The sequence below is a fragment of the Mus musculus genome, chromosome X (genome assembly GCF_000001635.26).
Source record: "Mus musculus strain C57BL/6J chromosome X, GRCm38.p6 C57BL/6J".
Classification (NCBI taxonomy): domain Eukaryota; kingdom Metazoa; phylum Chordata; class Mammalia; order Rodentia; family Muridae; genus Mus; species Mus musculus.
This window is the reverse complement of record NC_000086.7, coordinates 116,428,812-116,500,900: the sequence shown is the minus strand read 5'-3', so window position 1 is coordinate 116,500,900 and position 72,089 is coordinate 116,428,812. Positions and strand designations below refer to the sequence as shown.

At 37.0% G+C, this 72,089-nt stretch overlaps 1 protein-coding gene across 1 annotated transcript; it reads right to left on the bottom strand.

The window, feature by feature from the left end:
• Nucleotides 1–22,117: 22,117 nt before the first annotated feature.
• Nucleotides 22,118–51,957, bottom strand: Cpxcr1 (CPX chromosome region, candidate 1). The gene is made up of 3 exons (NM_001033471.3): nucleotides 51,865–51,957; nucleotides 26,455–26,559; nucleotides 22,118–23,515 (listed from the first exon to the last, which is right to left on the bottom strand). Exon 3 carries the CDS (start codon nucleotides 23,505–23,507, stop codon nucleotides 22,539–22,541), a length of 969 nt encoding a protein of 322 aa, NP_001028643.2. The 5' UTR covers nucleotides 23,508–23,515; nucleotides 26,455–26,559; nucleotides 51,865–51,957; the 3' UTR covers nucleotides 22,118–22,538.
• Between the last annotated feature and the right edge of the window lie 20,132 nt (nucleotides 51,958–72,089).

Genomic DNA, 72,089 nt, shown 5'->3' with positions numbered 1-72,089 from the left:
TGCAGACCCCTTTAGCTCCTTGGGTACTTTCTTTAGCTCCTCCATTGAGGGCCCTGTGTTCCATATAATAGATGACTCTGACCATCCACTTCTGTATTTTCCGGGCACTGGCATAGCCTCACATGAGACAGCTATATCAGGGTCCTTACAGCAAAATCTTGCTGGAATATGCAATAGTGTCTGCATTTGGAATGATTATGGGATGGATCGGGAGGGGTAATCTGTGGATGGTCCATCCTTTTGTCTTAGCTCCAAACTTTGTCTCTGTAACTCCTTCCACAGTTATTTTGTTCCCTATTCTAAGGAAGAATGAAGTATACACATGTTAGTCTTTCTTCTTCTTGATTTTCTTGTGTTTTGCTAATAGTATCTTGGGTATTCTAAGTTTCTGGGCTAATAGCCACTTCTCAGTGAGTGATTACCAAGTGACTTCTTTTGTGATTGGGTTACCTCACTCAGGATGATATCCTCCAGATGAATCTATTTGCCTAAAAATTTCATGAATTCATTGTTTTTAATAGCTGTGTAGTACCCCATGGTGTAAATGTACCACCTTTTCTGTATCCATTCCTCTTTTGAAGGACATCTGAGTAATTTCCTCCTTCTGGCTATTATAAAGATGGCTGCTATGAACATAGTGGTGGATTTGTCCTTATTACCAGTTGGAACATCTTCTGGGTATATGGCCAGGAAAGGTATTGCTGGATCCTCCATAGCACTACGTCCAATTTTCTGAGGAACCAACAGATTGACTTCCAGAGTGGTTTGTAGAACCTTGTAATCCCACCAGCAATGGAGGAGTGTTCCTCTTTCCCAACATTCTCGTCAGCATCTGCTGTCACCTGAATTTTTATCTTGGCCATTCTGACTGGTATGAGGTAGAATCTTGGGGTTGTTTTGATTTGCATTTCTCTGATGATTAAGGATGTTGAACATTTTTTCAGGTGCTTCTCAGCCCTTTGTTATTCCCCAGCTGAGAATTCTTTGTTTAGCTCTGTACCCCATTTATAATGGGGTTATTTGGATTTCTGTAGTCCACCTTCTTGAGCTCTTTGTATGTATTGGATATTAGTCCCCTATCTGATTTAGGATTGGTAAAAGTACTTTCCCAATCTGTTGGTGGCCTTTTAGTCCTATTGACAGTGTTTTTTGCCTTACAGAAGCCTTGCAATTTTATGAGGTCCCATTTGTCAATTCTGATTTTACAGCACAAGCCATTGCTGTTATGTTTAGGAATTTTTCCCCTGTGCCCATATCTTCAAGGCTTTCCCCCACTTTCTCCTCAATAAGTTTCAGTGTCTCAGGTTTTATGTGGAGTTCCTTGATCCACGTAGACTTGAGCTTTGTACAAGATGAATGGATCAATTCACATTCTTCAACATGAAAACCACCAGTTGTGCCAGCACCATTTGTTGAGAATGCGTCTTTTTTCCACTGGATGGTTTTAGCTCCCTTGTGAAATATCAAGTGACCATAGGTGTGTGGGTTCATTTCTGGATCTTCAATTCTATTCCATTGATCTACTTGTCTGTCGCTGTACCAGTACCATGAAGTTTTTATCACAATTGCTCTGTAGTACAGCTTGAGGTCAAGCATTGTGATTCCACCAGAGGTTCTTTTATTGTTGAGAATAGTGTTTGCAATCCTAGGTTTTTCATTATTCCAGATAAATTTGCAAATTGCCCTTTCTATCTCAGTGAAGAATTGAGTTGGAATTTTGATGGGGATTGCATTGAATCTGTAGATTGCTTTCAGCAGAATAGCCATTTTTACTCTATTAATCCTGTTAATCCATGAGCATGAGAGATCTTTTCATCTTCTGAGATCTTCTACAATTTCTTTCTTCAGAGAATTTCTTTCTTCTTCTACAATTTCTTATCATACATATCTTTCACTTCCTTAGTTAGAGTCACACCAAGATATTTTATATTATTTGTGACTATTGTGAAGGATGTTGTTTCCCTAATTTCTATCTCAGTCTGTTTATCCTTTGGGTAGAGAAAGGTCATTGATTTGTTTGAGTTAATTTTATATCCAGCTACTGTGCTGAAGCTGTTTATCTGATTTAGGAGTTCTCTGGTGGAATTTTTAGGGTCAGTTATATACTATCATATCATCTGCAAATTGTGATATTTTGACTTCTTCCTTTCCAACTTGTATCCCCTTGATTTCCTTTTGTTTTCGAATTGCTCTGGCTTGGACTTCAAGTACTGTATTGAATAGGAAGAAAGAAAGTGGGCAGCCTTGTCTAGTCCCTGATTTTAGTGGAATTGCTTCCAGTTTCTCTCCATTTACTTTGATGTTGGCTACTGGTTTGCTGTAGATTGCTCTTATTATGTTTAGGTATGGGCCTTGAATTCCTGATCTTTCCATGACTTTTATCATGAAGTGTGGTTGGATTTTGTTAAATGATTTCTCAGCATCTAATGAGATGATCATGTCGTTTTTGCCTTGGAGTTTGTTTATATAGCGGATTATGTTGATGGATTTCTGTATTTTAAACCAACCCTGCATCCCTGGGATGAAGCCTACTTGGTCATAATGAATGATCTTTTAGATGTGTTCTTGGATTTTTTTACTAGGATTTTATTGAGTATTTTTGCATCAATATTCATAAGGGAAATTGGTCTGAAGTACTCTTTCTTTGTTGGATCTTTGTGTGTTTTAGGTATCTGAGTAATTGTGGCTTTATAGAATGAATTGTGTAGAGTACCTTCTGTTTATATTTTGTGTAACAATTTGAAGAGAGTTGGAATTATGTCTTCTTTGAAGGTCTGATAGAACTCTGCACTAAACCCATCTTGTCCTGGGCCTTTTTTTGGTTGAGATAATATTGGTGAATGCTTCTATTTCTTTAGGGGAAATGGGACATTTTAGATAGTTAATCTGATCTTGATTTAACTTTGGTACCTGGTATCTGTCTAGGAAGTTGTCCATTTTATCCATGTTTTCCAACTATGGAAAATATAGCCTTTTGTAGTAGGATCTGATGATGTTTTGGATTTGCTCAGGTTCTGTTGTGATGTCTCCTTTTTCATTTCTGATCTTGTTAATTAGGATACTGTCTCTGTGCCCTCTAGTTAGTCTACCTAATGTTTTATATATCTTGTTGATTTTTTCAAAGAACAAGCTTTTTGTTTGCTTGATTCTTTGATTCTGTTGTTATGTCTCCTTTTTTATTTCTTATCTTGTTAATTAGAATACTGTCCCTGTGCCCTCTAGTTAGTCTGGCTAATGGTTTATCTATCTTGTTGATTTTCTCAAAGAACAAACTTTTGGTTTGCTTGATTCTTTGATTCTGTTCTTGTGTCTCCTCTTTCATTTCGGATATTGTTAATTAGGATACTGTCCCTGTGCCCTCTAGTTAGTCTGGCTAAGAGTTTATCTATCTTGTTGATATTCTCAAAGAACCAGCTCCTGGTTTGGTTGATTCTTTGAATAGTTCTTTTTGTTTCCACTTGGTTGATTTCTCCCCTATGTTTCATTATTTCCTGCCATCTACTCCTCTTGGGTGAATTTGCTTCCTTTAGATCTAGAGCTTCTAGGTGTGCTGTCGGCTTCTAGTGTATGCTCTCTCTTGTTTCTTTTTGGAGGCAGTCAGGGTTATGACTTTTCCTCTTAAGACAGCCTTCATTGTGTCCCATAAGTTTGTTTTTTTTTGTTGCTTCATTTTCATTAAACTCTTAAAAAGTCTTTAATTTCTGTCTTTATTTCATCTTTGACCAAGGTATCATTGAGTAGAGTGTTGCTCAGTTTCCTCATTAATGTTGGTTTTCTATTATTTATGCTGTTATTGAAGATCAGCCTTAGTCCATGGTGATCTGATAGGATGCATGAGATAATTTTAATATTTTCATATCTCTGGAGGCCTGTTTTGTGATTGATTATAGGGTCAGTTTTTGAGGAGGTACCATGAGGTGTTGAGAAGAAGGTATATCCTTTTGTTTTATGTTAATATATTTTGTAGCTATCATTTAAATCCATTTGTTTCAAAACTTCTGTTAGTTTCCATGTGTCTCCATTTATTTTATGTTTCCAATATCTGTCCATTGGTAAGAGTTGGGTGTTTAAGTCTCCCACTATTATTGTGTGAGGTGCAAAGTGTGCTTTGAGCTTTACTAAAGTGTCTTTAATGAATGTGGCTGCCCTTTGCATTTGGAGCATAGATATTCAGAATTGAGAGTTCCTCTTGGAAGATTTTACCTTTGATGAGTATGAAGTGCCCCTCCTTGTCTTTTTTGATAACTTTGGGTTGGAAGTCAATTTTATTTGATACTAGAATGTCTACTCCAGCTTGTTTCTTCAGACCATTTGCTTGAAAAATTGTTATCCAGCCTTTTACTCTGAGGTAGTGTCTGTCTTTTTCCCCCAGGTGGGTTTCCTGTAAACAGCAAAATGTTGGGTCCTGTTTGTGTAGCTAGTTTGTCTTTTTATTGGGAAATTGAGTCCATTGATCTTAAGAGAAATTAAAGAAAAGCAATTGTTGCTTCCTGTGATATTTGTTGTTAAAGTTGAGATTCTAATCTTCGGGCTATCTTCTTTTAGGTTTGTTGAAGGATGACTTTCTTGCTTTTTCTAGGGTGTAGTTTCTGTCCTTGTGTTGGTGTTTTCCCTTTATTATCCTTTGAAGGGCTGGATTCTTGGAAAGATATTGTGTAAATTTGGTTTCATCATGGAATACTTTTGTTTCTCCATGTATGGTAATTGAGAGTTTCACTTGGTATAGTAGCCTGGGCTGGCATTTGTGTTCTCTTAGGGTTTGCATAACATCTGTCCTTAATCTTCTGGCTTTCATAGACTCTGGTGGGAAGTCTGGTGTAATTCTAATAGGTCTGCCTTTATATGTTACTTGACCTTTTTTTTCCTCACTGCTTTTAATATTGTGTCTTTATTTAGTATATTTGTTGTTCTGATTATTGTGTTGGGAGGAATTTCTTTTCTGGTCCAGTCTATTTGGAGTTCTGTAGGCTTCTTGTATGGTCATAGGCATCTCTTTCTTTGGATATGGGAAGTTTTCTTCTAAAATTTTGTTAAAGATATTTGCTGGCCCTTTAAGTTAAAAATCTTCATTCTCATCTACTCCTATTATCCGTAGATTTGGTCTTCTCATTGTCTCCTGGATTTCCTGGATGTTTTAAGTTAGAATCTTTTTGCATTTTGCATTTTCATTGATTGTTGTGCCCAGGTTCTCTATTTAATCTTCTGCACCTGAGATTCTCTCTTCTATCTCTTGTATTTTGTTGCTAATGCTTGCATCTATGGTTGCAGATTTCTTTCCTAGGGTTTCAATCTCCAGAGTTGTCTCACTTAGGGTTATCTTTAGTGTTTCTACTTCCCTTTTAAGTTTTGGATGGTTTTGTTCAATTCTATCGCCTGTCTGGTTGTGTTTTCCTCTAATTCTTTAAGCGATTTTTGTGTTTTCTCTTTAGACACTTCTACCTGTTTAGCTGTGTTTTCCTGTATTTCTTTAAGTGGGTTATTAATGCCCTTCATAAAGGCCTCTATCTGTATCATGAGATATAATTTAAAATCCAAATCTTGCTTTTCAGGTGTATTGCAGTATTCAGGACTGGCTGAGTTTGAAGTGCTGCGGTCTGATGATGGTGAGCTGTCTTGGTTTCTATTAGTAAGATTCTTATGTTTGTCTTTTGCCATCTGGTAATCTCTGGAATTAGTTGTTATAGTTGTCTCTTGCTGGAGTTTGTTCCTCCTGTGATTCTGTTAGCCTCTGCCAGTAGTTCTGAGAGCCCACCTCTCTCCTGAGTCTCAGTGGTCAGAGTACTCTCTGCAGGCAAGCTCTCCTCTTGCAGAGAAGGTGCACAGAGATCTGGCTTTCAGACCTGCCTCTTGGCTGAAGATGAAGGCCTGAAATAGGGCCTGTCCCAGAAGATGGGTTTCCTCTGCAGTCGGAGGGCTCACCTGTGCAGACTGGTCTCCGAGGGACACAAGATGGCTCCCTCACCTGTTCTGATGGTCAGAGCCCTCCCAGGTGGCCATCTCTCCTCTGGCGGGGAAGGTGCCCGGATGTCTGGAGCCCAGAAAGTGGCCTGTCCCAGAAGCTGTGTTGCTTCTACAGTCCGTGTGCTCACCTGCACAGATTGGTTTTCTGAGGGACCAGGGACACAATATGGCCCCATCACCTGCTCTGGCAGTCAGAGTCCTCCCAGGTGGACACCTCTCCTGTGGTGAGGAAGGTGCCCTGATATCTGAAGCTGGAAACGGGGTCTGTCCCAGAAGCTGTGTTGCTTCTGCAGTCTCTTAGCTCACCCTCCACAGTCCAGGAGCTTACCTGCACAGACTGGTCTCAGAGGGACTGGGAACACAAGCTGGCTCAATTCTTAGTTTTTTAATCTACAGTTTTATTCATTTTCTTATTCTGTTTTTCACACTATAATTTAAAGTCCATTAACAATACAAGTTTATTTGATCTTATAAATGCTGGCCAGATCTTGTTTATATTGACTGCCTTTGTAAATACCATATTTCAGACTCATTCACTAATTTAATGGTACTTTTATATTATTTTGCAATGATTGATCCTAAAAGAAAATGTAAACAAACAAACATTATCAAAAGGAGAGATAAATAGTCTAAATGAGGATATATACAATAAAAATTGAAATATTAACTAATAATAGGCCTAAATAGAAAACATTACACAAAGATGGACTCATTACTGAATTTTTTTTTCCATTTTTTATTAGGTATTTAACTCATTTACATTTCCAATGCTATACCAAAAGTCCCCCATATCCACCCACCCCCACTCCCCTGCCCACCCACTCCCCCTTTTTGGCCCTGGTATTCCCCTGTACTGGGGCATATAAAGTTTGCAAGTCCAATGGGCCTCTCTTTCCAGTGATGGCCGACTAGGCCATCTTTTGATATATATGCAGCTAGAGTCAAGAGCTCCGGGGTACTGGTTAGCTCATAATGTTGTTCCACCTATAGGGTTGCAGATCCCTTTAGCTCCTTGGCTACTTTCTCTAGCTCCTCCATTGGGAGCCCTATGATCCATCCATTAGCTGACTGTGAGCATCCACTTCTGTGTTTGCTGGGCCCCGGCATAGTCTCACAAGAGACAGCTACATCTGCGTCCTTTCAATAAAATCTTGCTAGTGTATGCAATGGTGTCAGCGTTTGGATGCTGATTATGGGGTGGATCCCTGGCTATGGCAGTCTCTACATGGTCCATCCTTTCATCTCAGCTCCAAACTCCGTCTCTGTAACTCCTTCCATGGGTGTTTTGTTCCCAAATCTAAGGAGGGGCATAGTGTCCACACTTCAGTCTTCATTCTCCTTGAGTTTCATGTGTTTAGCAAATTATATCTTATATCTTGGGTATCCTAGGTTTGGGGCTAATATCCACTTATCAGTGAATACATATTGTGTGAGTTTCTTTGTGAATGTGTTACCTCACTCAGGATGATGCCCTCCAGGTCCATCCATTTGGCTAGGAATTTCATAAATTCATTCTTTTTAATAGCTGAGTAGTACTCCATTGTGTAGATGTACCACATTTTCTGTATCCATTCCTCTGTTGAGGGGCATCTGGGTTCTTTCCAGCTTCTGGCTATTATAAATAAGGCTGCTATGAACATAGTGGAGCATGTGTCCTTCTTACCAGTTGGGGCATCTTCTGGATATATGCCCAGGAGAGGTATTGCTGGATCCTCCGGTAGTACTATGTCCAATTTTCTGAGGAACCGCCAGACTGATTTCCAGAGTGGTTGTACAAGCCTGCAATCCCACCAACAATGGAGGAGTGTTCCTCTTTCTCCACATCCACGCCAGCATCTTCTGTCACCTGAATTTTTGATCTTAGCCATTCTGACTGGTGTGAGGTGGAATCTCAGGGTTGTTTTGATTTGCATTTCCCTGATGATTAAGGATGTTGTACATTTTTTCAGGTGCTTCTCTGCCATTCGTTATTCCTCAGGTGAGAATTCTTTGTTCAGTTCTGAGCCCCATTTTTTAATGGGGTTATTTGATTTTCTGAAGTCCACCTTCTTGAGTTCTTTATATATGTTGGATATTAGTCCCCTATCTGATTTAGGATAGGTAAAGATCCTTTCCCAATCTGTTGGTGGTCTTTTTTTCTTATTGACGGTGTCTTTTGCCTTGCAGAAACTTTGGAGTTTCATTAGGTCCCATTTGTCAATTCTCCATCTTACAGCACAAGCCATTGCTGTTCTGTTCAGGAATTTTTCCCCTGTGCCCATATCTTCAAGGCTTTTCCCCACTTTCTCCTCTATAAGTTTCAGTGTCTCTGGTTTTATGTGAAGTTCCTTGATCCACTTAGATTTGACCTTAGTACAAGGAGATAAGTATGGATCGATTCGCATTCTTCTACACGATAACAACCAGTTGTGCCAGCACCAATTGTTGAAAATGCTGTCTTTCTTCCACTGGATGGTTTTAGCTCCCTTGTCAAAGATCAATTGACCATAGGTGTGTGGGTTCATTTCTGGGTCTTCAATTCTATTCCATTGGTCTACTTGTCTGTCTCTATACCAGTACCATGCAGTTTTTATCACAATTGCTCTGTAGTAAACCTTTAGGTCTGGCATGGTGATTCCACCAGAAGTTCTTTTATCCTTGAGAAGACTTTTTGCTATCCTAGGTTTTTTGTTATTCCAGACGAATTTGCAAATTGCCTCTTCCAATTCGTTGAAGAATTGAGTTGGAATTTTGATGGGGATTGCATTGAATCTGTAGATTGCTTTTGGCAAGATAGCCATTTTTACAATGTTGATCCTGCCAATCCATGAGCATGGGAGATCTTTCCATCTTCTGAGATCTTCTTTAATTTCTTTCTTCAGAGATTTGAAGTTTTTATCATACAGATCTTTCACTTCCTTAGTTAGAGTCACGCCGAGATATTTTATATTATTTGTGACTATTGAGAAGGGTGTTGTTTCCCTAATTTCTTTCTCAGCCTGTTTATTCTTTGTATAGAGAATGGCCATTGAATTGTTTGAGTTTATTTTATATCCAGCTACTTCACCGAAGCTGTTTATCAGTTTTATGAGTTCTCTTGTAGAATTTTTAGGGTCACTTATATATACTATCATATCATCTGCAAAAAGTGATATTTTGACTTCCTCTTTTCCAATTTGTATCCCCTTGATCTCCTTTTGTTGTCGATTTGCTCTGGCTAGGACTTCAAGTACTATGTTGAAAAGGTAGGGAGAAAGTGGGCAGCCTTGTCTAGTCCCTGATTTTAGTGGGATTGCTTCCAGCTTCTCTCCATTTGCTTTGATGTTGGCTACTGGTTTGCTGTATATTGCTTTTATCATGTTTAGGTATGGGCCTTGAATTCCTGATCTTTCCAAAACTTTTATCATGAATGATTGTTGGATCTTGTCAAATGCTTTTTCTGCATCTAACGAGATGATCATGTGGTTTTTGTCTTTGAGTTTGTTTATATAATGGATTACATTGATGGATTTTCATATATTAAACCATCCCTGCATCCCTGGAATAAACCCTACTTGGTCAGGATGGATGATTGCTTTAATGTGTTCTTGGATTCGGTTAGCGAGAATTTTATCGAGGATATTTGCATCGATATTCATAAGAGAAATTGGTCTGAAGTTCTCTATCTTTGTTGGGTCTTTCTGTGGTTTAGGTATCAGAGTAATAGTGGCTTCATAAAATGAGTTGGGTAGAGTACCTTCTACTTCTATTTTGTGAAATAGTTTGTGCAGAACTGGAATTATATCTTCTTTGAAGGTCTGATAGAACTCTGCACTAAACCCATCTGGTCCTGGGCTTTTTTTGGTTGGGAGACTATTAATAACGGCTTCTATTTCTTTAGGTGATATGGGACTGTTTAGATGGTCAACTTGATCCTGATTCAACTTTGGTTCCTGGTAACTGTCCAGAAATTTGTCCATTTTGTCCAGGTTTTCCAGTTTTGTTGAGTATAGCCTTTTGTAGAAGGATCTGATGGTGTTTTGGATTTCTTCAGGATCTGTTGTTATGTCTCCCTTTTCATTTCTGATTTTGTTAATTAGGATTTTGTCCCTGTGCCCTTTAGTGAGTCTAGCTAAGGGTTTATCTATCTTGTTGATTTTCTCAAAGAACCAGCTCCTCGATTGGTTAATTCTTTGAATAGTTCTTCTTGTTTCCACTTGGATGATTTTGCCCTTGAGTTTGATTATTTCCTGCCGTCTACTCCTCTTGGATGAAATTTCTTCCTTTTTTTCAAGAGTATTTAGATGTGTTGTTAAGCTGCTAGTGTGTGCTCTCTCTAGTTTCTTTTTGGAGGCACTCAGAGCTATGAGTTTCCCTCTTAGAAATGCTTTCATTGTGTCCCATAGGTTTGGGTACATTGTGGCTTCATTTTCATTAAACTCTAAAAAGTCTTTAATTTCTTTCTTTATTCCTTCCTTGACCAAGGTATCATTGAGAAGATTGTTATTCAGTTTCCACGTGAATGTTGGCTTTCCATTATTTATGTTGTTATTGAAGATCAGTCTTAGTCCATGGTGGTCTGATATGATACATGGGACAATTTCAATATTTTTGTATCTGTTGAGGCCTGTTTTGTGACCAATTATATGGTCAATTTTGGAGAAGGTCCCTGAGGTGCTGAGAAGAAGGTATATCCTTTTGTTTTAGGATAAAATGTTCTGTAGATATCTGTCAGTTCCATTTGTTTCATAACTTCTGTTAGTTTCACTGTGTCCCTGTTTAGTTTCTGTTTCCACGATCTGTCCATCGAAGAAAGTGGTGTGTTGAAGTCTCCCACTATTATTGTGTGAGGCGCAATGTATGCTTTGAGCTTTACTAAAGTGTCTCTAATGAATGTGGCTGCCCTTGCATTTGGTGCGTAGATATTCAGAATTGAGAGTTCCTCTTGGAGGATTTTACCTTTGATGAGTATGAAGTGTCCCTCCTTGTCTTTTTTGATAACTTTGGGTTGGAAGTCGATTTTATCCGATATTAAAATGGCTACTCCAGTTTGTTTCTTCAATCCATTTGCTTGGAAAATTGTTTTCCAGCCTTTCACTCTGAGGTAGTGTCTGTCTTTTTCCCTTAGATGGGTTTCCTGTAAGCAGCAGAATGTTGAGTCCTGTTTGTGTAGCCAGTCTGTTAGTCTATGTCTTTTTATTGGGGAATTGAGTCCATTGATATTAAGAGATATTAAGGAAAAGTAATTGTTGCTTCCTTTTATTTTTGTTGTTAGAGTTTGCATTATGTTCTTGTGGCTGTCTTCTTTTTGGTTTGTTGAATGATTACTTTCTTGGTTGTTCTAGGGCGTGATTTCCGTCCTTGTATTGCTTCTTTTCTGTTATTATCCTTTGAAGGGCTGGATTGGTGGAAAGATATTGTGTGAATTTGGTTTTGTCGTGGAATACTTTGGTTTCTCCATCTATGGTAATTGAGAGTTTGGCCGGGTATAGTAGCCTGGGCTGACATTTGTGTTCTCTTAGTGTCTGTATAACATCTGTCCAGGCTCTTCTGGCTTTCATAGTCTCTGGTGAAAAGTCTGGTGTAATTCTGATAGGGCTTCCTTTATATGTTACTTGACCTTTCTCCCTTACTGCTTTTAATATTCTATCTTTATTTAGTGCATTTGTTGTTCTGATTATTATGTGTCGGGAGGAATTTCTTTTCTGGTCCAGTCTATTTGGAGTTCTGTAGGCTTCTTGTATGATCATGGGCATCTCTTTTATTATGTTTGGGAAGTTTTCTTCTATTATTTTGTTGAAGATATTAGCTGGCCCTTTAAGTTGAAAATCTTCATTCTCATCAATTCCTATTATCCGTAGGTTTGGTCTTCTCATTGTGTCCTGGATTACCTGGATGTTTTGAGTTAGGATCCTTTTGCATTTTCTATTTTCTTTGACTGTTGTGTTGATGTTCTCTATGGAATCTTCTGCACCTGAGATTCTCTCTTCCATTTCTTGTATTCTGTTGCTGATGCTCGCATCTATGGTTCCAGATCTCTTTCTTAGGATTTCTATCTCCAGCGTTGCCTCGCTTTGGGTTTTCTTTATTCTGTCTACTTCCCCTTTTAGCTCTAGTATGGTTTTGTTCATTTCCATCATCTGTTTGGATGTGTTTTCCTGTTTTTCTTTAATGATTTCTACCTGTTTGGTTGTGTTTTCCTGCTTTTCTTTAAGGGCCTGTAACTCTTCAGCAGTGCTCTTCTGTAATTCTTTAAGTGACTTATGAAAGTCCTTCTTGATGTCCTCTATCATCATCATGAGAAATGTTTTTAAATCTGTGTCTAGATTTTCGGTTGTGTTGGGGTGCCCAGGACTAGGTGGGGTGGGAGTGCTGCGTTCTGATGATGGTGAGTGGTCTTGGTTTCTGTTAGTAGGATTCTTACGTTTGCCTTTCGCCATCTGGTAATCTCTGAAGCTAGCTGTTTTTGTTGTCACTGTTAAGAGCTTGTTCTTCAGGTGACTCTGTTAGCCTCTATAAGCAGACCTGGAGGGTAGCACTCTCCTTAGTTTCAGTGGGCAGAGTATTCTCTGCAGGCAAGCTCTCTTCTTGCAGGGCAGGTACCCAGATATCTGGTGTTCGAACCATACTCCTGGCAGAAGTTGTTTTCCACTCACTAGAGGTCTTAGGATCCCGTGTGGAATCCTGTGTGGGCCCTTGTGTGTGTCATGCGACTCCGCTGCCAAGGTAGCCCGGGGCTCGAGTGGAGCGGAAGGGGTTTGTGCCCCAGATCAGGCCCAGGTAGCCTGCTTCCTTATGTACAGCAGTCTCAGGTTCCGTGCGATTGGATTGGGGCAGGCGCTGTGTTCCACTCACCAGAGGTCTTAGGATCCCGTGGGGGAGTCCTGTGTGGGCCCTTGCGGGTGTTGGGGAAGACTCTGCTGGCAAGGAAGCCCGGGGCTCGAGTGGAGCGGAAGGGGCTTGTGCCCCAGATCAGGTCCGGGTAGCCTGCTTTTCTATATACCGCAGTCTCAGGTTCTGTGCGATTGGATTGGGGCAGGCGCTGTGTTCCACTCACCAGAGGTCTTAGGATCCTGTGGGGAGTCCTGTGTGGGCCCTTGCGGTTGTTGGGCAAGACTCTGCTGGCAAGGTAGCCCGGGGCTCGAGTGGAGCAGAAGGGACTTTTCACTTACTGCTTTTAATATTCTATCTTTATTTAGTGCTTTTGTTGTTCTGATTATTGTGTGTCGGGAAGAATTTCTTTTCTGGTCCAGTCTATTTGGAGTTCTATAGGCTTCTTGTATGTTCATGGGCATCTCTTTCTTTAGGTTTGGGAAGTTTTCTTCTATAATTTTGTTGAAGATATTTGCTGGCTCTTTAAGTTGAAAATCTTCATTCTCATCTACTCCTATTATCCATAGGTTTGGCCTTCTCATGTATCCTGGATTTCCTGGATGTTTTGAGTTAGGATCTTTTTGCATTTTGTATTTTCTTTGTTTGTTGTGCCGATGTTCTCTATGGAATCTTCTGCACCTGATATTCTCTCTTCCATCTCTTGTATTCTGTTGCTGATGCTCGCATCTATAGTTCCAGATTTCTTTCCTAGGTTTTCTATCTCTAGCATTGCCTCACTTTGGGTTTTCTTTATAGTGTCTACTTCCCTTTTTAGGTCCAGTATGGTTTTATTCAATTCCATCACCTGTTTGGTCGTGTTTTCTTGCAATACTTTAAGGAATTTTTGTGCTTCCTCTTTAAGGTCTTTTACCTGTTTAGCAGTGTTCTCCTGTACTTCTTTAAGTGAGTTATTAAAGTCCTTCTTGATGTCCTCTACCATCATCATGAGATATGCTTTTAAATCCGGGTCTAGTTTTTCAGGTGTGTTGAGGTGCCCAGGACTGGGTGGGGTGGGGGTGTTGTGTTCTGATGATGGTGAGTGGTCTTGGTTTCTGTTAGTATGATTCTTATATTTGCCTTTCGCCATTTGATAATCTTCAGAGTTAGTTTTTGTAGTTGTCTCTGGTTAGATCTTGTTCCTCAGGTGTTTATGTTAACCTCTATCAGCAGACCTGGGAGACTAGATCTCTCCTGAGTTTCAGTGCTCAGAGTACTCTATGGAGGTAGATTCTCCTCTTGCAGCGATGGTGCCCAGATATCTGGTGTTTGAACCTGCCTCCTGGCAGAAGTTGTGATCCACTCACAGAGGTCTTAAGATCCCGTGGAGGGTCCTGTGTATACCTTAAGGGTGTCCGCAGACTCCACACCTAAGGTACCCCTGTGCTGGCGTGGACCAGAAGGGAGTTGTGCCCCTGATCAGGCCGGGTTTTCTGCTTCCCTAATTAATACAGTCTCAGGACCAGTGTGATTGGATTGTAGCAGAAGCTGTGTTCCACTCACCAGAGGTCTTAAGATCCTGTGGTGGGTCTTGTGTGTAGCTGGTGGGTGTCAGCCAACTCTGCGCCCTAGCTTTATTTCTTTATGAGATAAAATGTCAGTCAAATCATTTCTGATCTTCACAATTTATTTATTTATTTATTATATTTTATTATTGAGGAATCTCACATCAAGCATCCCTACCATGCTCACATCCCATTCCTCCCATGTCTGCCTATCTCCCGCATGACATTCTAATGCTGTCCCCATTAAAAAAGAAAAACGTCAAAAAGTTCATTTTGTGCTATACATATGCTTACTGAAGCATGGTCATGTTTCTCATGGCCAGTCACTCAAATGAAGCTGAGTCTTTCTTTCCCTGAATCCAGCCAGAAGTCATCAGCTGAGGAAAACTGTTCCCATGCTACCACATGTAATACCTTGCTGTATATCACCAAAGAACAGGATCAGTTTTCTGTGTCCGGTGGCAGCAACGTGGCTTTGGGCAATAGCCCAGACCATGGAAATCTGCAGGAGCTTCAGTTGAAATATGACCCACACACATCAGCATGTCCCCTGGCCATATCAGGACCACTGACCTATTCCTGGTCTTCAGAGGCTCCATGGTCCATGGGCCTCAATGTGGTGTCAAGTAGCTACATATGCCGCTGATATCAACAAGGTCCCTGAGGCAGCAAAGCCCCAGAACCTCACCAAGACAATGTCCCAGACCACATATATCCACATGGTTCTCAGGCTTTATTGGAGCCTGGGGTAACAACATGGACCACACACACCAACATGGCCTCTGGTAGAATTGCCGATAGTTATGGTCTTTTGAGAATGCCCATCCCAGAAAGTCTGCTTTTTTTCAGGAGGATCATACAGCCAACTGGCAGGTTTGGGGGTTGAGTCTGCATCTAGATAAGCTCCAGATCACCATCTCAGCAACATCATTGGGCAACGACATTAATTTGACCTCAGCCCTCTCACCTGTCACTCTCTCTCTTCATAGCACACAAACCGCTCCATTTTTTCTGTCTTTCTCATCATGTCTCTATTACATATTTGTTCATGGTCGTGGTGTGCTACCCAAGTGACCACAGTTGTCTTTTACCTGCCAGTGTAGCAAGACAGTGGGCAGGACCACCTCAATTTTCTACTGAAAACAACACTTTCTGTATGATTTTATCATGCTGAGGAGTGAAATTTCATGTCAAATGGGAAAGGTAAGATTGATGTATTGACAACGAATATTAAGAAAACTTTCCTATGCAAATATCAATTTTCAATAGTGATGTATTAGTTTGGTGAATTAACTATAATAATTAAGGATAGACTTGGTTTCCTTCAAAGAAGAGATAGTATTTGTATATTAGTTGTGAATACTTTTATTTTAAAGTTTTGTTAGGAATGGGTAAATTATTCTGAGTTTTCATCATATAAGATACTTAGAATCCTAACATTTGATGGAACCACTGGTCAGTTTATGCAGTGTAAGATTTGATTTAATATTATATATATATGAAAGAAATACTAAACAAATTCTGCAAAGAATGCTTCACTCTGAACAAACATTTGTATTGATGCTATATAATGTTTACAAAAAATTTACCACAAAGTATACTATACCCAAATCATTACTGACATGGAAATGTCTTTATATTCAATGAGATAAATCATCCTTTGTATAGGTGCTAGTGGATCTTATCATTATGTCTAGAATAATATGCAAATATTTACTAAGCTACTAAATGTTCATTGTTCTAAGAGAATAAAGTAGTCATATAATGATTGACAAAATTTAAATCTATAATAAAGTAAAATAAAACATTAATTTCTCTTTCTAAAATAAAGAATTTCATATGAATTTACAAAAATGTTGTATATTGCATATTCATGCTATATTTCTCATTGAAATTTTGGAAGAGATATCTTCTTCACTGTATATACAGTATGTGTTAATTAAAAACAATACTTTACCTCCTGTTTTCCAAATTAGTTCTGTTGTACAATGTTTAAAGGCAATACATTATGTATTTTCAAAAATGAATTACAGTTTTTAAATTTGAAAAATTATATCAATAACTAAATGTAATATATCCCATTTTAATTTATAGTCCAATATTAATATATAAATTTCATATATATATATATAGTTTATAATATATAGTCATAAATGTGTCTTTGTCTTCAATGTTCTATACAAATATTTTATATATTTAATTCATGAATAAAAATCTGGATTTAAATTTGATTAATATTCTATCATAGTTATGGCAATAAGATACACCTTATCTTAAAATAAAAATTAAAGAGTTCACTGAATGTTATTGTATACAAATGTCTTTCTCATATCTCTGAGTTTTATAAATGAAATTTAAATTTAAATACTTTTTTCAGGAATTTGGATGACTTATAAAATACCTAAGATTTATTTTACACTTTTTTCCTATAAAATCTGTAACACACATAGGCACACAGATATACCATACAAACACAGACACACACAGACACACACACACACAAACATACATAAATACACACACTGTTACATTTGCAAATAATGTGAAACATTTTATGCTATCAATATTTAATAATTACTTTGTATAATATTTCATGTTTTTTATTGTATTTAATATCTAACCTTTTGAGAGTAATAAGTGAAGTACATACGGACAAAGCCCTATCCATTCATTCATTTCATTTATATTCTAAAATATTTTAGTTCATCATTTGCATTTTTGTATGCATGGTTGAATTATTAAGTCCTAAATTTTCTTATCTTTAAATATTTATATTTATTTTTATAATTTTTAAACTTGGTAAACAGATTGAGAATGTTAAAATGTTTATATTATTATGGATTAATTTTGTTGTTTAGCAATTTCACATATGAATATAGTGTATTCTGATTAATCTCACTCCATATGTTCCTCCTATCCTTATCAACACCTCTTCATCCCTACAGCTACCTTTGCCAGTTTCATGAATTTTGATTTTCATTTATGATCCATTTATTTTAACCAGAGCTATTTATGAGATGCCTTAGTGGTAAAGACACTTGCCTGAAAACTAGAATTTGATCCCTGAGATTCAAGTAGTGGAAGCCGAGAAATTACTTCAGAAAGTTGTCCTCTAACCACTTCAGTTCAGTAATATACAAATATAATAAGATGATAAATGTGACAGTTTTTTTAGAGAGTCATGCAAAATGTTTGTATACACATGTATGTAGGTAGCATTCATGTCCACAACTAACTTTGTATGTTGCATTTCTCCCTCAAGAAAAGCTCTACCCTAAAATGGTCCTTATATCACTCTCCATGCCCATTCAGATTATAGGCTTTAATCTCTCAAATCCAACACTTAGGTATATTCCATCACATGTAGTTATTTTCCATTGTAAACATTTTATCTTTCTAATTTTCTTATAAATCCTTGGAATCCAGAAGCCCATTTCTTATCAGTTTTTATATGACATTGTACTGTAAGAGGAACCTGTATATCTCTTGGAATACCAGAATACTTACGTGGTTCAAAAGAACATAAATTTTCCTTACTGAATGTTTACCATCACCAGAGTATTCAAATTTCAGTTTAATGAGAAAAATTATGCAGCAATATAAAAAGGGATTCAGCTTCCTGGGTGCAATTTTCACCTGTCATAATTTCCTCTGTACTCCCCATTTTAGTAAACCTCAACAGAGCTCTCATTATTCCATCTCAATCCCTATCTCTTTATGTTTTATACATTAACAATTCCACATTCCATTTTTCCCTTTGAGCTTTCTCTATTTCTTTAGTTTCATTCCAAACAGATGAGCACAATCCTATATGCTCTCCAAGTTCTCAGTTTTTCTTCATTTAGGTATCATATCTAGGCTTTGCTTTCTATATTACATTCCTCTCTTAGACCAAATTCTTCTTTACAATGGACCTTATATTAGTCTGCTTACCTATTACAGTTTTCATCTTTCAAACCTAACATATACACTTTTCTTTGGTCCTCTAGAAGGTTATATGTAGCCTTGTTCTAATTGAAACTTTCCTCATTGATAATCTTATCTCATAAAACGAATTGATGTTATTTGTTTCCTTCTTGTCAAGTTCTATATATGTGTCCATGGGAAACATTTCCCTTCAACTTATATTTTCCTTTCCCCCGTAGTTTTCAAAACATTGTCCCTCTAACCAGTGCTTTTTACTATACTTCAATAGTATGTAGATTCTTTTTTAAATTTCATTGACTACTATGCTAATGGATTTTTCCATATAAGACTGATTTTTCTTATCCACTAATGTTGGAAATGGATAGAAATTGAAAATGAGTACATATAAGTAAATGTATGATGTCAAGAATTCAAGAATTGTTTGAATTTGGCAACATCTTGGAAGGATAATAAAATTTACAAAATTTAGTGAATAGTATTCATCAGTTTTCTGTACTTTTAAACATGAAAAGAAAACTTATAAAAATTATTTTGCTTTTCATTTCATGTGTCATCTTAATAACTAAATATATTAGAATTCTAGTATGCAATTAAAAAACAAATCCCTAAATATATACCTTACATCTATCAGAAACATTGAATGATTTTTTAAGTGCCATCATAGTCCTGTCTCCTTTCTGAGAAAAAGAGATACCAACATAAGCAAGAAAAAAATATAATTAAAGAGATAAGGACTGTGATTGATTTTGGGTTTTGAATTGCCACAGGAGATTTTACTAGAAATTTTAAATCTAAAGCAGTTGAATTACAGTGAGAGTGAAGTTTTGTTATATGGCTCTTAAACTAAGTAAAGGAGCACTGATTCGTGCAAGAACAATTAGACAACAAGCGGAAGTCAAAAGAATACAAATTAGAAAGAAGGAAGTCAAGATTTGCGGGTGATATGATAGTGTATTAAAATGACTCCAAAAATTCCACAAGAGAACTCTTAAACCTGATAAACAACTTCAGAAAAGAGGATGGATATAAATTTATCTCAAACTAGTAGCCTTCCTCTATTCAAAGGATAGTCAGGCTGAGAAAGAAATTAGGGAAAGAACACCATTCACAATAGTCACAAATAATATAAAAGACCTTGGTGTGACTCTAACCAAGCAAGTGAAAGATTTGTATAACAAGAACAAGTCTCTGAAGAAAGAAAATGAGGAAGATCTCAGAAGATGGAAAGATCTCCCATGCTCATGGATTGGCAGGATTAATATATACATTTATATGTGTATATATATTAATGGCTATATATATGAAGGAAATATATATATATATATATATATATATATATATATATATATATATATATATATATATATATGGAGAGAGAGAGAGAGAGAGAGAGAGAGAGAGAGAGAGAGAGAGAGAGAGAGAGAGCTTTCCAAAAGCAATCTAAAGATTCACTGCTATCTGCACCAAAATTCCAACTCAATTCTTCATAAAGTTAGAAAGTGCAATTTGGGAATTCATTTGGAATAACAAAAATCCCAGGAAAGTGAAAAGCATTCTCAACAACAAAAGAACTTCTGCGGGAAGCACCATCTTTGACTTCAAGCTATACTACAGAGCAATAGAGACAAAAATGGCATGGTATTAGTACAGTGACAGGCAGGTAGATCAATGGAATAGAATTAAAGAGTCAAAAATGAACCCACACACCTATGGTCACTTGATCTTTGACAAAGGAGCTAAAGCCATCCAGTGGAAAAAAAGACAGCATTTTCAACAAATGGTGCTGGTTCAACTAGAGGTCAGCATGTAGAAGAACATAAATTGATCCATTCTTATCTCCTTGTACAAAGCTAAAGTCCAGGTGGATCAAGAACCTCCCCATTAAACGAGATACATTGAAACTAAGAGAAGAGAAAGTGGGGAAGAATCTTGAACATATGGGCAGAGGGGAAAATTTCTGGAACTGAACACCAATGGCTTATGCTCTATGATCAACAATTGACAAATCTAACCTCATAAAATTGTAAAGCTTCTGTAAGGCAAAGGACACTGTCAATAGGACAAAATGGCAACCAACATATTGGAAAAAGAGCTTTATTAATCCTACATTAAATAGAGGGCTAATATCCAATAGATACAAAGAACTCAAGAAGTTAAACTCCAGAGAATCAAAGAACTCTAATAAAAATTGGGTATAAAGATAAACAAAGAATTTTCTTTTTTGTTTTTGTTTGTTTGTTTTAAAATTTTCTTTATATTTCAAATATTATCCCCTTTATTGATTTTCCCTCCAAAAAATCCCTATCCCTTCCCTCTCCCCCTGCTCACCAACCCACCCACTCCCACTTCCTGGCCCTGGCATTCCCCTACATTAGAGCATAGTGCCTTCACAGGACCAAGGGCTTCTCCTCCCATTGATGACCAGCTAGCCCATCCTGTGTTACATATGCAGCTGGAGCCATGAGTCCTACAACATGTACTATTTGGTTGGTGGTTTAGTCCCTCTGGGGTTACTGGTTAGTTCATATTATTGTTCTTCCTATGGGGCTTCAAACCCCTTCAGCTCCTTGGGTCCTTTCTTTAAGTCCTTCATTGGGGACCCTGTGCTCAGTCCAATGGATGGCTTTGAGCATCCACTTTTGTATTTGTCAGGCACTGGCAGAGCCTTTTAGGAGACAGCTATACCCAACTCCTGTCAGCAAGCACTTGTTGGCATCCACAATAGTGTCTGGGTATGGTGCTTGTATATTGGATGGATTCCCAGGTTGGAGCAGTCTATTTTTAAATGAGGAATATTGAATGGCCAAGTAGCACCTAAAGAAATGTTCAACATCTTTAGTAATTAGGAAAATGCAAATCAAAAAAACACTGAGATTCCATCTAACACCAGTCAGAATGGCTAAGATCAAAAAGTCAGGTGACAGCAGATGCTGGCAAGGACGTGGAGAAAGAGGAATACTCCTCCATTGTTGGTAGGATTTCAAGATGGTACAACTACTCTGGAAAACAGTTTGGCTGTTCCTCAGAAAATTGGACATAGTACTACCTGAGGACCCATCTATACCACTCCTAGGCATATACCCAAAAGATGCCCCAATATATAACAATGACACATGCTGCACCATGTTCATAGCAGCCTTATTCATAATAGTTAGAATCAGGAAACAACCAGATGTTCTTCAACAGAGGAATGGATACAGAAACAACCAGATGTTCTTCAACAGAGGAATGGATACAGAAAATATCTTATATTTACTCAATGGTATAGTACTCATCTCTTAAAAACAATGAATTCATGAATTTCTTAGGCAAATGGATAGAACTAGAATATATCATTCTGAGTGAGGTAACCCAATCACAAAAGAACACATATGGTATGCCCTCACCAATAAGTAGATATTAATTATTCCAAAAGCTTAGAATACTCACAATACAATTCTCAGACCACATGAAGCTTAAGAAGAACAAAGACCAAAGTGTGGGTGCTTTGTTCCTTCACAAAATGGGACTTTACTTCTTAACAGCCACCAATCAGGAGAAAAGCATAAGTTAAGCTTATGGTTTGGATGCAAAAACCAGCCAATTCTGTTAAAGAGCAAATAAAATGTTGTAATGAATCACACCCTAATCAGATGTGTGCCAGTCTACACAATTCCTTCTTGTCTCTACAAATACCTGCTTAAAATTAGACTCTGGGCTGCACCCTCCAGTTCTGCTGAGTCAGAGACAGCAGTGTGAGCCCAATCTTGAGCTAGTGTGATTACATTGGAGTTGGATTCTTAGTGTGTTTTATTTGGGGGGGGGGGCTGTAACAGGCAAAACATCACTAAAGTCTAGATATGGCATATTTGCAATATTGTGTTTCTCATGACATATTCATATCTAAGTACAAATTTACAGTAACATTTAGTATGATTTTATTTAAATTTGGAGGAAACTTCAGATTTTTTGTTGAGCAGAGTCTCTAGAAACCCCTATTGTACCTTTCTCTAGCTCTCTGTTTTCTTTATCAGGATCTGTTTTAATTTGTGTCCAGAAACAATACTCAGCAGAAATTGATGTTAAGGGAGTTGCAAACATCATCTTGGTTCAGTTGATGACACAATACAGATAAATACCTTGATATTTCAATGATCTATATGATGCTTAAATCTCTTCCTGAAAATGTTTCTTATTGAAGTACATATTTTTTGTATTAAATTTTGCAGTGTAATGTTATCATACTAAATTTACTGATCATGAGATATTGTTTCAGATGAGTTATTGCTATTGTATAGTTTTAGAATTTCAAATTATAAACCTTTACACTGCTTTAACTTAATTGCCAGAAAAGCTGCAAGAATGATGTTTAAAATCATAAAAGTTGTTGAAACCACAACCACAAATGGGACACAGATATTTCCAGTTATTGTTGTCTGTTATGATTACTAGCCTCAGCTTATGATGAGCTCTCCAAGAATGTTTAAAAACATTTTTCTGGACAGTATTCTGGGTTTGGAGCTGTGGCATGTAGAATCTTGGCCTCACAAAAAGATGGTTTCCATTCTTGTGTTGATATAACTTAGAAGCTTTTCTTTGAGTCAGTCTTTCAAAGAGTGGATGATAGTAGTATACTCTCAAAGGCCTTCCAAAGACTATGTTCCTTTGGAGATTCATGATATTTTGGTGATCAAGGATGGCTACATATTTTTGTTTTACAGATGCATTATGTTGGTGACATTCTGCCTGAGAGAAATTTCTGCTGCACAGCAGGTGAATAATCATCCTACTTATCTCATTAGTAGTAAAGAATGGGACTCGCCACCTAAGAAAACAGGGATGGATCATCTTGTCAAGTATGGGGGTGTGGAAGCAATCATTTTCTGTCATCTCCACTTCCCCTAGATGGAACATCATTTTATCAGATAAGGTCTTCTTTTCATGGAGTTGTGGTTGTGGTTGTGGTATACTCAGATAGATAATTCTACATAATATTAACCTTGGAATGGTCAACTTTTTAGGAATGGGTATCTGAAGTGGAAGAGAGTCTTCTATTAATTCTTCATCTGGGGGATCATTTTGAGTCATCTCTGCTTCAGGTTGGCTGTTTTGTACTGTCTGGAAATCCATATCCTCCTGAGAACTTATTGAGCTTGGCTCCATGCCGGATAGATTAGTTTCCACCTGAGAAATGTTGGTATCAGGAAGTGGGTGTTCTTTCTCATCCTCACAGGCATTTGGTGTTTCGTTTTCTGCATTTTTGAGAGTATTTTCAGATGGATCATTTCCTTGATTAGAAGAAGTCATTCTAGATGCTATGGGGAATGGAGGAGGGAGATAAAGATCTATTAAACTAAAGAATGTTTCACTTTCAAATAAGCCAGTAGTTTAGGTTTTCAGAAAGCATGTTGATGTGTTATTTTTCTGCTCTTCTCTATAACTCTAAACATTTTATCACTCATAAACTCAAAAAAATAAAATAAGAAAAATATTAAATCGTAAAACCAACATAATCTCTTATGAAGTATGTCTTCTCATTGTTTATTTTCAAAATGTATATAAACCTTAAATAGTGTATCTTCGTCCTCAGATTTTTAATGAATTTACCCTACTTGTTAGTGTTTATGTAATTATGTACAAAAATATAGTTTTTCCATTTTAGATGTCAAATTTAATAGAATTTTAATCAAATAAAATAGATCTTTTTGGGTAATGGGCATACGTTTCTATTGATTTTGGTCTCTGAATTGAGACCAATCTAAAAGGACATTTCATGAAGATATATGTTTGTGAGAAAATTACAGATCATTTATGATAGAATGCTTGTGATCAAATTTAACTACATTTTCCTGTGGAATTTTCTATCCTTTCTTACTTTCTTTCTTCCTTCCTTGTGTCCTTCCTTTCTTCTGTACTTTGATTTTAGCGTGTTCTTTTAAATTATATGCATACAGAAAAAGACAACTGGGGATTGTGAAAAAAGAAAAAGAAAAAGAAAGGCAGTGAAGGAAAGAGAATTGAAAGAAGTTAAACCCAGATTTTTAGTTAATTTATTAGAATAACTTCCAAATGTATCACTCACTTGGCAATTATATTGCCTTGTTGTTGATCAAGATAATGTTTATTTCAGGCCAGTTTTATGGTTGATAATATCAAATTGATCTGTCTACTTACTACTGTACACTGCCCTCTCTTTTCTTATTCTGTCTGATGTTGTTTACCTCCTGAAATATTTTCAGTACACCCTTAATTTCTGAACACTGTGTATCCAATTATCTTATCTGAATTGACTATGGGTAATCTCAGTTTGATGGTTTCTTCAAAGCAGAAAGAAAGATACAAATATTACCCATTTATTTATTTAAAATGCATTTATGTATTTTTAAGACCTTCAAATATATATACAATGATTTTAGATAATTTATGCTACCCTACTCCTTCTCTAACTTCTCCCAGGCACTCCCAAGTCTCTTGTCCATATTTGTATCCTGTTCTTAATTTTCTTTATAGTGCAGTTAGTTGAATTTGTGCTTCCTCTATGCATATTGGTGTATGACCTGCAAGACAACTTACTTAAATGTGAGCAAACTATGAGACACCCTAGAACTGAAGAAAATGGACTTCCTTTCCCACCTGCAGAACACAATATTCATAGTAGCAAAAGATGTTATAAACTGCTAGGAAGGAAAAATTATCAGTTGTTCTACTTGCTGTAAACGCAAAAATGTTAAGCCAAAAATAACAACCAGTGTGACAAGATATGCCCATTGACACATTGGTGACATGACTGCTATGGGGTTAATCAACAAGTTTCTCATTGTAACTTATATCCATTACTATAAATCTGGTGAGCAACTCATGGCTGGGTAGATCACCCATTCTAGGAAGAATCTGCTACTATATATTTTTTTTTCTTTTTGCTAACCAGACATTGAAAAAACAAATTACTTTCTATAGTACCCATAGATTAGAGCAGTCCTCATCCTTCATCAGGAAAGTTTCTCATCCCAGTAGACAAGGGTTAAAAAAGAGACTCACAGCTAGAGTGTAGAAAATAATTGGACTACTGACCCCAATAAGAGTAATCTATATCATCTTCTTCCTATCAGGATCAGTAACCATTTTGGAAGAGGTGGTGCAAAGATAGCAATAGTCAAGAATTTAGGGAGGAATTCTTTGAAAAAGTGTCTTCTGCCCTTTGCTATCATGAGCTTACCACAGCTGAAAACAGCTGTATAAAACATGGACAATATCAACAAGCCAGTTCTAATTCATCTAGAGTCCCTACCTCCAGCTAAGAGGTTTTGATTTGTTTTTCAATTAAAAAAAAAAAAAAAAAACGTGATGGGTAAAGAAAAATATAACTACTCTGATATCAATTCTATGGAAATTTATGAAATAATCAGGCTTCCATTTCTTTTCATTATTACTTTTCATGAGCTACCCTAGATAAAATTTATGCATAGGTCAATTGTATTTTATGGATTATTGCTAATAAAAGACAAAGAAGTTCAGAGGGGACCTCTATAGCCAGACTTCATCTCTACTGATAAATGTACCTTCTCTAACCATTCAACAGATATTGTATGTGCTAATAGACTTGATTTTGTATTTCATGGTTATCTTCTCTTTCAAATTAAGCTTTAATTAAAAAGTATTCTGAATGTTTGATATTTAAGCAAGAATTATTTTTCCTATCAGAAGCATTTGACATTATTTTGAAATTAACATGTGTAATGATATTCAATTTTATATTCTTAACTACATTGTGCTGTTTTAATACTATGAAAATATATCTATTAATTTTCTACAATATTTCTATTAATTTTCTAAAATATTTAAGCAATCGCCATATCTATTTCTTTTCAGTATAATAGTTGATGATTCTAATTTTCATCCTAATTTTTGTCTTTCTTATTTATTTGTAAATATGAAAGTTTGAGCAGTAAGCACACTTACCTACTGAGGCATTTTTGCCACTTAGTATCTTAATTTCATTGATATCTTTTTTACTTCCTACTTAAGCATTCCAACTTGAGGATCTACTCCTAATTCTCTAATCTACTTTTAGAAATCTTCTGTTCAGTTTCCAAAAAGATAAACTTTTTTGATTTTTAACGGTTCCATATTCAACATTTAAGGAAGAAAAAAAAACCCTCTATCAAAATACCTTGGTAATAACAATTAAAATTATATGTAAGATAAAGCAATAAATAGAATCCATATTTTTTAGGAAAAGTTTGAAATAGCTCACCAGTTTGATAACAGAATGACTTTATATGTTTTAATGAGGATGAGCTCCGGCAACTGGGAAAGAACTTCACTTCCTTGGTTTTCTATAGATCTTGTTTAGTAGAACCTTAAATCAAATTAAAAAAAAAAAACATAAAACAGAAGAAAAGTCAATTTCAATAACTTCCTCCCCTAGAGCGGTGCTTTAACTGATTGGATTGTTTGTTTGATTTGCTTCCTTATATTTGTCATAATTTTTAGATTCATTGTTCCTTTTTATCTTTGAAATGGCATGTCCATATGAATATAAATGATAAATTTTCATATGTTCAGAAATATATCATAGATATTTATTCTACTATACTAAAATAAAAATCAAGGGAGTATATGTCATATAAAAAAGACTGACTTATGGAAAGAAGTCAAATCAAATACCATGTCCAAAGGATATAGTATCTTGAGGGCCCTCTAGCCCTTCTTCCACTTCTCTAATCTTCCATTCTTCACAGGTTAGTTCCATTCTTTTGTGACTCTCTGTCAACATCAGGCTAAAGGCACACTCTTTTACAGAAACCCCACAGCTACCACACTCGGCAGGAATCCAGGTAAGTTACTACCTGTACTTCCCTTCTTTCTCTCTGTTGAGTACTTCCTAGGATATTACTATATCCCACCACTGTTGCCTACCTAATCCCATCTTCACAGCCTACCACCATCCTCTTGGGGTTCACTACCACACATAGTATTGATACACACTCCCTATAATTCTACTTTTACCATCTTTTTTATGATTTCTTAATGACTTCAGAACCTCTTTTAGGAATCTCATAGTTACCACACTTGACAGGCAAACACATATGCTACATGTGCTAATAGAAGTCTTCCAGACAAAAGCTAGACAGTCCGGGAGTTAAATAACATAATGAATTAAGTGGACTTAAAACACATATGCAGGACTTTCCACTCATACAGTAAGGAACACACTTTGTTTCCATCAGGCGATGGAACTTTCTTCAAAATTGATGACATATTAGGGCAATGAGAAATGAATAGAGACTGGACTTTTAAAAGCATTTGGTAATCTATCTTACCACCGTGAATTAAAGTAGAATATCAATAATAATAGAAACCACAGTAAGTATATACATTCATGGAAGCTAAAAAGTGAGTACTGAATGAAAACTAGGTAAAGAAAAAAAGGTAAGTTGAAATTTTAACATTTTAGGAAATTGAATGAAAATAAAATCCCAACATACCAAAATGTACAGGTTATAATGAAGGTATTTTAGGGGGAGAGAAGTCATAACATATACTGTTCACAATGAAAACCAACAGAGATCTCTAAATAATAATGGTATAATTAAAAGATTTAGAAAAATAAGAGATAATACCTCAAAAACAACAGATGAGGATATATAACTAAATTCACTTAAAAATACTGACATGAACAGATAAAGAATAAGTGAAAGAAAGAGTGGCTCTGAAAAAAATCAGGACCCACAAATTGTCAGCCAAATTAAGCAAAATCAAAATTAATAAAAATTAGAGATGCCAGTGCCTGGCAAATACAGAAGTAGATGCTCACAGTCATCTATTGGATGGAACACAGGGCCCTAATGAAGGAGCTAGAGAAAGTACCAAAGGAGCTAAAGGGGTCTGCAATCCTATAGGAGGAACAACAATATGAACTAATCAGTATCCCCAGAGCTTGTGTGTCTAGTTGCATATGTAGCAGAGGATGGCCTAGTTGCCCATCAATGGGAGGAGAGACCCTTGGTTTTGTGAAGATTATATGCCCCAGTAAAGAAGAATGCCAGGGTCAGGCAGCAGAAGTGGGTGGGTTGGGGAGCAGGGCGGAGGGAGGGTATAGGGGACTTTTGGAGAGGAAACAAGGAAAGGGGATAGCATCTCACTTGTAAATGAAGAAAGGAAAAAAGTAAGAAGATAATGTAATTATATACTAATCTTAAAAATAAAATAAAAAATAATATTTCTTTTTTTCTTTTTTCTTCACTTTTTTATTAGATATTTTCTTCATTTACATTTCAAATATTATCCTGAAAGTACCCTATACCCTTCCCCTGCGCTGCTCCTCTACCCACTCACTCCCACTTCTTAACCCTGGCATTCCCTTGTAATGGGACATATAACTTTTGCTAGACCAATGGGCCTCTGTTCCGAATGATGGTCGACTAGGCCATCTTCTGCTACATATGCAGCTAGAGACACAAGCTCTTGGGGGTACTGATTAGTTCATATTGTTGTTCTACCTATAGGGTTGCAGACCCCTTCAGCTCTCGGTAAGTTTCTCTAGCTCCTATATTGGGGACCCCATTTTCCATCCTATAGATGACTATGAACATCCACTTCTGTATTTGCCAGGTACTGGCAAAGCCTCACAGGAGACAGCTATATAAGGGTCCCTTCAGAAAAATCTTGCTGGCATATGCAATAGTGTCTGCATTTGGTGGCTGATTATGGGATGGACCCCCAGGTGGGACAGTCTCTGAATAGTCCATCATTTCCTCTTAGCTCCAAACATTGTCTCTACAACTTCTTCCATGGTTATTTTATTCCATATTCTAGGGAGGCATGAAGTATCCATGCATTGGTCTTCCTTTATGATTTTCTTGTGGTTTGGAAGTTGTATCTTGGGTATTCTAGGTTTCTGGGCTAATATCCACTTATCAGTGAGTACATATCAAGTGACTTCTTTTGTGATTGGGTTACCTCACTCAGGACGATATCCTCCAGATACATCCATTTGCCCAAAAATTGGTCAAGAAAGAAATAAAGAAAGGAATTAAAGACTTTTTAGAGTTTAATGAAAATGAAGCCACAACATTCCCAAACTTATGGAACACAATGAAAGCAGTCCTAACAAGAAAACTCATAGCCCTGAGTGACTCCAAAAAAAAAAAAAAAAAAAAAAAAAAACTACAGAGAGCATACACTAGCAGTCTGACAGCACACCTAGAAGCTATAGAACGAAAGGAAGCAAATTCAAACAACAGGAGTAGACCTCAGGAAATAATCAAACTTAGGGCTGAAATCCACCAAGTGGAAACAAAAAGAACTATTCAAAGAATCAACCAAATCAGGAGCTGGTTCTTTGAGAAAATCAACAAGATAGATAAACACTTAGCCAGACTAACTAGAGGGAACTGAGACATTATCCTAATTAACAAAATCAGAAATGAAAATGGAGACATAACAACAGATCCTGAGGAAATCCAAAACATCATCAGATCCTACTACAACATGCTATACTCAACAAAACTAGAAAACCTGGATGAAATGGACAACTTCCTAGACAGATACCAGGTACAAAAGTCAAATCAGGACCAGATTAACGATCTAAACAGTCCCATTTTGCCTAAAGAAATAGAAGCAATCATCAATAGTCTCCCAAGTAAAAAAGCCCAGGACCAGATAGGTTTAGTGCAGAGTTCTATCAGACCTTCAAAGAAGACCCAATTCCCACTCTACTTAAACTATTCCACAAAATAGAAACAGAAGGTACTCTACCCAATTCATTCTACGAAGCCACAATTACTCTGATACCAAAACCACATAAAGACCCAACAAAGATAGAGAACTTCAGACTAATTTCCCTTACGGATATCGATGAAAAAATACTCAATAAAATCCTCACAAACTGAATCCAAGAACACATCAAAACATTCATCCATCATGAGCAAGTAGGTTTCATCCCAGGGATGCAGGGATGGTTTAAAATAAGGAAATCCATCAATCCACTATATAAACAAACTCAAAGACAAAAATCACAGGATCATCTCGTTAGATGCTGAGAAAGTACTTTCCAATACCCCTTCATGATAAAAGTCATGGAAAGATCAGGAATTCAAGACCCATACCTAAACATAATGAAAGCAATATACAGCAAACCAGTGGCGAACATCAAAATAAATGGAGAGAAACTAGAAGCAATCCCACCAAAATTAAGGTCTAGACAAGGCTGTCCACTTTCTTTCTACCTATTCAATATAGTACTTGAAGTCCTATCCAGGGCAACTCATCAACAAAGGGAGATCAAGGGGATACAAATTGGAAAGGAAGAAGTCAAAATATCACCTTTTGCAGATGATATGATAGTATATATAAGTGACCCTAAAAATTCCACCAGAGAATTCCTAAACCTGATAAACAGCTTCAGTGAAGTAGCTGGATATAAAATTAACTCAAACAAATCAGTTGCCTTTCTCTACACAAAGAATAAACAGGATGAGAAAAAAATTAGGGAAACAACACCCCTCACAATAGTCACAAATAATATAAAATACCTTGGTGTGACTGTAACTAAGGAAGTGAAAGATCTGTATGACAAGAACTTCAAGTCTCTGAAGAAAGAAATTGAAGAAGATCTCAGATGATGGAAAAATAATATTTTAAAAATCAAAAAGAAAGTAAAGAAAAAGAATTAGAGATGAAATGAGAAACATAACAATAGATACTTAAGTAATTGAGAAAATCAATTTTTCAATGAAACACATTTTCTGTATGCATTCTTCCATTGTGGGGCATCTGAGTGTTTCCAGCTTCTGACTGTCACAAATAAGGCCACTGTGAACATAGTGGAGCACATGCCCCTGTTGCATGGTGGGGCATTTCTTACATATATGGTTAAAAGGAGTATAGCTGTGTTTTCAGGCAGATATATTTCTAATTTTCTGAGGAACATCCAGATTGTTTTCCAGAGTGGTTGTTCCAGTTTGCAACCCAACCAACAATGGAGGAGTATTCTTCTTTCTCCACATCTTTGCCAGCACCTGTTGTCACCTGATTTTTTGATCTTAGCCATTGTGATTGGTGTGAGATGGAATCTCAGCATTAAAAATCTGTATTCTTACAAACTGAAAAGTCTAAGAGAAATGAATGAATTAATGATATATCAAAGTTTACTCAAGGTAAAATAATTTAAACAGACGCATACTCCCAGTGGATTAAAAGTATTTAATTTCTCTCAAAAAAAACAATAACAACAAATCCAAACCAAACAAAAACAAGTCAAACAAACAATAATGACAACAGCCACAACCACCACTGCCACCACCACCACCACCACTACAACAACAAAAACAACAGGTCCAGTCAGTATGATTCAGAATAAAACTTGAATGAAGAAAAATTGCAAATTTACTCTAATTATTGCATGAAATAAAAACTTAAGTTCATTTTCATTTTTTTAATGAGGCCACTACCGATGTGATCTTAAGCCACATCGGCTCAACAAAAAATAAAGAAAAAAAAACATATAGATAGGCCGAGAGTATTCTGCACAGGCTCCAGACATCTGGCCACTTTACAGGCCAGAGGAAAGGGGTCCGCCCAGCCCGGGAGCGCTTTGCCTGAGCATCGACAGCAGACATCTTGGTTCTGGGACCCCACCGAGTGTATTCTGCACAGGTGAGAGTAGGGAATACAGAAGCTAAAAGCTTCTGGGACAGGCGGAGCCACAGAGCTTCTAAGGCAGCCCTCTTTATGGGCCCCAGACAGCTGGCCACTTTCCCTGCAAGAGGATAGGGGTCCGCCCAGGCTGGGAGCACTTGGCGTAAGCATTGGCTGCAGACATCTTGGTTCCAGGACTCTTCAGAGAGTATTCTGCACAGGTGAGAGTGTAGAATACAGAAGCTAAAAGCTTCTGGGACAGGCCAAAGCAACTCAGCTTCGGGACAGGTCCTGTTTTGGGCCTTCTTCTTCGGCCAGGAGGGAGGTCCTAAGGCCAGATATCTGTGCACCTTTCCTGTAAGAGGAGAGCTTGCCTGCAGAGAGTGCTCTGACCACTGAAACTCAGAGGAGAGATCTAGTCTCCCAGGTCTGCTGATAGAGGCTAACAGAATCACCTGAGGAACAAGCTCTAACCAGAGACAACTATAACAACTAGCTCCAGAGATTACCAGATGGTGAAAGGCAAACGTAAGAATCCTACTAACAGAAATCAAGACCACTCACCATCATCAGAACGCAGCGCTCCCACCCCACCTAGTCCTGGGCACCCCAACACAACTGAAAAGCTAGACACGGATCTAAAAGCATATCTCATGATGATGGTAGAGGACATCAAGAAGGACTTTAATAACTCACTTAAAGAAATACAGGAGAACACTACTAAAGAGTTACAAGTTCTTAAAGAAAAACAGGAAAACACAACCAAACAGGTAGAAGTCCTTATAGAAAAACAGGAAAACACATCCAAACAGGTGATGGAAATGAACAAAACCATACTAGACCTAAAAAGGGAAGTAGACACAATAAAGAAAACCCAAAGTGAGGCAATGCTAGAGATAGAAACCCTAGGAAAGAAATCTGGAACCATAGATGCGAGCGTCAGCAACAGAATACAAGAGATGGAAGAGAGAATCTCAGGTGCAGAAAATTCCATAGAGAACATCAGCACAACAATCAAAGAAAATACAAAATGCAAAAGGATCCTAATTCAAAACATCCAGGAAATCCAGGACACAATGAGAAGACCAAACCTATGGATAATAGGAGTTGATGAGAATGAAGATTTTCAACTTAGAGGGCCAGCAAATATCTTCAACAAAATTAGAGAAGAAAATATTTCCCAAACCTAAAGAAAGGCATGCCCATGATCATACAAGAAGCCTACAGAACTCCAAATAGACTGGACCAGAAAAGAAATTCCTCCCGACACATAATAATCAGAACAACAAATGCCCTAAATAAAGATAGAATATTAAAAGCAGTAAGAGATAGGTCAAGTAACATATAAAGGCAGTCCTATAAGAATTACACCAGACTTTTCACCAGAGACTATGAAAGCCAGAAGCCTGAACAGAAAGCCAGAAGAGCCTGGACAGATGTTATACAGACACTAAGAGAATACAAATGCCAGCCCAGGCTACTATACCCGGCCAAACTCTAAATTACCAAAGATGGAGAAACCAAAGTATTCCACGACAAAACCAAATTCACACATTTTCTTTACACGAATCCAGCACTTCAAAGGATAATAACAGAAAAACAAAACAAACAAAACAAAACAAAACAAACAAACAAAAAAAACAAAACAAACAAACAAAAAAAAAACAATACAAGGATGGAAATAAGGCCCTACAAAAGCAAGAAAGTAATCCCTCAACAAAACAAAAAGAAGACAGCCACAAGAACAGAATGCCAACTCTAAAAACAAAAATAAAAGGAAGCAACAATTACGTTTCCTTAATATCTCTTAATATCAATGGACTCAATTCCCCAATTAAAAGAAATAGACTAACAGGCTGGCTATACAAACAGGACCCAACATTCTGCTGCTTACAGGAAACCCATCTCAGGGAAAAAGACTACCTCAGAGTGAAAGGTTGGAAAACAATTTTCCAAGCAAATGGTCTGAAGAAACAAGCTGGAGTAGCCATTCTAATATCGAATAAAATCGACTTCAAACCCAAAGTTATCAAAAAAGACAAGGAGGGACACTTCATACTCATCAAAGGTAAAATCCTCTAAGAGGAACTCTCAATTCTGAATATATATACTCCAAATGCAAGGGCAGCCACATTCATTAAAGACACTTTAGTAAAGCTGAAAGCACACATTGCACCTCACACAATAATAGTGGGAGACTTCAACACACCACTTTCATCAATGGACAGATTGTGGAAACAGAAACTAAACAGGGACACAGTGAAGTATTAGCTAGAGCAATTCGACAACAAAAGGAGATCAAGGGGATACAAATTGGAAAAGAGGAAGACAAAATATCACTTTTTGCAGATGATATGATAGTATATATAAGTGACTCTAAAAATTCCACCAGAGAACTGCTAAACCTGATGAACAGGTTCAGTGCAGTAGCTGGACATAAAATTAACTCAAACAAGTCAATGTCCTTTCTCTACACAAAGAATAAACAGGCTGACAAAGAAATTAGGGAAACAACACCCTTCTCAATAGTCACAAATAATATAAAATATCTTGGCGTGACTCTAACTAAGGAAGTGAAAGATCTGCATGATAAAAACTTCAAGTCTCTGAAGAAAGAAATTAAAGAAGATCTCAGAAGATGGAAAGATCTCCCATGCTCATGGATCGGCAGGATCAACATTGTAACAATGGCTATCTTGCCAAAAGCAATCTACAGATTCAATGCAATCCCCATCAAAATTCCAACTCAATTCTTCAACGAATTGGAAGGAGCAATTTGCAAATTTGTCTGGAATAACAAAAAACCTAGGATAGCAAAAAGTCTTCTCAAGGATAAAAGAACTTCTGGCGGAATCACCATGCCAGACCTAAAGCTTTACTACAGAGCAATTGTGATAAAAACTGCATGGTACTGGTATAGAGACAGACAAGTAGACCAATGGAATAGAATTGAAGATCCAGAAATGAACCCACACACCTATGGTCACTTGATCTTCGACAAGGGAGCTAAAACCATCCAGTGGAAGAAAGACAGCATTTTCAACAATTGGTGCTGGCACAACTGGTTGTTATCGTGTAGAAGAATGCGAATTGATCCATACTTATCTCCTTGTACTAAGGTCAAATCTAAGTGGATCAAGGAACTTCACATAAAACCAGAGACACTGAAACTTATAGAGGAGAAAGTGGGGAAAAGCCTTGAAGATATGGGCACAGGGGAAAAATTCCTGAACAGAACAGCAATGGCTTGTGCTGTAAGATCGAGAATCGACAAATGGGACCTAATGAAACTCCAAAGTTTCTGCAAGGCAAAAGACACCGTCAATAAGACAAAAAGACCACCAACAGATTGGGAAAGGATCTTTACCTATCCTAAATCAGATAGGGGACTAATATCCAACATATATAAAGAACTCAAGAAGGTGGACTTCAGAAAATCAAATAACCCCATTAAAAAATGGGGTTCAGAACTGAACAAAGAATTCTCACCTGAGGAATACCGAATGGCAGAGAAGCACTTGAAAAAATGTTCAACATCCTTAATCATCAGGGAAATGCAAATCAAAACAACCCTGAGATTCCACCTCACACCAGTCAGAATGGCTAAGATCAAAAATTCAGGTGACAGCAGATGCTGGCGAGGATGTGGAGAAAGAGGAACACTCCTCCATTGTTGGTGGGAGTGCAGGCTTGTACAACCACTCTGGAAATCAGTCTGGCGGTTCCTCAGAAAACTGGACATAGTACTACCGGAGGATCCAGCAATACCTCTCCTGGGCATATATCCAGAAGATGCCCCAACAGGTAAGAAGGACACATGCTCCACTATGTTCATAGCAGCCTTATTTATAATAGCCAGAAGCTGGAAAGAACCTAGATGCCCCTCAACAGAGGAATGGATACAGAAAATGTGGTACATCTACACAATGGAGTACTACTCAGCTATTAAAAAGAATGAATTTATGAAATTCCTAGCCAAATGGATGGACCTGGAGGGCATCATCCTGAGTGAGGTAACACATTCACAAAGAAACTCACACAATATGTATTCACTGATAAGTGGATATTAGCCCCAAACCTAGGATACCCAAGATATAAGATATAATTTGCTAAACACATGAAACTCAAGGAGAATGAAGACTGAAGTGTGGACACTATGCCCCTCCTTAGATTTGGGAACAAAACACCCATGGAAGGAGTTACAGAGACGGAGTTTGGAGCTGAGATGAAAGGATGGACCATGTAGAGACTGCCATAGCCAGGGATCCACCCCATAATCAGCATCCAAACGCTGACACCATTGCATACACTAGCAAGATTTTATTGAAAGGACGCAGATGTAGCTGTCTCTTGTGAGACTATGCCGGGGCCCAGCAAACACAGAAGTGGATGCTCACAGTCAGCTAATGGATGGATCATAGGGCTCCCAATGGAGGAGCTAGAGAAAGTAGCCAAGGAGCTAAAGGGATCTGCAACCCTATAGGTGGAACAACATTATGAGCTAACCAGTACCCCGGAGCTCTTGACTCTAGCTGCATATATATGAAAAGATGGCCTAGTCGGCCATCACTGGAAAGAGAGGCCCATTGGACTTGCAAACTTTATATGCCCCAGTACAGGGGAATACCAGGGCCAAAAAGGGGGAGTGGGTGGGCAGGGGAGTGGGGGTGGGTGGATATGGGGGACTTTTGGTATAGCATTGGAAATGTAAATGAGTTAAATACCTAATAAAAAATGGAAAAAAAAAAGACTAAAAAAAAAAAAAAAGAAAGGGCAATTGGCAGATTTATCTGGAATAACAAAAATCCTAGGAAAGGAAAAACTCTTCTCAAGGATAAAAGAACCTCTGGTGGAATCACCATGCCTGACCTAAAGTTTACTCCAGAGCAATTGTGATAAAAACTGCATGGTACAGTTATAATGACAGACAAGTAGACCAATGGAATAGAATTGAAGACCCAGAAATGAACCCACACACCTATGGTCACTTGATCTTCGTCAAGGGAGCTAAAACCGTCAAGTGGAAGAAAGACAGCATTTTCAACAAATGGTGCTGGCACAACGAGTTGTTAACATGCAGAAGAATACGAATCTATCTATTCCTATCTCATTGTACTAAATCTAAGTGGATCAAGGAACTAAATCAAATCTAAGTGGATCAAGGAACTTCACATAAAACCAGAGACACTGAAATTTATAGAGGAGAAAGTAAGGAAAAGCCTTGAAAATATGGGCACAGGGGAAAAATTCCTGAATAGAACAGCAATGGCTTGTGCCTGTAGATAGAGAATTGACAAATGGGACCTCATTAAACTGCAAAGAGTCTGTAAGGCAAAAGCCACTGTCAATAAGACAAAAAGGCCACCAATAGATTGGGAAAGGATCTTTACCTATCCTAAATCAGATAGGGGACTAATATCCAATATATATATATATATATATATATATATATATATATATATATATATATATATATATATATATATATAAAACTCAAGCAGGTGGACTCCAGAAAATCAAATAACCCCATTAAAAAACTGGGCTCAGAGGCTAAACAATGAGTTCTCACCTGAGGAATACCAAATGGCTGAGAAGCACCTGAAAAAATGCTCAGCATCCTTAATCATCAGAGAAATGCAAATCAAAACAACCCTGAGATTCCATCTCACACCAGTCACAATGGCTAAGATCAAAAACTCAGGTGACAGCAGATGCTGGCGAGGATGTGGAGAAAGAGGAACACTTCTCCATTGTTGGTGGGATTGCAAGCTTGTACAACCACTCTGGAAATCAGTCTGGTGGTTCCTCAGAAAATTGGACATAGTACTACTGGAGGATCCCGCAATACCTCTCCTGGGCATATATCCAGAAGATGTCCCAACTGGTAAGAAGGACACATGCTCCACTATGTTTATATCAGCCTTATTTATAATAGCCAGAAGCTGGAATGAACCCAGATGCCCCTCAACAGAGGAATGGATACAAAAAATGTGGTACATTTACACAATGGAGTACTACTCAGTTATTAAAAAGAATGAATTTATGAAATTCGTAGGCAAATGGATGGACCTGGAGGGCATCATCCTAAGTGAGGTAACACAATAACAAAAGAACTCAAATGATATTTACTCACTGATAAGTGGATATTAGCCCAGAAACTTAGTATACCCGAGATATAAGATAAAATTTGCAAAACACATGAAACTCAAGAGAACAAAGACCAAAGTGTGGACACTTTGCCCCTTCTTAGAATTGGAAACAATCACCCAAGGAAGGAGTTACAGAGACAAAGTTTGGAGCTGAGACAAAAGGATGGACAATCTAGAGACTGCCATATCCAGAGATCCATCCCATAATTAGCCTCCAAACAATGACACCATTGCATACACTAGCAAGATTTTGCTGAATATAGCTGTCTCTTGTGAGACTAGGCCGGGGCCTAGCAAACACATAAGTAGATGCTCACAGTCAGCAATTAGATGGAGCACAGGGCACCCAATGGAGGAGCTAGAGAAAGTATCCAAGGAGCTACAGAGATCTGCAACCCTGTAGGTCCAACAACATTATTAACTAACCAGTACCCCAGAGTTCTTGACTCTAGCTGCATATGTATCAAAAGATGCCCTAGTATTCCATCACTGGAAAGAGAGGCCCTTTGGACAGGCAAACTTTATATGCCCCAGTACAGGGGAATGCCAGGGCCAAAAAATGGGAATGGGTGGGTAGGGAAGTGGGGGGGGGGAGGGTATGTGTCACTTTTTTGATAGCATTCTAAATGTAACTGAAGAAAATACGTAATAATAAAAATATTTAAAAAAAAAGAAATGAATTATAGAACAGGTGTTGTTCTCGTGAATTTGAATTTTTTTACTGGGCTTGGTGGTTTCTGTAGCTGTGTTTTCAATTATACGAAAAGCAGTATAAACTTTTAAAAATATTTCCTGGTGGGCAGGAGAGATGGCTCAGAAAATAACACTATTGACTGCCCTTCCAGGGGTTCTAAGTTCAATTCCCTGAAACCACACAGTAGCTCACAACCATCTGTAATGGTATCTTTTGCCTTCTTCCGATATTTCTGAAGACTCCTACAGTGTATTCTGATACATAAAATAAATTATATATAATTATTTTAAAATATGTTTCTTGATAATATGATAAACACTAATAAACCATAATGTGGACCCTTTAAAGAACTATGTAATTAATTTCATTTGATATTCCTGATTTAACTACTGTGAGGAACAAGGCCCTCACTAGATCTAGATATAAAAATCTTAGATGTATCTGGAAAATGAACACATATAGAGAAATTGCCCTGTTTATACTAGTACCATTAAATTAAGTAGCAAAGGAAAGGAGTGAGCTCAGAAATGAAAGTTTTCAGCTTCAGTTGTGGATAAACAATCTAAATATTGTTTCCCAAAGCCAAAATTACTAACCTCTACTCTCACCTTATAATTAACTGACTTACATGTATCATTTTTAAGCATTGTTTTAGTTTAATTACTGAGTCTTGAATAAAATGCCCTGCAAAAAGAAATGTGGGGAGATAGGGTTTTATTTCAGAACTCAGATTCATTTTAGAGCTGTCTATACAGAAACTGCAATAGTCAATCACATTATATGCCCAGTAAAGAACATCTAGAAATGAGTGCATGTACGCTAACTTAAGTGCTTAAGTGTAGCTGCTCAGCTCAATTGATATAATTTTAAAAAATTAGAACTCTCTGCTTAGGGAATGGTGCCATTCACAAAAGCCTCATTCTTCCCACATCAATTGATCCATCTACTATAGACATTTACACAAGAAAATCCGATGAAAACAAACCCTCATTCAAACATTTTATAGGTGATTCGATCATGTTTACAGTTTAAAAGCTAACCATTATAAACCCTATCCTCTAAATTTATCCACAGATAAACCTGTATATAGCTGGAGTTACTAACTTTCTTTTATTAGATATTTTCTTTATTTACATTTCAAATGCTATTCAGGAAGTTCCCTATACCCTCCCCCTGCCCTGCTCCCCTACCCACTCACAACCACTTCTTGGCCCTGGTGTGCCCCTGTACTGGGGCATATAAAGTTTGCAAGACCAAGGGGAGTCTCTTCCCAATGATAGCCTACTAGGCCATCTTCTGCTACATGTGCAGCTAGAGACATGAGCTATGGGGGCACTGGCTAGTTCATGTTGTTGTTCCACCTATAGGGTTGTAGACCCCATAAGCTCCTGGGGTACTTTCTCTAGCTCCTCCATTGGGGGCCCTGTGTTCCATCCAATAGCTGACTGTGAGCATCCACTTCTAATTTGCCAGGCACTGGCATAGCCTCACAGGAGACAGCTATATCAGGGTCCTTTGAGCAAAATCTTGCTGGCATATCCAATATATACAAAAGGCTCAAGAAGCTGGACTCCAGAAATTCAAATAACCCCATTAAAATTGGGGTACAGAGCTAAACAAAGAATTCTCAACTGAGGAATACCGAAGGGCTGGGAAACACCTGGAAAAATGTTCAACATTCTTAATCATCAGGGAAAAGCAAATCAAAACAACCTTTAGATTCTACCTCACTCCAGTCAGAATGGCTAAGATTGAAAATTCAGGTGACAGCAGATGCTGGCGAGGATGTGGAGAAAAAGGAAGACTCCTCCATTATTGGTGGGATTGCAAGCTTGTACAACCACTCTGGAAATCAGTCTGGAGTTTCCTCAGAAAATTGGACATAGTACTACCGTAAGTTCCAGCAATACCTCTTCTGGGCATATACCCAGAAGATGTTCCAACTGGTAATGAGGACACATGCTCCACTATGTTCATAAGAGCCTTATTTATAATAGCCAGAAGCTGGAAAAGACCCAGATGTCCCTCAACAGAGGAATGGATACAGAAAATGTGGTGCATTTACACAATGGAGTACTACTCAGCTATTAAAAATGAATCTATTAAATTCTTGGGCAAATGGATGTATCTGGAGAATATCATCCTTAGTGAGTTAACCCAATCAAAAAAGAAGTCACTTGATATGCACTCACTGATAAGTGGCTATTAGCCCAGAAACTTAGAATACCCAAGATCCAATTTGCAAAACACAAGAAAATCAAGAAGAGGGAAGACCAAAGTGTGGCTACTTCATTCCCCCTTAGAATAGGGAACAAAACACTCATGGAAGGATTTACAGAGACAAAGTATGGACCTAAGATGAAAGATTGATAAGTACCCAAGGAGCTAAAGGGGTCTGCAACCCTATAGGTGGAACAACAATATGAACTAACCAGTACCTCCAGGAGCTCATATCTCTAGCTGCATATGTATCAGAAGATGGCCTAGTCAGCCATCAGAGGAAAGAGAGGCCCATTGGTCATGCAAACTTTATATGCCTCAGTATAGGGGAACTCCAGGGCCAAGAAGTGGGAGTGGAGGGGGGAGGGGAGTGGGGGAGGGTATGGGGGACTTTTGGGATAGCACTGGAAATGTAAAAAAAGAAAATACCTAATTAAAACAAATAAGAGTTAAAAAAAAAAAAAAGATTGACCATCCAGAGACTACCCCACCCGGGGATCCATCCCATAATCAGCCACCAAACCCAGACACTAACTTTTCATATGCCAATGTATTAGTTTTAACTGAAGTATTCTCATTCCTTCCTTGATAAATATACCACTGTTCCTAATCTATTCATTATTGTCCTCTTAGATATAGCCAAATGGAAAACATCTTGATCTATTTGTGGAAATGACAGGTACCTATTCCTGAAACAGATGCTAAGTATGGCATATCTATGTCAATATCTCTCAAGGAATACTTTCAGTATCCACGTTTTCCTACTGACCACATACTATAACCAGATCCATGCCATGTCTTAGCAGGGCTCTAGAGATGAGGTTCAAAAATGTGGACCATAAGGAGATATGCTATGCTACCCACGAAATTCTTGAATTTCTAATTCTTACATGTAAAAACCCTAGGAAAATATTAGGGGATAGATTTTAAGAGTATGCAGCAATTAGAAAAAATGAGAAAGCAGAATAAGCTGACTGCTTTTAAATAGGTCCATATGAGACAGTATAAAAAGACAGAATTAAAGGGACATAGGAACAAAACTGAAGCCCTTTGTCTGGAATTTTCCTGACTTCCCTGCTGATAAGAGCCACGGAGCCAGGAGACTTCAAAGACAACTAATAGGGAAAATTGCCTACAAAAATAACGTGCATCCTCTTAAAGCTATTTGGGCTTACTTAAGGCCAAAAAGTAACATGTAACCTCAAATTTTAACATTTTCTCAGGATCCTAATGTTATCTGTGAATGTTTAGGCCCCAAATAACACTAACTGTAATTTTTACACTATTCTCCCACCCAGCAATTTACTCTGTACCTTCAAACTTTGTCTACAAAAGAAAACAGATTTTTTTAACTTTGTTGTAGATTATACTTTTGAGCATGTCTTTTTTAAGCAGGGCTTCTTAGCAACTTTTAAAAAAGTAACAGAAAGCTATCCAAATTCTGTATCTATTCTTAATATACCAAAGAGAAGCCCATACTCAACCTTGACTATATCTCATTTTTTCTAGCATTTCATTTTCTTATACCTAAAATCTATACTACAGTCTCACACTAAATTTGCACTCTGTCATATAGGTCATTGCTAAAAAGAATTCAGTTTATTTGTGTGTTGGGAAAAGTACCATCTCAGGCTGCAGGACAACAATTTGTAACAATGCTTCAAGCACTGTAACCCTGGACATATCGAGACAAGATTCTAGGTTCATTGTTTCACTTCTTGGAATTAAAAAGAAAAAACCAACAACAGTGACATAGTTTATTAGATTAGTTGGATGAGCCATGGGTCAAAACTTTTTGTATTATAAATGATATATAGATGGCTTAGTGTTAATTAAAGGATTTGTAGCTCAGAGGAAACAAAACACTGGAGAGGACTCACTATGTTAAACAAATTCACTCAAAATGGGGACCTACAAAAGAATATACCTTCTCAGCACCTCACAGAACTTCCTTCAAAATTGACCACACACTTAGACAGAAAGCAAGGTTCATTAGATACAAGTAAATTAACCCCTTGAATCAAAGCAGATCACCATAGATTAAAGCTACATTTCAACAACAAAAGAAACAACAGAATGCCTCCAAACTCATGGAAACTGAACAACCCTTTACTGGATGACAATTGGGTAGAGGAATAAAGAAATGAATTAAAGAATTCCAAGAAATCAGTGAAAATGGATGCACAACATACCAAATCTTGTGAGATACAATGAAATCAGTGCTCAGAGGAAAGTTCATAGCACTAAGTTCATACATAAAGAAACTGGAGAGATATCATATGAGGAACATAAAGGGACACCCAAAAACTCTAGAAGAAAATGTAGCAAAGACACACAACAGGCAGCAAAATCAAATTGAAGGCTGAAAGCAATAAAAAAGGAAAATAAAAAAAAGACCAACACAATCAATGAAACAAAGATATATTTTTTTTCTGAGAAAATCAATAAAATAGATACAACTTTATCCAAGGTAACTAAAAGATAGAGAGAATATCCCAGTTAATAAAATCAGAAGTGAAAAGTCTATATCAAATGATATAGAAGAAGTCCAAAGGCTCATTAGTTTATACATTAAAAGTTTGTACTTCATAAAAACCTAAAGAAATTGATTTGATATATACCACTTACATATGTTAAATCAAGTTCAGATAAACAATTAAATAGATATATAATCCCTAAGGGAAAAAAAAAACAGTCATTTAAAGTCTTCCAACCAAAAATGTTCTTGAAGAGGAAGTATCTGAACAAAATATCCCTAAATTCTCAAAGATAAATTAATCCCAATACTCCTCAAATTATTTCCCAAAATAGGAATAAAAAGAAAATCATCTAATTCGTTTCTGAGGTTAGAGTCACCCTGATCCATAAACCAACGAAACATTCAACAAAGAAAGAGAATTACAGACTGATTTCCCTCATGAAATGAACATAGATGCAAAAATACCCAATAAGAGACTCATATAACAAATCCAAGAATATGTCACAAGTTCATCCACCATGATCAAGTAAGCTTCATCTCAGAGATGAAGAGATGGTTCAACATATGAAAATCTATCAATGTAATACATCATATAATCAAACTGTAAGAAAAAGAATCCACAAAATTGGAAAACCTGGATGAAATGGACAAATTTCTAGACAAATACCAGGTACCAAAGTTTACTCAGGATCAAGTTAATGATCTAAATAGTCCCATATCCCCTAAAGAAATAGAAGCAGTCATTAATAGTCTCCCAAGCAAAAAAATCCCAGGACCAGATGGGTTTAGTGCAGAGTTCTATCAGACCTTCAAAGAAGATTTAATTCCAGTTCTGCACAAACTATTCCACAAAATAGAAGTAGAAGGTACTCTACACAACTCATTCTATGAAGCCACAATTACTCTGATACCTAAACCACAAAAAGATCCAACAAAGATAGAGAACTTGAGACAAAAATCACAGGATCATCTCGTTACATGATGAGAAAGTATTTGACAAAATTCAACACCCATTTATGATAAAAGTCTGAGAAAGATCAGGAATTCAAGGCCCATACCTAAACATGATAAAAGCAATCTACAGCAAACCAGTAGCCAACATCAAAGTAAATGGTGAGAAGCCGGAAGCAATCCCATTAAAATCAGGGACTAGACAAGGCTGCCCACTTTCTCCCTACCTATTCAACATTGTACTTGAAGTCCTAACCGGAGCAATTAGACAACAAAAGGAGATCAAGGGAATACAAATTGGAAAGGAAGAAGTCAAAATATCACTTTTTGCAGATGATATGATAGTATATATAAGTGACCCTAAAAATTCCACCAGAGAACTCCTAAGCCTGATAAACAGCTTCAGTGAAGTAGCTGGATATATAATTAACTCAAACAAGTCAATGGCCCTTCTCTACACAAAGAATAAACAGGCTGAGAAAGAAATTAGGGAAACAACACCCTTCTCTATAGTCACAAATAATATAAAATACCTTGGCGTAACTCTAACATGGAAGTAAAAGATCTATATTATAAGAACTTCAAGTCTCTGAAGAAAGAAATTAAAAAAGATCTCAGAAGATGGAAAGATCTCCCATGCACATGGATTGGCAGGATCAACATTGCAAATATGGCTATCTAGCCAAAAGCAATCTACAGATTCAATGCAATCCCCATCAAAATTCCAACTCAATTTGTCAACGAATTAGAAAGATCAATCTGCAAATTCATCTGGAATAACAAAAAAACCTAGGATAGCAAAAACTCTTCTCAAGGATTAAAGAACCTCTGGTGGAATCACCAGGCCTGACCTAAAGCTGTAGTACAGAGCAATTGTGATAAAAACTGCATGATACTGGTATAGCAACAGACAAGTAGACCAATGGAATAGAATTGAAGACCCAGAAATAAACCCACTCACCAATGGTCACTTGATTTTTTACAAGGGAGCTAAAACTGTCCAGTGGAAAAAAGACAGTGTTTTCAACAAATGGTGCTGGCACAACTGGTGGTTATCATGTAGAGGAATGCAAATTGATCCATTCCTATCTCCTTGTACTAAGGTCAAATCTAAGTGGATCAAGGAACTCCACATAAAACCAGAGACACTGAAATTTATAAAGGAAAAAGTGAGGGAAAGCCTCAAAGATATGGGCACAGGTGAAAAATTTCTGAATAGAACAGCAATGGCTTGTGCTATAAGATCGAGAATTGACAAATGGGACCTCATAAAAATGCAAAGCTTCTGTAAGACAAAAGACACTGTCAATTAGACAGAAAGGTCACCAACAGATTGGGAAAGGATCTTTACTTATCCTAAATCAGATATAGGACTAATATCCAATGTATATAAAGAACTCAAGAAGGTGGACTCCAGAAAAACAAATAACCCCATTAAAAAATGGGGCTCAGAGCTAAACAAAGAATTCTCAACTGAGGAATACTGAATGGCTGAGAAGCACCTGAAAAAAATGTTCAGCATCCTTAATCATCAGGGAAATGCAAATCAAAACAACCCTGAGATTCTATGTCACACCAGTCAGAATGGCTAAGATCAAAAACTCAGGTGACAACAGATGCTGGTGAGGATATGGAGAAAGAGGAACACTCCTCCATTTTTGGTGAGATTGAAAGCTTATACAACTACTCTGGAAATAAGTCTGGCAGTTCCTCAGAAAATTGGACATTGTACTACTGGAGGATCTCGGAATACCCCTCCTGGGCATATATTCAGAAGATGTCTCATCTGGTAAGAAGGACACATGCTCCACTATGTTCATAGCAGCCTTATTTATAATAGCCAGAAGCTGGAAAGAACCCAGATGCCCCTCAACAGAGGAATGGATACAATAATGTGGTACATTTACACAAGGAGTACTACTCAGCTATTAAAAAGAATGAATTTATGAAATTCCTAGGCAAATGGTTGGACCTGGAGGGCATCATCCTGAGTGAGGTAACCCAATCTCAAAAGAACTCACTATATGTATTCACTGATAAGTGGATATTAACCCAGAAACTTAGGATACCCAAGATATAAGATGCAATTTGTGAAACACATGAAACTCAAGAAGAACGAAAACCAAAGTGTGGACACTTTGCCCCTTCTTAGAATTGGAAACAATCACCCAAGGAAGGAGTTAAAGAGATAAAGTTTGGAGCTGAGACAAAAGGATGGACCATCTAGAGATTGCCATATCCAGGGATCCATCCCATAACCAGCCTCCAAAGCTCACACTATTGCATACACTAGTAAGTTTTTACTGAAAGGACCCTGATATAGCTGTCTCTTGTGAGACTAGGCTGGGGCCTAGCAAACACAGAAGTGGATGCTCATTGTCAGCTATTGGATGGATCACAGGCCCCCCAATGGAGGAGCTAGTGAAAATACCCAAGGAACTAAAGGGATCTGCAACCCTATAGGTGGACCAACATTATGAACTATCCAGTACCCCGGAGCTCTTTTCTCTAGCTGCATATGTATCAAAAGATGACCTAGTTGACCATCACTGGAAAGAGAGGCCCATTGGATTTGCAAACTTTATATGCCCCAGTACAGGGGAACACCAGGGCCAAAAAGTTGGAGTAGGTGTGTAGGGGCGTGGGGGGGCAGGGTATGGAGGAACTTTGGGATAGCATTGGAAATGAAAATGAGGAAAATACCTAATAAAATATTTAAAAAAAAGAAAATCGATGTACCAATTTCTCAGAAAAAAATATAAATTGATATACCATATGAACCAAATATATCCCTTCTGGCTATATAGTCAAAGGAATGTATTTCATATTACAAAGCAAAATGTTCAACAGCTGATCTACTTATATTATCTAAGCCATGGTAACAACTTAGATAGCCACCAATTAGTAAGTAGATAATTAAAATGTAATACTCGTAACAAATGACTTTTTGGATGAGAGTCAATTCTTCTTCTTCTTCTTCTTCTTCTTCTTCTTCTTCTTCTTCTTCTTCTTCTTCTTCTTCTTCTTCTTCTTCTTCTTCTTCTTCTTCTTCTTCTTCTCCTTCCTCTTCTTCTTCTTTTTTTTTAATTGAAAGCACAGATTTCTCTCATACAATACATGTTGACCACAGTTTCCCCTCTCTCCATTCATCCTAGATCCCTTTGCGGCCATCTCTCATCTGGCTCAGATCTACTTCCTTTCAATTTCCCTTCAGAATGTAGTAGGTCTCTAAGAAACAACAACTAAACACAAGAAAACATGATACAATATGTCCATGAAAAAAAAAGTCCAATCAAAATTGTTAATCTTTAAAGAAATTCAGGCAAATACCACAAGATAAGGATTCATCACCATTCTCGAAAATAGGTATAATCAAAAGATAGTAAATCTAAAACATGCTAGATGGGATGGTAGAAAAGAAGAACCCTTAATAATGCTATTGGAAATGCACATTGCTGAAATGAAATGTAATAAATTCACTACATAAATATAAGTAAGCCTTGACCCTATAAGTACTTGAAATAAAAAAACAGAAAAATAGTTATTTCTATTGATATTAACTTTTTGGACAATACTACAAATGCACAGAAAATAAAAGTAAGCAGTCTAGAAAGGGGTTTACAACAAACTAAACATTTTAGCAAAAAAAAAAAAGTAATTAAAATGAGGAGGCCACTGATAACACAGAAGAAAATATTTGCAATTTATGCATGTAACAAGGGGTAATATATAAAACTTATGGGAAACCTTTTGGGGCAATAATTGAAAACAAAACAGTTGAAGAAAATATTGAGTACTAAATAGGTATTTTTGACAAGAAGGCATACCAGCAAAGTATATGAAAAACTGCTCAAAATTGTTAATCTTTAAAGAAATTCAGCCAAATACCCCAAGATAAGGATTCATCACCATTCTTGAAAATAGGTATAATCAAAAGATAGTAAATCTAAAACATGTTAGATGGGATGGTAGAAAAGAAGCACCCTTAATAATGCTATTGGAAATGCACATTGCTGAAATGAAATGTAATATACAGGTTCTCCCAAAAAATACGAATATAACTACCTCATCTTTAGCTAGACAACTGACACTAAAATTAGGATGCAAAAGAAATGTGAATACTCTCCTATTAATTGTAATAGGTCAGAATTTAAAAAAAAAATTTTTTAATTAGGTATTTTCCTCATTTACATTTTAAATGCTATCCCAAAGGTCCCCCATATCCACCCCCCCCAATCCCCTACCCACCCACTTCCCCAGAAATTTTTAAATACACGAAGAAAATGTGAAATATGTGGACATTTTATTAAGCTATGAGAGAATTCCTGTTTTTCATGATATGCATGAGGATGAAGTTAATCATGTTAACTAAAGTCAGATAGACACAGAAAGACAAGCATGTCATAGTCTCACTTGTATATGGAATCTAAAATTATTGACCCCATAAAAATTTTGAATAGAGTCATGGTTTCCAGAGGCTAGGAAAAATGAGGAAAGGGAAAAATGCTAAAAGTTGGTTAATGAATACTAAACTATAGTCAAGTAGGTAAAAGTTTGGTTGTGCTCTATCAAATTGAGGTAAAAATAACCTTCTTCACATTTCTGTTAGCTCAAAGAAATGACGTTGAGAGATTTCATCATGAACAAATAATAAATGATGAATTTTTGAGAATATACATCATACTTGAACATTGCACAATTATACAATGTATACATATATTGAAATATTACCTTATTTATTTATGTAAGTTTTATACTTTTTGAAAAGTTACTGAAATTAGATTTAGATACAAAAGATACTTTGGTTTTTTTGTTTGTTTTTTTTTTTGTGTTGTTTTTGTTTTGTTTTGTTTTGTTTTTGGAACTTTTATAAATCAATTGGATTATTCAGATTGAGAAAAGTTTGCTTTTTTAAAAAAAATTCTAGTTAATTAAATAGTATCTTGTAGTGCACAATGCCAATTTGCTCCAGGACAATACATATTCCATATACAAACACTAAAATACATGAACAAAAATGAAACACCTCAACTCAGTTCTACGGTTATATGAGAGTCTCTTCTCCTCCTCGTCCTCCAATATAGAGATTTGCCAAGAGGAGAGAGTTCAGTAGACACCACAAGAAAACACCTGGAACCCAGAGAGCCAGATCACTACTAAATATTGGAACACTGAAAACTCCAAATTTAGACTTTTTTTTTTTAAATGTATATAACATTTTTTTAATTTATTTTTTAGTTAGGTATTTTCTTCATTTACATTTCAAATGCTATCCCAAAAGTCTCCCAGACCCTCCCCACACTCCCCTACCCACCCACTCCCACTTCTTGGCCCTAGCATTCCATCATACTGAGGCATATAAAGTTTGCAAGATCAAGAGGCCTCTCTTCCCAATAGCCATCTTCTGATAGATAGTCATCTAGAGACAAGAGCTCTGCGGGAGAGGTGTTTGCCCAGCCTGGAAGGGCTTTGCCAAATTTAGACTTCAAGGCAGTTATGCAGGTCTGTCAAGGAAGGCAGACAGAACATGTTCTACATAACAATGGCTTAGGAAGAACAGCAATATGAACTAACCAGTACTTGCAGAGCTGTGTCTCTAGTTGCATATGTAGCAGAGGATGCCCTAGTTGGACATCAATGGGAGGAGAGGCCCTTAGTATTGCAAATATTATATGCCCCAGTACAGGGGAATGCCAGGGCCAGGAAACAGGAGTGGGTGGGTTGGGGAGCAGGGTGGGGGGGAGTATAGGGGGCTTTGGAGAAAGCATTTGAAATATAAATGAAGAAAATATCTAATAAAAATGCCTTTAAAAAAGGAAAGAAAGAAAGAAAGAAAGAAAGAAAGAAAGAAAGAAAGAAAGAAAGAAAGAAAGAAAGAAAGAAAGAAAGAAAGAAAACACAGAAGACATTGTGCTCCCATTGTCACAAGTGTGCAGCAATAAGCCAGGGCTTTCTGCTTTCTCCTATCTACCTGTGACTTGGTAAACATGGATCTAGTTTTCACCCTTTTATCCTTCCTTGAATGTAAGATATTTACAAGTATGCCCAGGCTGCTTTAAATGTGTTTGGAAGCTGGGCAAATATTTGCAGTCTCTGGTCATCTGAACAGTGTCACCCTATGGGAATGCCAGCCCAGCTGGCATTCTGACAGACCTACTGGAAGTCATCTCAGGGAAGAAATGTTCCCTGGGCCTGTGGAAGCCTTCTCCTGGTGGCAGCCCTGCTCAGAACAAAGTATCACATGGACAAGGGGAGATATGTCAAGAGGACGGAGATTAGAGTATTCTGAAATGGAGGAAGGGGACAATGGTCCTTGTGGGTCCTTCTGCCTGACACTGTGGGTTTTGGAGAGGGACTTAGAATGACTGAAGAAGACTCTTGGTAGCACCCCAGGGGTCCTGGAACCAGGTAAGGACAATCCTGGGCCTGTCATGTGGGTTTGTCCCAGGAATGTTGAAAGGAAACTCTGTCCTATCAAAGCAATGTGGTCCCATAAGGCTCAGTTCAGAGTTTCTCAGATAAACAGCTTGCTAACCCATGGGGCCATCTTCTTCCCATAACCCTGCTCCATGGAAGCAAAATCCTCATGTTAGCAGACGCAGAAGCCTGAAGTCTCTTTCTCGCAGGGATGTTTTCTCAGAGCCTCTGACAATTCTTTTCTCCCTTCCTGCAAAGTCAACTGCCAGCCTGGCCTTTCCTCAGAGGTCTGATGTCTTTCTTCCCTTTCATTCTGGGCAGGTGCTTTTCCAAGCAATGTAATTATTAGTCATTTAGGAATTACTAACTTCAATGCAGCTGATATTTTAAAACAGTTGTCAATAGTTCCTAAGTGTCATATACATGGTTGAGGACTGATAACACCCCTATAGAGTCCAGGTGCTGGTTAGAGACTGTGGGTTGAGAAGGGTTGTTGGCTCCAGACTGCAGCCATCAATGTCTCTGGGATTTGACCACTACTTTCTTAGAATGACAGTCCCAGCAACCTTTTCCCCCATTTCAAATGTTGTTCCCTGTAAGAGTTTTCATGACATCTGAACACTGCACTGCTTTCTGATAGCATTATTTAGATCCAGTTCCATTTAAATTATTAAAACACGGTGACTGTTGTGGAAAAAAAAAATCTACAATATATATCTCTTAGATCCTTTGGCTGAAACAGCATCAATTAGCCTACATCTTATAAATAAGTGCATATATAAGGAAGGAAGTTCCCTTCCTTATACTGTAGTACCATAAATACGTAGGAACTTAAATATGATAGTTCAAAATTTAATTTTATTTTACCTTGAGATTATTTTCAAAGATTAATGACAAATTCAAGTATTACTTCTACTTGATATCTGGTCATAGAATCAAATGTGAACACATTTACCTCCTGATTCAGAGCAGTGAATCTTAGACACTTCTGTGGGAAAAAAGGGCGGACAAACCTGCAACTGATTACAAAATCATTTCTCACATACTGAAAAATAATGCTATCTATATTAAGAAGCACTCACTGTGTTTCTCAAGTTTTCTCTTTCAACTCACCCTTTCTCTCCATTCTGATTGTTAAGAGTCTTTTTCTACAAGATGGACTTCAGGAGTCCTGGTCTGCTCTCCTGATATTCATCCCTTTACACTGACACTTATTCCTTCTGAAAATTCCATTGTATGCATCACAATGATACTACATGTGTGAAACCTAGCAACAAAAGTATAGTCTCTGCCTAGTGTCCCAATTTAAAATGGCAACCTGAAATCTCCTCTAGATGTGCATTAATAATTTAAGCTTAGAGATCCTGTGACCTTATCATTTTTAACTGCCCCCTCCAATCTTAATTTTCCCCAAGAATGGAAAAATGTGAAACAAACTTACTACATAATAGAAGATAGCCATAAATACTTGAATTCCTTATAATAAAACATTCAGAGTATAAAACAAATATGATAACATATGTTTTCACCATGGTAACATGAATCATATCTATATGAACTTATACAATTCAAGTATTTAATGGATCTAGAAAATCTACATTGGGAACCATGATGAAGCCACATAGCAAAGCTGGTACTGCCTTGAATCTCCATCATATCCTTAAAAGTGAAACTGAAAGTGATTGAAGTATCTATTTAATATTGACCTCTGGCCTCCATATGCACAACACACACACACACACACACACAAACATAGAAATATATGAACACATATACATTGTATTTTTTCATCTGTTTTCTTACAGTGAGTTTGTTGTATCCTAGCTTTCTCTCCAATTTCTTCCACAACTAACACGTTACCTAAATATAGCATAATGATAGCAGGGATATGGTATTTTCCCCTGTCAACTTCTTTGCTTGTCACTCTAGTACTTAGTCATATCTGGAGAACTCCAAAATTTAGTTAACATGAATAAATATGTCCAACTTTGTAGTGGTTAACAGTTTGTTGGCTAGTGTATGAAAAATGTGTAATTTTCTTCCCAAAATTCCAAATTAAAAATATAGATTGTTATTACAGTAAAAACACAGAAAATCACTAGAGTATTTCTTTTTGTTGAATATAGAAGTTTTGGATTCCCCTTCCTCTACTCTTCCTAGAACTTGCCTCCTATCTAGATCTACTCCTCTTCTGACTCTCATTAGAAAACAAATATGTGCTGGGCTTGGTGGCACATGCCTTTAATCCCAGAACTTGAGAGGCAGAGGCAGTTGGATTTCTGAGTTCGAGGCCAGCCTGGTCTACACAGAGAAACCCTGTCTCGAAACAAACAAACAAACAAACAAACAAAAAACCAACAACAAAACCAAAAACCATAAAAACAAGCAAACAAACAAACAAACAAAAACAAAACCAAATATGTTTCTAAGGAATAACAACAAATCATAACAAAATAAATTGTAACATGATAAAAATAAAAACTAACAAGTATTGGACAGAACCAACATAAGGAAAAAAGTTCAAGAGAAGGAATAAGCATCAGAGACCCACTCATTCAGACACTCAGGAATCCCATAAAACCACTAAACTAAAAGCCACAAAGGAACTTGCAGGGACACATGCAGCCCCTATGTCTGCTGCCTCAGTCTCTGTGAGTTCATATGTGAAAAGTGACATAGGTTACTTATTGTTTAGCACGAAAATATCCTGACAGAGGTTTATTCTGGCCTGATAAGCAGCAACCTTTCAGGTTACATGTCAAGTGTATGAATGACAAGTATAGGTTCTGAGACTGCTACAGGACTTTACAATAAAGGGAAACTACCCATATTTTAATTGTGTTTATGTTTATTTCTTCAAATATTTAATGTTGCATATTATTTTAGCTTCATTACCTTTCTATGATAAAACATTTGGGTCAAAAGCAACTTAGGGGAATAAGGATTTATTTGGTTTATACATCTAGGCTACAGGTCACGACTAAGGGAAGTTAGGTCATTGACCTCAAAGCAATAAAAATGGTGACAGGAACTATGGATGAATACTTCCCAGTGGTTCACACTCTTGCTGGCTCACTAGCTCACTCATAACTATATTTTTTTTATACAACCCAAGACCATCTAACTAGGGATGGTATTTCTCAGTTTGCTGGGCCCTCCTACATGAATTAATAATCAATATAGTCTCCCTTAAACCAATCTTAGCTAGACAGTTCTTCTCAGTGTTTTCTCTCAGATGACTCTAGATTGTGTCAAGTTCACAATTAAAGGTAACTAGGGTAAACATGAAAGATATTGTACAACTTTTAAAATTTGGCTACTTAAGCTTCACCCCCCTCAATTTCAAGGAAGATTGCAATGGATATTAATGTCTATGTTCATTGAGCATCAAACAGATATGATGTATGTTAAACACAACTAAATTTTAAAGAAAGAGACAATAAGACAATAGATCAAATTAAGAGTAAGAGATTTAGATCAAAATTAAGATCATTCTATGACTCACAAAATAATTTTACAAATGTAGATGTATAGGTCTAAGCAGAAGCACAAAAATTGTTTTCTATGCATTGAAAGTTAATAGAGAGAAAGGTATCAGCCCAGTATTATATGGATTGATGGCTTGGCAGTCAATTTTAGTTGTGAAAAATATTCCTTCTTTAGATTCTGAATGGAGCCTGAAAAAGCTCGAGAATAGCATGTCTAGACTTAGATATGCTTGCAGATGAAAAGCACATAAAACCCAGCACCATTTTTGAGGTCATTCTTTTCACTGAAAATACTTGCTTTTCATGTTGCAATGAAGAATCAGAGTGCAAGCCATAAAGAAAAAAAAATCACAAACTAAAATTGCCAGGAGAAAGCTAGACAGAAGTAAAATTTGAAAGCAGGGTTAAAGGGAGATTGTACTCCAGTTGTGAGGCTTTCTTTAAGAAACATCAACAGTCATGTTATGGTTTTTCCTACATTCCAAATAATGATTTCCAAGTTAAATATTACACCCCACTTTGCTATTTTCAATCTCTATTTCTTAAAATCCTTTTTATCTCTATTTTGTAGCAGAAAGTTTATTTCTGATGGGTACAACCATCACAAGTATTCCTCAGGGAGTCAAAGTAGTATCTGGGAAAATACATTCAATAGAGTTATCATCTATGTGCAATTAAAGATAACATACTCTCTAAATTCTGTTCAGAGTCTTAAAATTTATGAACTCTATGAATCATAAATAATGTGAGTTAACCAGATATGTAGAAAAATTCACAGACTTCCTTATTGATCAGAGTATTATATTGGTTTTTTATTAAGTCCTCCTAAGAAATTTTATAAGTCTTGTGCTAATTTTGAATAATTTATCTTTTGTTATTGAGTTAATGGAATTTATTATCCATTCTACCTATCAACTTCAGTCAAATGAATGTATTGCAAATATTTCATAATATTTAATATATTGCCTTTGCAATTGGTCAAGTGCTTCCTTTGTTTTACAATCCTCATTTCAATGTCTTAAAATATTTTTCTATATTTTATTTTATTAATAGCTGTTTGATAATTTAATTTATTAAAATGAAGTCTTAAATCTATCACAAATCAATCATTATAGTTTATGAGATATATGAATCAGTCTGAATTCTGCATTTGGTCATTAAATTCCCAGCATTTTTTTTTTTTTTTTGCAAAAACAGCCTTCCCTTTCTCCAATATATGTTCTTACCATTCTTCTTGAAATTCAGTTGGCCATATGCATATGCTACTTTTTAACTTTCTATGCTGTTGCCTTGGTCTGTTCTTCTACTTTTATGCCAACATGATACTGTTTTTAATTACTATAGCTATGATATTTTCCATTATGGCAATGAAATAAACCTCTCAAATTGTAAGCAAGATCCAATTAAATACTTTCCTTGGGAGGAAGAGAGGAGGGGGAGTGGAAAAAAGTGGACAGGATCAGGTATGGGAGGAGACAGGAATGATAGAAAGAGGGTCAGGAAATTGAACACAGGTGTGTAGCAGTGGGGGATAGGGAACTGGAGGTAGCCACCAGAAAGTCCCAGGACCCAACAAGGATGATATTAGCTGAAATATGGAACAAATGGGCAGAAGAACCTGTAGAGACCATATCCAGACATTAGGCAAGGTTGAGGGATGGGGCCACCCACTCATCTCCGAATTTTTTAACCCAGAATGTCTCCTGCCTAAAGGAAATATGGGGACAAAATGTGGAGCAGAGATGGAAGGAAAGGCCATCCATAGATTGTCCCACCTGAGTATCCATCCCATATACAGACACCAAACCCAGACCCTATTGTAGATGCCAAGAAGAGCTTATTGACAGGAGCCTGATATAGTTGTATCCTGAGAGGCTTTGCCAGAGCCTGACATATACAGATGCAGATGCTAGCAGCCAACCATTGGATTGAGCACCGGGACCCCAATGAAGGAGCTAGAGAAAGGACTGAAGGAGCTGAAGGGGTTTGCAACCTCATAGGAAGTACAACAATATCAACCAACCAGACCCCACCCCACCCCCGAGCTCCCAGTGACTAAACCACCAACAAAAGAATACACATGGAGGGACCCATGGCTCCAGCTGCATATGTAGCAGAGGATGACCTTAATCTGGCATCAATTGGAGGAGAGGCCCTTGGTCCTTTTGAAGGACTGGTGCTCAAATATAGGGGAATTCCAGGGTGGTGTGGTTGAAATGGGTGGGTGGAAGACACTTCTAGAAGCAGGTGAAGGGAGGATAGGATAGGGCGTTTGCAGCGGGAAAACCAGAAATGGGCATACGAGTTGAAATGTAAATCAATGAAATATCCAATAAACATTTAAATGAGGGAAAAAAAAGACTTGATATGGTCATGGTGTCTCTTCACAGCAAGCAAACATTAAGACAGAGGAAGTCTGTATAGGCTTAGTGTTTGAGGTTAATACCCTTGTTTCCATCTCTGCATTGGTTGGTCTCAGAAAAGAACATTGCATTATTAATTATGTTATTAATTTCTTCCTCCCCTAATTTTTTTTCTAAAACTTACAATAATTACTTATGTTGTATAAGTCTAGTGATTTTAACTAGTTGAGCCATTTGGCCCCAGACATTTTCTTACGGGCAATCTTTTACTTTTAGTTGTCACTGACTTATTTTTTTCCATCTTGGTATATTTACAGAAGTTTTTTTTTTTTTCACTTTTTTCACATTGCTAAGTTTGTTGTCACAGCTTATTTTTTAAAGTAATATTGCTAATGAACTTTCATAGTATTTTTGTGTTGTAAATTTAGTTGAGCTCTCACTCTGTACTTTTTAGTATAGATAAAGATTTCAGTATCTTTATGATGGACTTCCTTATTGTTACATCATTCTTTTGTGTTATCCTCTTTGGCTGCATTTTATTTGCTTCTGCTGTGAACTTTAAAATTTCTCCACAACCAAGTTATACATTTAGTTTATTCATTTCTTATTATTTTTTTCTTAGAAAAATTACCATCCCTACTCAATGCATACTGAGCACTCACCCACTCCACATCAACCTGCTCCCCTAGCATCATTGTATAGCCTCAGTCTACCAAAAAACTTTCACATTCACATATATTCATTCTATTTTGTGATCCACTGACATTAACTGGGGCCATCTGTGTGACCAGAAGATTTGTTGAAGCCTGACATACTCAGAACCTACAACTAAAGACAGTGATTTTTCAGAATATAATAATAGCCAATAGTTCAAAGGTAAAGGATAGCACCCAAGAGCTCTTTTCTTTTCATCAGTGATCATTGGCAGAGCTGGTCTTCTGTGGGCCCAGTGCAGGTAAACACAATTTTGATTTAGTGTTTGCAATCATTTTTCATCTAGAGGATGGAATTTCACACCACTTCACCATGTTTCCTGGTTCTTATATACTTCCTTACTCTCTCTCCAGCAATGTTCCCTGAGACATACAGCAAGTGGCATGTATTTTTGCTTAAGGTTGAGCACTTAAATGTCACTTATTCTCAATATTTTTGACAGCCATCAGTCAAAATTTATCACAAGTCATTGTAAGGAGCAGTTTCACCCATTGAGGTGGAGAATAGCTTTTGTTTTCAGATAGGCCTGTGGACAAGTCTGTGGGGCATTTTCTTGATTAATGATTAGTATGGGAAAGCTAATCTCACTGTAGATGGTACTAGCCCTCATCCTTGATAGGAAAGCAGGCTTATCAAGCCATGAGTAAGCAATCCAATAGGCAATATCACCTAGTTTTTGCCTCCAGTTTCATGCTCCTGCTTTTCTCGGTGATGAAATATGATCTCAGACTTGAACTTTACATTAAAGCCTTTATTCTCCAAACTTCTTTTGGTCATGGCATTTTATCACATCAATTGAAATGCTAACTCAAACAGAATTTAGTGCCAAGATCTAGGAATACTGTTGAACATATTTGGAGGAGTGTGGAAGGAGTTGAAACTTTGTGTTGAAAAAGTTGTTGAGAGTTTTGAGCTTAATGAGTTACTGTGGAAACTTACTGAAAGTAATACAAACTCTGGAGGGCTGGTTTGTGAATATTTGGAGAGAGTTAAAGAATATATGTTGGTTGTTTCAGTGAATTAAGAATAGGTGGTTCTAGTTTGCTAGATTTGAAGAACCAGATATCACTGATAAGAGACCAGTAGCACTGAAGAGAAAACTTGTCTTACCGAGACAGTTGATACAGGTTAGATGGAGAAAGTGAGAATAAGTAGAAACCATACCAAGTAAGGAGCATAAGTCTGAGGTATTTCCTCAGGATGTGGACACAGAAACCGGGGTCCAATGTGGTCAAAGGTTCTATTTCAGGGTGACAGCTGAACTTTGCAGCATGTAAGAATCATTGAGACAGCACTGTTTTTGAAAGCATGAAGGGGGCATGGAGATGCTGATGCTTGTCACTGTGAAGACTGGCTAGAATCCCTGAAAAGAGTCTTAGAGAAGTAATTTGTAAAGGTGTAGTGTTAGTTGTAGTATAAGCCACAGGACTGATTTAGTAATGGCGAGAAAATGAGGCTTGGCATCAAGTGACAGTATCAGTAGTCTGGGAAGAGAGCCCAGGACAAGCAATTGGTGAAAGACTAGCCCATTTTCAGTGCAGACTCCAGTGTTTTCAAGATGCCAGTACCAAAATATGATTGTCATGAACAGTATCAGATGAGAGGTCGAGCCAGCTTGAATCCAGGAGACAAAGTGCATAAACTGTGGATGGCAAAGCAAGACAGATGAAGCTGACAAGGCTTTGGGAGCTCTGAGGAACAATAGTGGGTCCCAAGTCTCAAACATCGAACTGTTTTACAGTGTTGCTTTGACTTCTATGTGATTGTCTCCTGATTCATCCTTCTTGGAATAAGAAAGTATGTAAGTATTTCCTATAATAAAGTACACCACAGTTAATAAACTTTGAGCATTTTACAGAGATATTTGATATTTTAAAGAGACTGAACTTTAAAGGCTGAAAGACTTTTGAGTATTTTATATTATCATACTAATTTTAATATGAGATCTTCAGAATAAACGAAAAGGGAATTGTTATGGTTTAATAGGAATGAATTGGTGTTTCACAATGACAGTGAATCAATAGTTGTGATTGGTATTTTTCTCAATTATACATAAGCTAGTTATCCAAGAGAAGGAATATTTATTGAGAAAAATGTCTTAATAAGATTGGTTTGTAGACATGTCTATGACACCACATTTTCTTTGCCTGATATGGGAAGAACCAGCCCAGTGTTAGAGTGCCATCCCTGTGAAGATGGTTCTGAGTTATATAAGAAAGCAGACTAAGAAAGCTCTGGTGGCCATGTTAGTAAGCAGCACTTCTCCATGGCTTATGCTTCAGTTCTTGCTATTAGGTTCCTGCCCTGAGTTTCTTGTGTGAATGACTATCACAGTAAGTTGACATAATGCTTTTCCTCCCCAAGTTGCTTATAGTAATGAAGATAATGGTATTTCTCTCAGAAAATAAAAGAAAATAGGGCACATGCTAATGATAAATAATTTTTAGAAACTTTAATGATTAACACTTGTAATACTCCCATTTCTTTTCCGTCATCAGGACAATGAGGTCAGGTCCAAAGTTGATTATGCAGAAGTGTCAATCCTCAGTGTTTTACAAACCTGATAACCTCTGTCATGCTATTCAAAAGGGGAAGTATTTGTTTTACTAAATTGATCACTTCATGGAAGCCATAAAGTATAAAGAGAGAGCTAGGAAGGGTCATTAAGGTTCTCAATACTCCTTTTCAAGACCTATCCCCTTTCTTGGTTTTCCCAGGAAAGGGGATAACATTTGAAATCTAAATAAAGAAAATATCTAAGGAAAAAAAAAAGGCATGTCCCCAATGACTTAGCATGCCCTGACTCAGAATTCTCTCCCACCCATACTTAATGGAAAAGGAATCCAAAAATTGAAAATTTAGGCCATTGAAAGACATTTTAGATCCATATAATTTTATTGTTTTTAAGTTTTAAAAAGTACCTTTTCATCTAATAATGCAAAATAGATTTAGCACATACTAAAGATTCTCCAAAGTCTTAAGAATATCTGCTTTGTTCAAACCATAGGCCCACAATTTTCTCTGAAAGTCTAAAAAGGTCCTTTTATATAAAAACCTAAAGAAGACGTAAGAAATTGTAAGACACAATGGAGTAGTGTTAACATTTCTACCTATAAAAGATGGCATAAAAGAACCAAAAAGTAGAATTAATACAATGCAAAACTGAAAACAAGTAGGGAAAACAGCAGATTCCATAGTTCCATGTCAAGTTCAACAGTCTCTAGTGGCATGATATTAACTTCAAAGGCAATGCTAAGGCTTACCTTATGACCTTCCTGGCTACAGCCCTGACAGCTACACTGATGAGCTGTCTGCATTTTTGCCTCCTGTTTACTCAGGCAAGATATCCAAATGCTTGGCATGTTTTAACCTTGCAGGGTCTCTATTGCAACAATATCTCTCATCTTTCACTGCTCTCACATCAGAGGTTATTGTCAGGGCTAGACACTGGTCACATTGCTCACTTTCTGAGCAATTCTTTGGATTCTCAGGGGAAACTGAAGAACCCATGACTCTTTCATTCTATATGACATCAAAGATAGCATCAAGCACATGATCCCATGATCTACAGCTGCTGCACAATGTGCTTAGAGCCATATCAGGATTGCCTGAAAAAATGCTGACTGCCTTGAGGGAAGAAGTGATTCTCAGGGAGCTAATTCTCTTGACAGTCTGTGGGAGCAATGCGCCCCTGGGTTCTCTTTTCAAACAAGTATCTTTTAAAAGAAACTGACATTTCACACCCTTGAGCCTGCAATATATTGTATATTGAACATTTATGAGTTGTCTTGAAGGTACTTTGTCTATTGATAAAGTGAGGAAAATAATTGGATTTTTAAAAGAGTGCTAATATTTTAGGAAGTATATTTTCCTTGGTAGTACTTTAAGCCTTAAGTAACATTATTTTTATTATTGAATGAATGATATTATGCCTTGGAATTTCCTTTGCTAGGCAAATTAGTCAGTTACGTTTAAAGTTAACACACCACAAAATCTCAGAATATGAACATAGTACAGTGTATTTTTCATGCCCTGTGCTCCCATTCTCAACAGAAACCTCAATTCTTCATAAAGTTTCACGATCATAATCCTACTCTTGTATATTTCTATCATTATTCTGGCCTTTGAGGCTCTCAACAGAATAGCACGTCAATTAGCAAATATGCTTTCTTCGCCAGTCTTTTTCTCTAATTTTTCCAAACTCCTCTTCTAAGCCAATGGCCAAAGCTTCCAATTTATACTATGAAGTATATTCACTAGAGTGAATCCACTTATTTGTATCCATTCTCAGTGTTAGATATCTGCTGCCTCACCAAAATGCACGATAAATTAAATTTATACTAAATAAAGGTTTCATCTAGTTTACAGTTTGAAATATTTCAGTCCATGATCACTTGCTTTTAGTCTGTAGTGGCCTGGTATGGCATGGTAGAAACATAGTGGGAACAAGCAGAGAAGCAGAGAGAAAGTCATAAGCCTTGAAACACTCTGGAGGAGCCTGTGAACAATGACTTAACTTCTTTCTTTCATCTAGGCTCAAAATTCTGAAAGTTATACTAATAATATCAAAAGTTTCAACAAGGACTAATTGAGAAATTTTAAGATCCAATTATAGCATTCACTGTCTTCTGAGCAGAAAGTTCATTTTTCTTCACTTCTGACAAAGAACTTTAGATTAACCAAAACATATACATTCATTTTTACAATGCCAGAAGCTAATAGACTCATGGCATGAAGAAGAACATGTGCTTAGAATTTTTCTCTTCCTTTGTGTTTTCTAAGTCTCCATTTTCTATTCATTCCAACATTAGTTACTTTAAGAGAAAAAAGTCTAAGTACACTGGGAATTTCTGAGAAAAGAATTAAGATTTTTTTATGACTTATTTCAGGTATAAGTATCCTATATTTGAGACTATCTTAGTTTAATATTTTGTTGCTATGCTTAATTACTGTGACAAAAATAACTTAAGAGCAAAAGGGATTATTTTATTTAGCTCACTGTTTAAGATGAGGAGACAAGACAGTATGATATTGAAGCAGGAAAAAAATCCATAGCCAGAAAGCAGAGAGTAATGACTGTTTTGATGTTTAGCTTGCTTTCTGCATTTTATGCAGTACAAGTTGGCCTACTGAGAGGGATACTATTATCCATAGATAGATCATCTCTTATAAATTATCATGATTAACAAAATGCTGCATAGGCAAAACTATGTTTACTTCTCAGGTGACTTTGCCAATATAAACCATCACAAATACAGTGTGGGTTCTTCATAGAGACAGCCAAAAATGATGAGTAATTGGAGAGCCACAAATGAAAGAGTGAAGTGAATCCTTTTTGCACAATGAATATAAAAATAGAGAGATATAGAAATGACTCAGTACTTAAGAGCACATACTACTGGTTCAAAAGACTCAAGTTCAGTCCCTAGTCCCCATGTTGGGTGGTTCACATCATTTGACTTTATCCAGCATATGTAATTCTATTTTTGGTGCACTCTGCTGGCAATTGCAAACTCATTCACAGACACATGCAGAAACATGATTTAAAGTAAAATAAATATTGTTTAAGGTAGACAAAATTTATAATTTAATTGAGAAAAATAAAACTATAAACTTCTGGGTAAAAGATATGCAAAAAATGATGTCAATACATTACATTTGATTACTATCATGTAATTAAAGATTTATAGATAATTACTACTCCTTTGGCTTTCTTCATTGCCTTTTGTGTTTCCCCTATTCTATAAATTACGATACAATCTCATTTTTTGATTATACCATTCTGGTTATTCTCTCTGTCTGTCTGTCTCTCTCTCTCTCTGTTTCTCTGTCTCTGTCTGTCTGTCTGTCTGTCTCTCTCTCTCTCCATGTGATCACACACACACACATTTGATAACTTAGAATATGACTCTCCAACCCAATTTATTATAGATTAAATGTAATCCTACATTCCTTGGAATTAAAAATATTCACACATGTTTGCACAAACAGAAACTAAATTGAATATACTATATAAATTACTACATTCAAATATATTCTATAACATGATAAATTTATAGTTGCCATTGTACTTCTTATTGTTAGACATTTGAAGTCATGTTTTCTGTGTAAAATTAATAGGCATTCATAATATCCAAGTGTAGGGAATTCATTCAGAGCCACAAAATTGACAAATCAAAATTACATTATCAATAAATACAAATTTGTTTACACAGTTTTTATTGCAGAAATTGATGTGCAGAACTTATCTGTCAACATATCTTTGCTTTGTTAAATTGACTTTAGCATCATGATGGTTAGTTTTGTATTTAGATAATTTGTTCTTATAGTATTGGGAAGAGCATATTAATTAAAAATTGTTCACCTGTAACTATCCTGTTTTCTCCAGTGAAGGTAATAACTTAGTGTTCTGTGCTTCGGATATTAAATCTTAGGGTTTTTTATGGATGTATGTCTTAGATGAAAGATTTGAAATTGTTAGACCAGTCATTAAGGAGTTAATCTTCTGGGAAATATACAACATCATTGTTTACTGCTTAAATGAGATATCAATAATATGAGCAATATTTTTGTTTCATAATCTTTTTTTAAAGAACAAAAATATGAATCCTATACATGAATAAGGAAACCGGTTCTCTAACTTGGAGTATGCTACTCTGATTCTTGATTGATCAAGCTTTATTCAAATTCAAGAGGTTTATGACAATTTTTTTGTTGCTCGAAGTTTTTGGAACACCTTTCTTCTACTGTATTTTCTGTCTACCATTCCTCACAATTCCTATTTCTTCTTGACCTTGATTTTTATCAGGAACTCATTTAAGGATAAATATAAACTTAAGGGTATATACATATGCATTCTTCCTTAAGCTGTTTTTGTAATGGTATTTTGTCATAGCAATAAGAAAATAATTGAACACTTCCTTTTATAGGTAAGTAATGTTTAGAGAGCTATTTCTATGCATAACTATGAGCTAAAACTAAACATTACAAACAAAGAAAACTTTTTTTCTTCCATTTTTTTGGACTCTTGAACATTTAACTTCACATTTATAACTTTCCCTTTCCTTCCTGTGAATGTTAAGAAAAAGATGAAAGCTAAATAACTATTTCATGTATTTCCTGAATGTTTTTCCTTTACTAAGAATCTGTGTCATGACTCCAAAACGCTATCATAGTTGAAAACACAAAAGTGCCTTATTTCTTAGAAAAATTCCTTTTCTTATCAATTCTTCCTATGTTCCTAGCACATCTGCTCTTTCTCTCAACAATGATCTTTCTTCTTTTGTACCAGTTGTCTGCTCAATTATTTTTCAATGTTTTTGGACAGTACCCCCATATAGCTACTTTTTTATTTTTTAAATATACATTTAATTATTTAAAGTGCACAGCAGAGGAAATAAAACCATAAAATATAAAGAAAACAAAAGTAGCTCATTAAATATGGCCTTCTAGGTATTGCTTGTAGGCATATAGCTTTCTACTCCGGATAGTAGAGACTAGTTGATATGTGTCAACTTTTCTACATGTTGTGATTATTATTCCCTCTGCACAAATTTTAAGTTACAGGTATATTTTGATAACCCAGCATATGCTTCACTAACACAATTCATTAGGGAACAAATGTAATCTTACATTCCTTGGAAGTAAAATATTCATAGAAGGAAAATTTGGTAGGATAACTATAGATAGACGTATTCAGAGAATTGCAATCAAAATCCTGCATTGAATCAATGCTCCATTCAAAATGTGATGCAATAGACAAAAGACTGCAGATTACACTGTTTCCTTCATTATATTTATTTATTTATTTATTTAAATCTAGCATATAAAGTGCTAAATAATACTCGGAATGAGAGTTTGGGCAAACCTTATTTGCATGTGGGAAGGCTTGGTGCAGCTACTACATGATTGATTAGGATTGATTCTGCATATCTTTCTTGGGGGAGTGGGGCTGTGGGAGGCTGTAGCTATGTGACAGGAGCCAGGTGCCCAGGAGGCATGGCCAAAATCGTTCTGTCCCATGCAGGTGGAAATCACCACCCACCGGGGCTCTGGGGTTCCAGACCTTTGCTCAACAGGGGATCAGGCTGTCTGTGCACAGCCCACCACTCCACACTATGGTATAGGTAGACAATTCCATCCAATGAATCAGTAGATCTCAGCAAAACTTAAACACAAGCATCCCTGCACATATAGTTTTTTATTAGCTTCTTTCTAGACATCTGCTGACAGAATACTGAACAAGTCCTGACTCAAAATACCCAGAGGTAGTTTAACAATTTAGTGGTCTAAGAAACAGTATTTCTATCAATTATAGCATATTCAAAATTTGGATAATCTACTAGGTTTACATTTATGACCAATTATCACATCAGATCATCCAGAAATCTAAAGATATTACCAAATAATTGGCATGGTAAACACTTATATCTTAATGAAAATATCTATGTAGGTACTTATTATTTGTACCAGGAAGTGGGAGTGTGTGGGTTGGGGAGCAGGGCAGCGGTAGTGTATAGGGAACTTTCAGGATAGCATTTAAAATGTAAATGAAGAAAATATCTAATAAAAATGTTTTTTAAAAAGAAAAGAAAACTGTCTTTCAGACATGGGGATTCTAAAAATTTATTGTTCTGAATATGTGCATAGTTCTATGCCTTAAAGTGGTTGCCAGTCTTTCCTCTATAGACTTTCCTTGGACCACCCATCCCTCTAAGGATTCTATTTAGCTTTAGGTCAGCTCCAGTTCTTCTTATTTTTACACACCACCACAAAAATGTATGCCTTCCTTCCCTTAAAACCTAGTTACCTTTAAAAACAATATGTGGCATTCCAAAAATATCAACCTAAACTTCTCTGCAGCTTTCTCTGGGACAGAAAACTTAGAAGTTATTTATGTTGTAGCCTAAGACTAGTCCTTAATTAATGACCTTAACTAGTACCTGGCTCCTCCATACTCTTTATCTTGTACACCAGGGTTATGTGAAACTTCCCGTTTCCTGTAAAAGATTATAAAAAAACAATTTGATTTTTGTCCTGGATTAGTCTATAGACTCTTCAGTGGGATTTGCTCTCAGAAGTGATGTAAAGGCTGTTCACTGGCTCCCCTTTCTCATCCTTCTTATGGACGCTTTCTTCCTGTCTACCATGTCACTCTCCTTTTTAATGAAACTTTTCATATGAAAAGTTAGTACTTAACTATGAAACAAACTGCCTCACAACTTCCCTACAGTGTAACTACTTAAGGTGGTGACCATGTATATATAGGTAGTTGTACCCTTAACAAATTTGTTTATATTTAGATGTGAATAGTTCCTTTCTTTTTATAATATCTTTATGATTTTCAAGTAAATTGCATAGGCAAAGATGTATAAGGAGGAAGAAGTCAGACTTAAGTGTTATGCTGAAAACAGCTCAGCAGAGTGAGTCCACAAATACATAAAAATCTAAGCTACACAATTCTTTTTCTATGTCTAAAAAAGGGGAACAAATAAATAATGTCTCACTATATTTTGAAAGAATTTACATAGTAGTATTACAGGGTCTGTCCCATTCTCAATAAATTCTTGGAAAATTAGTTTGGGATCTTTAAATGCTTCATATATTATTGTATATTAGTTAAATATAGGAGAAAATGAGAAATATTTCTTTCTTTAATGATTCTTATTCTGTTTCTGAGATTGAATGAAGTCAATAAGAAGGAACATATCTCAAAGTGATTGTCAAATATTTGAAATATTATCAGAAATATGTTACCCTGTAATAAAGCTTGAGGTCAGGGACAGTGATTCCCCCAGATATTCTTTTATTGTTAAGAATTATTTTCGGTATTCTGGGTTATTTGCCTTTCCAGATGAATTTGAGAATTGCTCTTTCATGTCTTTGTAGAATTGTGTTGAGATTTTGATGGGGATTGCGTTGAATCTATAGATTGCCTTTGGTAGGATGGCCATTTTTACTGTTTATTCTGCCAATCTGTGAGCATGGGGGATCTCTCCATTTTCTGAGATCTTCTTTATTTACTTTCATGAGAGACTTGAAGTTATTGTCATACAGGTCTTTAAGTTGTTAGTAAGAATTACCCCAAGATATTTATATTATTTGTGGCTATTGTGGAGGGAATTGTTTTCCTAATTTCTTTCTCAGCCTGTTTATCTTTTGTATAAAGGAAAGGTACCAATTTATTTGAGTTAATTTTATATCTGGACCCTTTGTTGAAGTTGTTTATCAGCTGGAGAAGTTCTCTGGTAGAATTTTTGGGGTCACTTATGAATACTATCATATCATCTGCAAATAGTGATACCTTTATTTCTTCTTTATCAATTTGTATGCCCTTGATCTCTTTTTGTTTTCTTATTGTTCTAGCTAACACTTCAAGTACAAAATCTTAGGAGACAACACATGTTGGAGAGGATGTGGAGAAAGAGGAATACTCCTTTCTATTGCTGGTGGGATTGCAAACTGGTACAACCACTCTGGAAATCAATCTGGAGATTGGAAATAGATCTACCTGAAGACTCAGATATACCACTCTTGGGAATATATCCAAAAGATGCCCCATCATGCCACAGGAGCACGTATTCTATGATGGCCATAACTGCCCTATTTGTGATAATCAAAAGCTGGAAACAACCTAGAAGTCTTACAACCGAAGAATGGATACAGAAAATGTGGATCATTTACATGATGGAATAATAGTTGGCTATCAAGGATGAAGCCATCTTGAGTTTTGCAGGCAAATGGATGGAACTAGAAAATATCATCTTGAGTGAGGTAACTCAGAGAACAAAGGACATACATGGTATGTACTCACTAATAAGTGGATATTAACCAAAAAAACAAAAACAAAAACAAAAACAAAAACAAAAACAAAAAAAAAACGGTACAGACTACACAAGATATAGTCCACAGAACTCAAAAATGTCAACAAACTGAAGTGCCCAAGTGAAGATGCGTTAAGTCCCACTTGGGAGAGAGAAGAAACAATCACAAGTTGGGACAGAGGGAGCGACCCAGAGGGGAAAGTGGACGGGGAGGGGGAGTTAGGGAGAGAGGGGAACCTGAACTGGTATTGGGTGAAGGAAAAGGACTGATGCACTGAGGGCCAGCAGAAAGAATAGAAACAGGCAACCTCCAGAAAGAGGTTTGGGGGACTCACCAGAATGCACCAGAGACCTGGGAGGTAAGAGACTCTCAGGACTCAAATGGAGGGACTTTATATGAAATGCAGGATAGTAGGGAGAGGGAAATTTTAGAGTTCACCTCCAGCAGGAAGAGAATGTATCAAGTGAGGGATGGGGTTGCCATCCCACAGTCACATCTCTGACTCAGAATTTTTTTCCTGTCTGAAAGAATTACAGGGATGGAGATGGAGAAGAGCTTAAGGAAAAGAAGGTCCAGCAACAAGCCCAAAGTGGGATCCAGCTAAAGGGAATGTCCCAAGGCCTTACACTATTACTGAGACTATGGAGTGCTCACAAAAAAGGGACCTATCATGATTGCCCCTGAAATACCCAACAAGCAGCTGAAAGAGTCAGATGCATATATTTTCACCCAACCAATGTACAGAATCAGCTGACCCATGTTGTTGACTTAGGGAAGGCTGAAAGAAACTGAGGTGGTGGGCGATCCTATAGGAGGACAAATAGTCTTAATTAATCTGGGCCCTCAAGATCTCTCAAACACTGATCGACCAAACAGACTGCATACAACACCTGGTATGAGGCCCCCAACACACATACAGTATAGCTCTTCCCGATCTGTGTTGATTCAGAGATAATATATCTAATCCTCAGGAGACTGGAGGCCACAGGGTGTTTACAGGTCACCTGGTGTGGGGACTGGGGGCATCCACATGGAGACAGCAGGTGGGGTGAATGTGTGGGATATAGAGCAGTCAGAGGGTGTATGGGGGTACACTCATGGAAGGAGTTACAGAGGAAAAGTTTGGAGCTGTGACAAAAGGATGGACCACGTAGAGACTGCCGCGTAGATCCACCCCATAATCAGCTTCCAAACACTGACACCATTGCATACACTAGCAAGATTTTGCTGAAAGGACCCAGATAGAGCTGTCTCTTGTGAGACTAGGCCGGGGCCTAGCAAACACAGAAGTGGATGCTCACAGTCAGCTATTGGATGGATCACAGGGTTCCCAATAGAGGAGCTAGAGAAAGCACCCAAGGATCTAAAGGGAACTGCAACCCTATAGGTGGAACAACAGTATGAACTAACCAGTACCCTGGAGCTCTTGACTCTAGCTGCATATGTATCAAAAGATGGCCTAGTCGGCCATCACTGGAAAGAGAGGCCCATTGGACACACAAACTTTATATGCCCTAGTACAGAGGACTGCCAGGGCCAAAAAAATGGGAATGGGTGGGTAGGGAAGTGGGCAGGAGGGTATGGGGGACTTTTGGGATAGCATTGGAATTGTAATTGAGAAAAATACGTAATAAATAAAAAAATAAAAAATAAAAATAATAAAAAATAATAAAAATGAATTAATTTTAAAAATTTTAAAGATAAAAAAGTGAAAGAAAGAAAGAAATAAAGAGAGAGAGAGAGAGAGAGAGAGAGAGAGAGAGAGAGAGAGAGAGAGAAATATGTTGGCTTGGGTCAGAAAGAACTACATGCCTGTGAAACTAAGATTCATGTCTTTTTTTGTGGCTAAATAAGTTTTCCACAATTTCAATCTGAGTAATAATTTAAATGTAGTGATCTTAGTAGGAGACAACATGAATAGAGGAAAATTTCAGGAGTGCAGTGGTGATGCTTCATTAGCTAAGTAAAATTTTTGCCATCTGAGGAGAATATAGATATTTCCCTATTATATTGTCAAAAGTTAGGCTTTCTGGGAAAAGTTTATGTTGGATGTAATGATTATCTGGAGGTTTAAAAAGCAGGAAAGGTTAGAAATGTATATGGTGCTGGCAAGGATGTGGAGAAAAAGGAAGACTCCTCCATTGTTGGTGGGATTGCAAGCTTGTACAACTACTCTGGAAATCAGTCTTGTGGTTCCTCAGAAAATTGGACATAATAGGATCTCACAATACCACTCCTGGGCATATATCCAGAAGATGTTCCAACTTTTAAGAAGGACACATGCTCCACTATGTTCATAAGAGCCTTATTTATAATAGGCAGAAGCTGGAAAGAACCCAGATGCCCCTCAACAGAGGAATGGATACAGAAAATGTGGTACATTTACACAATGGAGTACTACTCAGCTATTAAAAAGAATGAATTTATGAAATTCCTAGGCAAATGGATGGACCTGGAGGGCATCATCCTGAGTGAGGTAACCCAATCACAAAAGAACTCACATGATATGTACTCACTGATAAGTGGATATTAGCCCAGAAATTTAGAATACCCAAGATACAAGATACAATTTGCAAAACACATGAAACTCAAGAAGAACAAAGACCAAAGTATGAACACTTTGCCCCTTCTTAGAATTGGGAACAAAACACCCATGGAAGGAGATACAGAGACAAAGTTTGGAGCTGAGATGAAAGGATGGACCATCTAGAGACTACTGCCATACCTGGGGATCCATCCCATAATTAGCCTCCAAATGCTGACACCATTGCATATAGTAGCAAGATTTTGCTGAAAGGACCCTGTTATAGCTGTCTCTTGTGAGACTAGGCCGGGGCCTAGCAAACACAGAAGTGGATGCTCACAGTCAGCTATTGGATGGATCAAAGGGCCCCCAATGGAGGAGCTAGAGAAAGTACCCAAGGAGCTAAAGGGGTCTGCAACCCTATAGATGGGACAACAATATGAACTAATCAGTTCCCCCGGAACTTGTGTCTCTTGCTGCATATGTAGCAGAAGATGGCCTAGTCAGCCATCAGTGGAAAGAGAGGCCCCTTGGTCTTGCAAATTTTATATGCCTCAGTACAGGGGAACGCCGGGGCCAAGTAGTGGGAGTGGGAGGGGAAGGGAGTGGGGAGGGGAGGGTATGGGGGACTTTTGGGATAGCATTGGAAATGTAAATGAAATAAATACCTAATTTTTAAAAAAGAAATGTATAGGGTGAGACTGGAGAAAGATCTCAGTCATTCAAGCACTTTCTGCTCTTGTAAAGGATACTATTTTAAAGGATACACATATCAGGTACCTCACAATTGGCATTAACTTCAGCCCCAGAGGATCTGATGCTGTTTTCTGGCTTTTGTGGGCACATTCACAGGTGAAGATATACAACATACAGACATAAGTAGAAATAAAAAAAAAAGGAAAATTAAAAAAGGAAGAAATTTATATAAGAAGCTAGGAAACCCTAGCAGAGTTAGCTTTCAGGTATATGAGCTTATTGTTGGGAAAATGATAATGTTAAATGAACTAAATAATTCATTGCATGAGAAATGTAATGGACATTTGAGTACATGGAAGAACATGTAACTCTGAGGACTGCCACTGAGTTTTGGGGGGTTCCTTTTTCTCCTTCTATCACAAAGTATTTTCCCCTCTATTCTTTTTACATACAATATCTTTGTATTACTCTATTTTTCAGCTCTTTCTTTAGGGGAGGGTGGAATTTAAAGGAATTTTACAAAACGTTTCTCTAAAACTAGCCTAATTTCTTCAGAAAATGATGCCTTATGTTCCATTTAGGATAAATACTTAGTTATATAATGCAAGTCAAATTAGCACCAAAATTTAAAAGTAGCCTATTAAGGGAGGCATATTTGTAGTGGAATTTTAATCCAGCAACATGGCTGCTCTGGCAATGGATATCTAAAGACCTTGGTCTTTGTGATCT

Coding starts and splice junctions, on each gene's coding strand:
- Cpxcr1 (NM_001033471.3), bottom strand. CDS start 23,507: ATGACTTCTTCTAATCAAGGAAATGATCCATCTGAAAATACTCTCAAA.